Genomic DNA, 72,089 nt, shown 5'->3' on the forward strand with positions numbered 1-72,089 from the left:
AAGGAGGCTCATGTTTGTACCCTTATCCTGATTGGGCGGAAAATGAAATACCTCATCAAAGGAGGCTCAGGTTTGTACCCTTATCTTGATTGGGCGGAAAATGAAATACCTCATCAAAGGAGGCTCAGGTTTGTACCCTTATCCTGATTGGGCGGAAAATGAAATACCTCATCAAAGGAGGCTCAGGTTTGTACCCTTAACCTGATTGGGCGGAAAATGAAATACCTCATCAAAGAAGGCTCAGGTTTGTACCCTTAACCTGATTGGGAAACGAAATACCTCATCAAAATGAGGCTCAGGTTTAACCCTTAACCTGACCGGGAAATGAAAATGGTAAGTTGGATGGTGAATAAGACAATTTTCTTGAAGAGGAATAAGGTGACTCTTTCAACAACACGAAAGATGAATTCTTTCGACAACGCGAAAGATGGGAAAGGCGATCCAAAGGAACAAGGTGATTCTTTCAACAACGCGAAAGATGACAAGGCGATCCAAAGGAGCAAGGCGATTCTTTTGACAACGCGAAAGATGGTAAAGGTTACTCTCTCAAGGAGGTAAAAGGTGATATCAGGATGTGTCAAGATGGACATCGAGCTCTTCACTTCATGTCAAGATAGTAAGAAAATATTGCCAAAATGTTAAAAATTGTTTGTTGATTCAAAATGCTTGAAATTGATGTATATTGGTATGAAAATCTTTCCTCTTTTCTACCTGAAGTATTACCTCCGACTGGGCTTAACTCCGTAGAATCAAGATTTGAATTCAAATTGCTTGCAATTGGCTTTCTTTCAAGGAAGCTATCAATTTCCTTGATATGAGCAGAAAAGAGAGTATTCTTGATACTGTGAGAGCAATTGGTGAAAGAATATTGATAATAGAATTTCACACAATTTAAAGAGGATTCTTTGGCAAATTTGGCGGTCTGATATCTTGAGATTCTTTCCTCATGATGATCTTTCTGCCCACTTTTTCTTTTCTTTTCTTGGCAGAATTGGGGCTCTCTTGGGTTTTTGGGGATTACATCATCCTTCATTTTGGAGATGTTCTGACTTTTCTCTCTCTCTTTTTTTTTTTTTGGAAGGGTACGTCACAAACTCCTTCATCTCAGAGATGCTCCGATCCTTCTTTTCTCTCAGGGATTATATTGACGGTTATTGGCTTTTTGGTTGGAAATCTCTTGATGATAGCAAAAATTAAATATCCTTTAGGGTTTGTCGGGAGGCTCATCGCAGTCGCCTTCATCTTGACGGTGCTCTGAACTTTCCCTGGAAGGATCCGTCACAAACTCCTTCATCTTGGAGATGATCCAAATCTTCTTTGGCCCCGGAGGTCTACTCGCCTAATTCGCCTTCATCTTGACGACAGTTGAGAGATCCCTTTTGCAGATATTTAATTGTAGCTTTAGATGATTGAGGAGATATAGGGATTGGATGGATTTTTTTGTATCACCCAAGATATTTCGACTGCTTTATTTTCCAAGAATGATCTTTAAAAATGTACCATTGACTACGATCAATACCGATCACTTATGGCTTTGCAACAATATTGAGTTTCCTTTGCTGGCCATATCGGGGATTTATTCTTCATCCTTTTGGTTGGCCAATAGAAAGAATTTGAATTTTGAATCCTTCTTCGTGAAAGCTTTGTCCTTTCGGAAGTAATACTGAAGGTATTCTGAAGTAATGTTTTTGTGCAATTAAAATTTTGAAATCAACAAATATTTAGTGACAAATTGGTAAATTTTCTTGAAATCCTTGGTGAGAGCGAGCATCTGAAGCACTACGCAACACATCCATGACTAAACTGAATCCTGAAAATACTTTAGTAAGAGATCAACTGGAAAGTTAGGTTTTGTTTTGATTTACCAGCTCGAAAGTAGGATTTGTTTTGTTTTACCAGCTCGAAAGCAGGATTTCGTTTGACCGACCAGCTCGAAAGCAGGATTTGATGACCGACCAGCTCAAAAGCATGATTTGTTGACCGACCAGCTCGAAAGCATGATTTGTTGACCGACCAGCTCGAAAGCAGGATTTGTTGACCGACCAGCTCGAAAGCAGGATTTGTTGACCGACCAGCTCGAAAGCAGGATTTGTTGACCGACCAGCTAGAAAGCATGATTTGTTGACCGACCAGCTCGAAAGCAGGATTTGTTGACCGACCAGCTAGAAAGCAGGATTTGTTGACCGACCAGCTCGAAAGTAGGATTTGTTGACCGACCAGCTCGAAAGCAGGATTTGTTGACCGACCAGCTCGAAAGCAGGATTTGTTAAACTACCAGCTCGAAAGCAGGATTTTGTTGACCGACCAGCTCGAAAGCAGGATTTGTTGACCGACCAGCTCGAAAGCAGGATTTGTTGACCGACCAGCTCGAAAGCAGGATTTGTTGACCGACCAGCTCAAAAGCAGGATTTTGTTGACCGACCAGCTCGAAAGCAGGATTTGTTGACCGACCAGCTCGAAAGCAGGATTTGTTGACCGACCAGCTAGAAAGCAGGATTTGTTGATCGACCAGCTCGAAAGCAAGATTTGTTGACCGACCAGCTAGAAAGCAGGATTTGTTGACCGACCAGCTAGAAAGCAGGATTTGTTGACCGACCAGCTCGAAAGCAGGATTTGTTGACCGACCAGCTCGAAAGCAGGATTTGTTGAACGACCAGCTCGAAAGCAGGATTTTGTTGACCGACCAGCTCGAAAGCAGGATTTGTTGACCGACCAGCTCGAAAGCAGGATTTGTTGACCGACCAGCTCAAAAGCAGGATTTGTTGACCGACCAGCTCAAAAGCAGGATTTTGTTGACTGACCAGCTCAAAAGCAGGATTTGTTGACCGACCAGCTCAAAAGCAGGATTTTGTTGACTGACCAGCTCGAAAGCAGGATTTGTTGAACTACCAGCTCGAAAGCAGGATTTGTTGACCGACCAGCTCGAAAGCAGGATTTGTTGACCGACCAGCTCAAAAGCAGGATTTTGTTGACCGACCAGCTCGAAAGTAGGATTTGTTGACCGACCAGCTCGAAAGCAGGATTTGTTGACCGACCAACTCAAAAGCAGGATTTTGTTGACCGACCAGCTCGAAAGCAGGATTTGTTGACCGACCAGCTCGAAAGCAGGATTTGTTGACCGACCAGCTCAAAAGCAGGATTTTGTTGACCGACCAGCTCGAAAGCAGGATTTGTTGACCGACCAGCTCGAAAGCAGGATTTGTTGACCGACCAGCTCAAAAGCAGGATTTTGTTGATTTAAAAATGATTGACATTAATGAAATTGTAACCCGAAGGCTTGGAAAGTGATAGATATTGACAAAGTTGTAAACCGAAGGCAGAAGAATGATTGATGTTGGTAAGATCGTAACCCGAAGGCTTGAATTGAGAATCTGATAGAGTGGTCGGCCCAGAGGCCTAATTGATCAAATTGGATGACCCGAAGGTCAAGATTTGAGAATTACATGACCCGAAGGTCGAAATTGGGAGTCGAATGACACAAGGGGTCGAAATGGGAAATCAAAGGTTGAGATTGAAGGATTTAATAACCCGAAGGTCGAAATTGAGGATTTGAATGACCCGAAGGTCAAAATTAGAAATTGAGTGACCCGAAGGTTGAAATAGAGAATTGGGTGACCCGGATGTCAAAATTGGAAATTGGAAATTGGAAACTAGAAATTGGAAATTGGAAATTGGAAATTGGAAATTGGAAATTGGAAATTGGAAATTGGAAATTGGAAATTGGAAATTGGAAATTGGAAATTGGAAATTGGAAATTGGAAATTGGAAATTGGAAATTGGAAATTGGAAATTGGAAATTAGAAATTTAAAATTTGGTATTTGAAATTGGAAATTGGAAATTGGAAATTGGAAATTGGAAATTGGAAATTGGAAATTGGAAATTGGAAATTGGAAATTGGAAATTGGAAATTGGAAATTGGAAATTGGAAATTGGAAATTGGAAATTGGAAATTGGAAATTGGAAATTGGAAATTTGGAAATTGGAAATTTAAAATTTGGTATTTGAAATTGGAAATTGGAAATTGATTTTCCCGAAAGTCGAAATTGAAGTTGATTGACCCGAAGGTCGAAATTGGAAATTTGGAATTTGAAACTTGGAAATTGGAAATTGGGAAAATGATTGACCCGAAGGTCAAAATTAGAAATTTGGAAATTGATTGACCTGAAGGTCAAAATTGGAAATTTGGAAATTGATTGACCCGAAGGTCAAAATTGGAAATTTGGAAATTGGGTGGCCCGAGGGCCGAAATTAGAATTTGGAACTTTGAAATTTGAAATTTGAAATTTGAAATTTGAAATTTGAAATTTGAAATTTGAAATTTGATATTTGAAATTGGATTTGGAAGAAGATTGGAGTCGGAACTCTAATCTTCTAGACCAATTCTAGGACATTTGAATTGGATTTGGAAGAAGATTCGAGTCGGAACTCTAATCTTCTAGACCAATTCTAGGACATTTGAATTGGATTTGGAAGAAGATTAGAGTCAGAACTCTAATCTTCTAGACCAATTCAGAAGGGAAAGAAATTCGAGTTAAAACTCGAATCCCAGAGGAAAGAAAATTCGAGTCGAAACTCGAATCCCGCAAGAAGACTAGATCAGCATGGATTAGGTTTGAAAACATTAACAAGTAAAACCAGATTTAGAAAGTTTGACCAATAAAAATTAGATTTTGAAAGATGTATCAGTGTGACTACCGGATTTTGGAAATGAACCAGTATAAGTACTGGATTTTGAAAATGAATACTGTTTTTGGAAGAATTACCAGCACGAACACTGGATTTTGAAAAATTTACCAGCACGGACACTGGATTTAAAAAAAATTTACCAGCACGAACACTGAATTTTGAAAATTTACCAGCACAAACACTGGATTTAGAAGAATTTACCAGCACGAACCCTGGATTTTGAAAATCTTACCAGCACGAACACTGGATTTTTGAAAATTTACCAGCACGAACACTTGATTTAGAAAAATTTTTACCAGCACGAATACTGTATTTTGAAAATCTTACCAGCACGAACACTGGATTTTTGAGAATTTACTAATTGATTTTGATAGAAGATTTTCAGTCTTCACCCTCACGACGACTTGGACAACTGTCGGGGTCTCAGGATTTATCCCTTAACCTGAAGGGGAAGTTCGATGAAATGCAAATTGATGCAGATGAATGCGAATGTATGCAAATGAATGTGAAATGATGCACATGCATGCAAAATGATGCACATGCATGCAAAATGAGAGATTTGTTTGATCCTGCCTGCATACAAGATGTTTTGAAAACAATTTTCAAAATAATGCCCCAGTGTAACTGGGAAAGAAGAATTTGACCATTCTTGAAGAGAATATATTGAGGAATTACAAAGGATGGAATAGGGAATTTAAGTATAGAAAATTTTCGAATGTTGAGCATTGATGGGGCCTGATAATTCCACTCCGTCGGCATTGATGGGCCAATATGAGTTATGATGTAATGCCTCTTTGACAACATAAGGACCTTCCCAATTCGGCGACCATTTGCCACCCAGGCGGTGCTTGAGATAGGTCGTTGATCTGATCACTAGATCATTGACTCAGAATTTCCTTTTAATAAAAAATTTTGCATATTGCCTGGCTATCCTCTGACGATATGATTGAGCGTGCTCTGCTGCTCGGAGCCTTCTTTCATTGAGCAAATCAAGTTGTACCAGTCGCTGCTGCTAATACTGATCAAGCAGTAACTCCAGCAGTGATGCGAACTTCAAGGCAGGTTTCTGAACATATAGAGGCAACACTATTTCAGTTCCGTAGACAAGTTCTGACGGAGTAGCATTAATTGGAGTTCGAATGGTGGTTCGATACACCCACAATGCATCATGAATCTTCTCATGCCAGTCACGACCTGTTTCCAAAGTTCGCTCCAGGATTCGAATCAAAATCTTATTGGTGGCCTCTGCTTGGCTATTTCCTTGAGGATAATAAGGAGCGGAGAAATGATGATGGATTTTGAACTTCAAACAGAAAGTCCTCATTCTCTCATTCTTGAAATGACTGCCATTATCTGACACAATATCATGTGGTATGCCAAAACGACATAGGATATTCTTATGGATGAATGAGACCACATGTCGACCTTCTACTGTGCGTAGAGTGACTGCTTCTACCCATTTAGTAAAATATTCTGTTGCGGCAAGAAAATATTTGTAGCTGTTTAAAGCAGAAGGAGTGATGGGGCCCACAACATCAAAGATCCACATAGAAAACGACCATGGAAAGATAACAGATTGCAAATATGTTGCTGACGCATGAATGAAAGGTGCATGTATCTGGAATAGAGCACACTTCTTCACAAAATGGTAGCAATCTTGTAGCATAGTCTTCCGATAATATTTTGCTCGGATGATTTGTTTGATAAGAGTTTGGTAGTCGACGTGACCACCGCAAATGCCTTCGTGTACCTCCTGCACGACTTCTTTGGCTTCATCTTCGTCTAGGCATCTGGAATATTCAGAACTGAATCCACGATGATAGAGAACATCGACGAGAATAAAATATCGGTCTGACATGCACTGAATCACTCGTTGCTCTTACCAGTGATATTCTGAGAGAAGGAGACAAATGTCTTCTTCTTGATAGGAGCCTTTATGAAACTGTCCTCAGCTTGCTCAGACATCATCCCAATCATCATTTTCTTGAACATCTGATATGTAGCAGGATCAATGTCATCCCTATCATTCAGACTCTGTCTTCTGGCAGATCTTGGAGAATCCATTTCCTCTTGCCTGCTTCTAAAATCACTGATGCCCTGATACAGTGGTGTCTTCTTGCTTGATCTGATCTGAACCACTTGGGAATACTAATGCTCTCTACAGAATGGATGATTAAATTTCGATGATGAAGATTCAGGATAGAAATGAATATAGAAAAAAAAATATATCTGATGAGAATTTGGTAGATAATTGGAAGAACATCTTATTACTAGGGATTGGGTCATCGTTGGAGTCACGACAATTGTGTTGCCATTCTTTGCGAGGAGAATGAACAATTGTACATATGCCTTGTCACTTAGGTGAGGTCGTCAAACCATGATAGAATGAAAATTGAAGGATTTTTTTCTTTATTGAAGGAAAAATATGATTGCATCAATGGTAGATTTGAGAAAGAGGGGGCATATAGACAGTCTGCCACCACTCTCAATGATCAGCAGAGACACGAGGGCCGGGAAAAAGTGGAAGAGTAACAAAAGAGTCTCAGCCATATCTGGCAGAATGGTATGTTCCGGACCACTGTGCTGATGTAAGGTCGAATTCTGGCGTGACTCCTGATAGCAGCCGCATCTCTATGTGCTTTTGTCTCTGAGAAAACTGTCGAACACACCGCTCTGGATGATAGTAGGCGCTGAAGAATGGACCAAGCAGCTTGAATCTCTTGTCATATGCATAGGTGCATCTGGGAGGCGATAATTCTCGATCAAAATAGTCCCACACCTCTTCTTTTTCCTGCAGATAATCGATCATGAATTGGTACCGCGCGACTGGAAGAAGTTCTTTGCCATTGTATCTGAATGAACTAGCTCTGGTCGGTACATGCTGAAGGAACGAAGACTGAAGAGCATAGATACATCCCTCGACTAAGATGGACTCTCCCATTATGAAGTGGGTCAGTCCTCTGTATAAAAAAAAAGCAAGTGCGACCATGGCTATCGAGAGATGACTGGTCTATCGACTTCCCCATCTCCTCAGAAGCTGAACTATTCTGACATCGACATAGTTCTGTCCGTCTGGAAAGAAAGCAAGTCCCACAGTGCACAAAACCATCGCATGCTGAATTCTCTTTCGAGCTGTTCTGGACAGCGAGCTGGCTTCTGCGAATTCTCCATACTGTCGGTAGATCTCGATCAGGCTCACGTACTCATTCCCGTTTTCTTCAATCAGTGGTCAAGACTTGCACCCTGTCATGCGAGCTACGGCATCTTTGGGGTCCAGACCCTTGACATTGATCAGAAACTGCTGCTCTAACAGATCTCCAGGCTGACCGGCTGGCTCAGGCAGTCCCATAATCTCTGAAAATTCATCCATCAGTAGTGTTATCTCACCCCACGGGAACCAGAATGTGCAAGTGTGCGGATTCCACCGCTCTGCCAGTGCATGAATCAGATTGCCATTAACTGTCAACTTCCCCACTGCAGATGCCAATTCCAACCCGCAATCGCTCAACTGGTCCGAAAACATACGAGAGAAGTTTTTGAACCAGACATAGTACCACCGGGGGAAGAAGGGTTCGGTGCTAAGAGATCGATGCTTAGGAAGACTTTGTCGCACCTCGTAGGAGATGTGACCCTCAGGAAAGACAGAGTCGAACTGACTGAACGCCATTAGACTGAAAGATAGGAAGATTGGAATTAGACTTTGAAAAAAATACAAGAATTTTGAAAATTGCAGGCAGGATAAAAAGCTAGAAATTCGAAGTCCAGAGGAACGAAAGAATGAAAAATCTCCTGGAGTTTTGAAGAAAAGGTGGATAATTTGAAAAAAAAATCATCCAGGGTTTTTGAGAAAAAGGAGATATTTTATAAAAGATGAAAAATGAGGTATTTTGGAAAATTGTTTGGTATTTTGGAAAAATTGGGAAAAATATGAGAAAATAAGGCGAAAATGAATATCATACATTCAATTACAAACAATTATGCACATACAGCAATCCCTAAGATGCCAACTCTAAATGCATCGATTTTGAAAAAGCTTTAGGACCCTAATCCTGACTCTAGGCTCAGATCAACTGTGTCCAATCATGCTATGCCGATATACTCGAGCCGAGGCTCGATGTACGTGGCATAAAACTCATCTCCGGGTCTAGGCTTGTGTTTTCCGAACATCCTTGAGCGCCTGCCGATATACGTTGGACTATGGCCCTTGGTACGTGGCAGGGGGGCGTTAGCCCAAATAAGTGGCCCAGTTGTGAGGCTCTGTCCCGAACTATGGTTCTGGAAGAGAGCCCAGCAACGTGAAGACCGGGTAGACATAGGTGGGGTGGTTTTTGAAATATGATCACATGCAGGCAAATAGAGGACTCTAAGTCCTAAAGAGATAGAATTTTGAAAACTTTTGAAGAAGCAAACATTGTTTTCATACAAGTCCTAGATTGAGGAGTGTTGTATTTCAGACCTAAGTCTAAGTGAGCATGCATAATTCTCCTCAATATGGTCCTACTAAACCATGCCTAGTCTACATGCAATCCATGTCAGCTGGGTTCAAGTCTAGGCTCCTAGGTTCACATGATATCAAGAATTAAAGCTGACATTCCATAGAACATAATTTTGATAAATGAGCTAAGTTAAAGCACATAATTGATCAGGTGAAGACAGGTCCCATCACGGTCGCCAAACCTGTTATCATCGCAAAACTTTTCCCTCCCTTGCGAGAGAAAACGAATTTCGCGAGTCAAACTCGACCAAAGTTTTGAAAATGGTTTTGAAAATTAACTCGCCTCCGTTTTGAAAATTTGCGGGAAAATTCCATGGAATGGGATCCGCCTGTCGGTACGAGGTTCAACCGTTCCTGACGCCTTTACCAAGGGTAATTGAACCAAGGATCAATTACGTGCTTTAACTTGACTCAAATATCTAAATCATGCTCTATTTTTCCTAGAATGCACAAAGAATCAGGCTTGTGCTATGAAATTTTGAAAATGTGCAAGTTTGAGAAAATATGATGTTTGCTTTGGAAAATTGAAATGCATTTAGAAAAGGACTGGAAAATGCTTGAAAATGGAATTCCTGGGAAAATCATTGAATTTTATTGGAAATCAGAATTTCGCATTGGAAAGTGATTTCTCAGGAAAATTTGAACTTTAGAAAATCAATTTTGAAATTTGGAATTACTTTTCTGAGAAAATGGATTTGAGAATTCTGAGAAAATCTAAGAAATTCATTGGAAAATGACTTTTGAAATGGAAAATGAATTCTCAAGAAAACTGGAAAATATGAGAAAATCGATTTCTAAAAACTTGGGATTTTGAAATTTGAGAATTTGAAAACATAGGAAAATCTTGATTTGAACTTGGGAAATGCTTTGAAATGTCATTTGAAAACTTAGGATTTTGAGAAAATCAGATCCTGAGAAAGACTTGGAAATTCTTGAGAAAACTGAATTTTTTTTTTTGAAATTGAAATTGGAAAATGAATTTGAAAACAATGAAATTTGAATAATATGAATGAATGAATATGAATTTGAAAAGGGAATTTTAATTAAAGAATTGAGGAATCCTTTTGAAGTTTTAAAAAAAATGCAGTGCATTTTTGAAGTTAGCCTAAGTGTGTAGGCTGAATGTGGCTAATATGAAGATCATAAATCTTGGTTTTCTTCGTATTCTGACTATGGCCATAAATACGAATCCCACCGAGTTTATAAACTCCATAAGAGCTTGTGCACGTGTCATTCGTGTAATCCATAGTGAATTTGAAATAATGTGCATGAATCATACATCACATATTGAAATTTGCATAAATTAAACTATATGCAATGCAACCCTATTCTAAGCAGAAAAGTAACTCTTATTCCAAATTATTACATTTGAGGTTACATTGAATTGAAATAAAAAAAATAAAAGCTAAGTCTTCTTCTTGAATGTTCCTGCAAAACTAGAAAACAAGGTTAGCACAAAAATGTAGGTTTTTCTGAATGTATCCGAAAATATGGGAAATTATCGGATATTATTCATATATAAACCCAAATTCATACCCCCTTTGATATAAACATGATAAATAATGAATAAATTTCGAAAATAAACTTGAAAATTCGAAGTTGGGGTCAAAATGATCAAAATACCGCTGATGACCTTGAAATCAAGGTTTTTTGAAAGAATTTTTATAAATTTTGGAATTTTGAAAATCAAATGAAATAAATCAAACATAATATGATAAAATATGATGATATGCATGAAATTTTGGAGAATTAGAAATTGGAATTTCGAAATTTAGGTCAAAATGACCAAAATACCCCTGATAACAAGACTATGGCCTTGAAACCAGGGTTTTTTGAAATAAATTTTGCAAAATTGAAAAATATGAAATGCAAAGGAGATTGAAATTAACCCTAATATGATTCTACATGATTATGTACATGATAAAAACCCTAAAATGGCGAAAATATCATAAATATCAAAGTTAACCTGATTTTCGCTTCTAAATTTAAAGATAAACTAACACATGGAGCAAATGAACTTAGAATTAAACCAAATTTGACATGGACACCTAAAATAACCTTAAAAACATAATGGATCTCGAAAATCTATTTTTTTTTTACTTTTAAATATGGAAATTCAAATAAAAACTCTAAATTTTGTGATTTTTGCCTAAAATGTTGATTCTAACGGAGATTTCGGAGATCAAACTTCCATAAAAATTTCCCAAATTTCATGGGGTGACAGAGGACAGTAAGGCAAGGATTTTGTTCTTTAACACTTTCTGGTTTTGACCTACGGTCGGAGCTGCACCACTCCGGCAAGTCGGATCGGAATCCGGCGACTCTAGGATTTTGGGGAAATAGACAGGTTTCGGTAGAAAACATGGACAAAATGGTAGACAGATGGGAAAAAAGCTGAAATTGTGGGAGCATGTCCCTGACAAACATAGTAAGATTTCCTATTTTTACAGAATTGGGATTTGGGTTACGGTTTGGAAAAGGGCATGCTGTTATCAGAGACCTAAATCTCTGGAATTTCTGGATATTGAAATCTGTCAGACAGAAATGAAAAATCCTGAAAAAATAATGAAACAGATCCAAAAATTTCCAAATTTTGGAAAATGACAGAAAATTATGTTAGGAACAACTTTCATGTTGAAAGTTTTTGCAGACGAGCTATGGATTGAACGGATTTGGTGAATTAAGGTCGGTCTATACCCTGACGGAGGAAAATTGAGATTTTCCCAGGGGTCTGAGAAATTTGATTTTTTTCAGAGGTCAAAACTGTTTGGAAAAAACTTAAAAATTTTCAGATCATTAGTAGATTCAATGATGAATCCACTGTGATTTTTGGAGAGCAATCCGGATCTTTCAGAATGGTGGTACCGTAGGTTCTTGTCTGTTAAAGCAGAAATTGAAAATTCAGAGAAGTTCAAAACCCGAATTGGAGTTCGATTTTTGAAATAAAGGTACAGAACCCAAATCAATCTGAGTTTTTTGCAGAGAATCACAAACACACAAATACATCTATCACGAAAAACTCAGAAATTTTAAACAAAAATTTAAGCATAAAATCATAATTGGACTGGACACCCAAATCAACCTTTACGAACTAAAAAAAAACATAGATTAATGAAACTATTGGAATCAATGTCAAACAACTAAATGAATTACGTATGATCCCTAGCACATATTACCTATATGAGAATGTTAAAAAAAAAACAAAAAAAACAAAGATGAATAGGGCATATGAATCATCCTTTTTTTTTTTTGTGGCTATGAGGCGGGAGGATCCGATCCATTGATTGGACGGATCATTTTCTCTTGATAGCCAAAGCATAAAATCTACAAAAGAAAGGAAGACAGACATATAGCATGTAATGAAAAATTCAATACAATGAGGGATCTTACCTTAGGAAAGGGAGGCCTTGTTAGATCTGGTTGAAAGAGGGGTTGTGGGAGCCGTGGAGGCTGCCTTAGTTGTTGGGCGCCGGCTGGAGCTACTTCAAAGTTGGAGGAGGTGGCGCAGGCTGTGCTGGAGGTCTTGAAGTCTGGAGATGCTGCAGTGATGGAAGAGGCTGGAGCAATCGGTTGGGCGTCACCTTGTGTGGTGGCTGAAGATGAAGACTCGATTGCCGGCTGTGGTGGTAGGTAGTGCCAATGGTTGAAGGAGGAGCTGAAGAGGAGGACTTGGCTGCACCGGCTGTGGTGAGAGGAGTGGCTGTCAAAGTGGCTGCAGTTGTGCAAGGGGAAGCTGGAGCAATGGCTGCTGTGATTGGAGTCCCTTCTCTTTGATGTCACAGCCCAAAACTTAGGGAAAAGTTGGAACAAAAGGAGAGAGAGGGAGAGGCCTTGAGTGAGAGAGGCGTGTAGAAGAGATCAGCCGTAGCTTCCTCTTTTTTTTTCTTTTTTTTTGGTTTTCTTAACTTAGGGAAGATCCAATCTTTCCCTAAGTTTTAGTTTTAATTAGGGAAGGAAAGGGAAAGGGCCTCTACGTGAATGACTGGGCAAGAGGGAAAAGAAGGGAGGAAGGAAGGGAAGAAGGAAAGAAGAGGAAGAAGGAAAAGAAAGAAAAGGGAAAAAGAAAGGAAAGAAAGAAAAAGGAGAGAAAAAGGAAAATAAATAAAAAATAAAAAAATGGAAAGTGGGGCTGGAGGCTTGGGTGACCACCTTGTGGGTCCCACCCCTCTAAAATGCAAAAAAAAAAAAAGAACAAATAAAAGAAAATTGAAAGGAATAAAAGAATATATATATATATTTTTTAATAAAACAGAAATGTAAATAAGTGGGCCATCTCAGAGCGGGTCCAAATTCTACTTTTGAAATTTATTTTGACGATTAGACGGGTTAAATAGTCTTTTCAAAAAATTTCCACGCAAAACGAGCTAATTTTGGCAGTTTTTAAAACGAGCTCGGATTTTGAAGTTCAATACCCCGTTGCGAAGCAAATCCAGTGTAGAATTTAAAAATGTAATTTTGAAAGAAATTCAGATTGTTTTTCTCAAGAAAATATTTCCAAACGAAATGAGCTATTTTTGGCAATTTTTGAAACGAGCTCGGATTTTAAAGTTCAATACCCCATCGCGAAGCAAATCTAGTGTAGAATTTAAAATTTTGATTTTGAAAGAAATCCAGATTATTTTTCTTGAGAAAATATTTCCAAATTTAGACTCCCGGGGTAAAAATGTCAATTTTGGAAACCCGAGGTTTTGAAGTTAATTTCTGAAAGCTTTTAAAACTCGATCTGGATTGAAATTTATAAAACTGGAGTTCTGGACTTCGAAAATGAAATGAAATGTGATGAAATGTTATGAAATGCTGAGAAATGATATGAAATGATGAGAAATGACATGAAATGACATGCGAAATGCAGACCCTTAATAAAGAATTTTGGATGTCAGACCCCGATTGACACTTGTATCAATTTAAAAAGCATTAAAATTGATAAAATTTGCAAAATAGCTCAAGAAATGGTTTTCGGGACTCTACTGGGTCAGAGTGACACTGAAAATTGAGGTTCGAGCTGGATTGAACTGAAGTGAGCTGGATTGAGCTGGGTTTTAGAGTTTCAGAACTCAAATGAACTGACCAGGCACTGACTCAACTGACCTTTCCGACTGAATTTTCAAGAAAAGTTGTCATTTTTAGAGAAATGGTACGGAATGGTCACTGAAGTGAAGTGAATTACGAACCTGAGCTGGGTTCGAGCTAGAACAAAGATCAGTTATACTGATATGAACTAAAATCAAAGCTTTAACACTTGCTCAATTGACTAAACTCAGCTCAATTTCAGTTGAAATGGACTAAAATGGGCCCCTAGACACTTGAAAAGGTTTTGAACTGAAACTGGAGCTCTTGAACTTCTGGTGAGCTCAAGTTAGACTCTGGGGAACATGACTGACTAGGAATGACTAACTCGGAGACAATTGGTTTGAATTTGAGTGAGAAATGAGCTCATTTCTAAAGAAATGATCCCATTTTGGCAGGAATGGTCAGAAATGAAAATGGTATGTTCATTGTGAGCTCAGATGAGCTTGAGATGACTGATATTCTAACTGTCTTGAACTGACCAATGAGTTTGGTTGACTCCGGCTGACTGGGGTCTGGGATGACCTAGGGGTAAAATGATAATTTTCCTAATGAAAGTTGGTAAAATGGTGATTTTCTGAAACTGACTCGAGGTTTGACTCCTACACTGACCTAACAGGGTTGGCACTACACGAGGAGGGTTGTTTGAGAATGGATGTGGAAAATTTGGGGTGTTTACAAAAGTCCAATTTGACTTTGAAAATTCGAATTCATCTCTAAAATTCAATCTCCAATTCAAACCAAAGTTCAATTTAACTTTAAAATTTCCAGATTTATCTCCTGATTTTAAAATTCAAAGTTAGAAAATCAAGTTTCATTCTCTATCCTTTTTCTCAAATTTTGAAAATCGATTTCGGATCTCTCAGATCCAATTCCAGGTTTCATCCGGATTTCCAAAATCCAGTTCTATCTTCAAATTCTATTCGGATTTCTCAAATCCAATTCCAAATCTCATCTAGATTTCTTAAATATCATTCACCTTTCGTTTTGATTTCAAATTTTAAATCTAGAATTCCACTCTATTTTCACATTCCATCTTCACTGTCAATTCTAGATCCATTTTTGAAGTCCATAATCAACTTTCAATTCTTATTTTCTAAACTCCCTTCTTCAAAATCAGGTTCATCTCAATCTTTCATTATTTCAAAACTCAATATCTATTCTAAATCTTAAGTTAGAAAATCTAACTTCTCCAAGTCCATCTTCAACTTTCAAAAACCATTTCTTCATCATATTCTTCATAATTTCAAAATCACTTAGATAAAATTTCCAAATTCTTCTCAAAAGAGCATACATCTTTCACATTTACACAAGCATAATTCTTTATGCATTCTAGACTTAGATAATATTTAGGCAAAGCAAAAAGGCATAAATTTGATCCTTGGTTCGATTACCTCTGGTAAAGGTGCCAGGAACGATCGAACCTCGTACCGACGAGCGAATCTCGTCTTCCCTTTTCCCACAATTATTTCAAATCGGAGGCAAGTAAACTTTCAAAATCTCTTTAAAATTAAGGTCAAGTGAGACCTTCACAAAAGAGTTCCTCTCTCTCTTCTTTTCTTTTCTCTTCTTTTCTGTCTTTTATTCTCCCTTCAAAAAGGGAAATAGAGGCTAGAAAGGAAAAGAGAAGGAATACGAGAGGAAAATTTTTGCTATGATCACAGTTTTGGCGACCGTGATGGGACTCGTCTTCGTCCGGTCGAATTTATGTTTTTTTTGCTTTGCTTTGGTATTATCTAAGTCTTTATTCTACAAATGTCAGCTTCATTTTCATGCAAACCTTAGGAGCCTAGATTTTGTTCTAGCTAACATAATGCATATAGGATCTAAGTATGGTTTGGTAGGACCATATTGCGGAGATTATTCCATGCTCACTTAGACTTAGGTCTGAAATACAACTCTCCTCAATTCTAGGGATTGAATGCAAAACAATGTATGCAAGTGTATGCTTCTCTTCATTTAAAATCTATCTCTTTAGGACTTTCATTAGGGTCATCTGATTTGTTGCATGTTGAACATGTTTTTGAAAACGTCCCTACCTATATTGTCTTGGTCTTCATGTTGTTGGGTTGTCTCACTGAACCATAGTTTGGGAGAGAGCCTCACAACTCGACCACTCATTTGGGTTAGTTCCCCCCTACCACATACCTAAGGGTCATAGTCCAAGGTATATCGGTAGGTGCTCAAGGATGTTGGGAAGCCATTACCTTAGAACCAGAGAAATATTTCTATGTCACATACTTCGAGCTTCGACTTGAGTATATCGGCATACCTTGATTGAAATAAGATGATCTGAACTATAGAGTTAGGATTAAGGTCCTACCAGCCTTTTCAAATATTGCATTTAGATTCAGCTTCTAATTTTGTGCATCATTGCTTGTATAATTTGATTCTTTTATGGATATTATCTTGAAAATTCTTATTTTTCAAAACCCTGGATGTTTATTTCACAAAAATTCTTTTATTTTCTCAAAAATGCAGGATTGTATATTTGTCATTTCTTTATTCTTTCATAAATTTCTTAAACCCTGGACATTCTTTTAAGTTTTTCCTCTATCTTTCAAAAAGTCCAGGCGTATTTTTCTTCTTTTCTTCTGATTTATTTAAATCTTTTGATCTTGCCTGCAATTTTTCAAAATATTCAGGTCTTGTCATCCATCGTCAAATATGTCTTCAAAATTTTATTTTCTCATCCAAGATCTCTTTTATCAAGAGATCACTTCTCAAATCTTTTAAAATCTCTTTCAACGTCTCTCTTTTCCCAAAAAAAAATCTCCAAGGTCTGAACCCTTCCTTTATTCTTCAGAAAACATCAGGCTTTCCATCATGGTTCAAACGAGAGCAGGAAGGAGGGCAACTCAGCAGCACAATGACAGTGAAGTGGAGGAAGTGAACTCTCCCAGATTATCCCGGAAACCTGATTCAGAAGAGGATGATGTTGACCCAACAATGTATAAGATATTCCAAAAGATGATGGCAAAAATGATGTCCGAACAAGCTGGGGCAGGTTCAAAGAAAACATCCTCTAAGAACAAGATCAAGAGAAAGCTAGTAAAGAAACATATCAGGATTAGCAAGAAGAAAGTTCAGCAAGACAGCACCTCTGAAGGTACAGAATCAGCAGAGGAGGATTCTGAGGAAGAGCAGTTCGTGTTCGTCCCAAGACATCTGCGACAACCCAAGAAGATGGTAGAAGAACCTGAATCAGTGGACAAGCCTAGAGATGGGGTCCCGGCAGAAGATTCAATTCAAGCACTGACTAAGATGGTCAAGGATCTGCAAATCTAAGATAAGGGAAAGAAGATATATACCAGACAAGACTTCTACCTCGGTTTAGATGGGGATAGCAGCTTGGAAGACCTCACCAGAAAATTCATTAATTTTGATGGATCTTGCAACCCGAAGGACCATCTTGCAATGTTTTTCACAATGTGTGCCAGATTCAGCGAAGACAATTGTGCTCTTTTCTTATGCTTTCCACGCAGTCTCGAAGGCGTAGTAGCAAAGTGGTATGCAGAACACGTCAACCCCGTTGAGCTGCGAGATTTTGACAAGGTTGTTAATCTGTTTGTGGAGCGATTCATGCTCAATACTGAGGCACTGCCCACCCTCAATCATTTGTATAATCTGAAACAAGATGACAAAGAAAAAGTCATAGATTTCATTCGCAGATGGAGAGACACATGCAACAAAATGAGAACCCCCATCTTAGAGGAGCACGCGCTCCAGGTTATCCTGAACAACTTCTCTCAACCTCTCTGAAGCCTTATTTCTACCTACCCATCAAAGTCGTTCATCGAACTTATTGAACGAGCTGAATGGCTCAAGATGGGAATGGATAATGGAGTCTATGACGACATCACCCTGGCAAGGGGCAGTCAAGATGCGAAGAAGAAAACTCATTTCACTCTTTCTGCTAGTTCCTCATCTGACAACAAAGGTAACAAGAATGATCATGGCAACAATTCAGAAGGATCTAGAGGTCAAAAGGGGAAGTTTTTCAACAATAATAAGCCTTCCCAATCCAATCCTCAGCAGCGGGAAAAGGATCAGGAAAAACAAAAACATAAGGATTGGAATCCCGACCGCGAGTTCACCCCTTTGGAACAGACACTCGAGGAGGTTCTAGAATATATGCTCACGAAAAACATGATCCGTCTACCAAAAGTTGTCGATCCTCCAGTAATCTTGGGCAAGTTCAAAGAACAGTTCTGCAAGTTTCGTCGAGCAGTGGGGCATGACACAACACACTCCTTCGTTCTAAAAAATATCATTCAGGACTGCATCGATAAAAACCTTCTGATAGAGAACGAAGACAAAGAGCAGCCCGCTGTCCTGACCAGGCCTTTTCCAGATCACTCGAAGAACTGATGATGCCAGAGTTCTTCTATTTTCCTCCTTTTCTTTTTACCAGTCATCTTGTAGGGGCAAGACAACCCTAATCTTTTGCGTTCTTTTGGTCACATGCTTGTAAATATTCAAGTTTTTGTTTTCAGTTTTACTTATCAATGAAATGTCAATTTCCTTCTCTGGTATTCAATTCTTTTTTCTTTTACTGGGGCATCTTTTCGTTAAAATTATATTTACAGTTCAAAAATCTTCTTTGCCATCAAAATTCCTATTCTTTTTAGGATGAGGGACAATCCCGACATCGTCCACGAGAGAAATGAAATTACCTATGAGGGTTTTTCAAAATTATGAAATCTTTTGCATGATCACCAAAAGTTCAAATTTTTGATCTAATCTTTTTTTAAAAAAAATCAACCAGCGTGTTGATCCTCTTTTTTCAAAATCGGTTTCGAACCATTGTCTTTCAAAAATCAACTCTCATGTTGATCTCTCTTCAAAATCAATCCTCGTGTTGATTCTTCTTCAAAGATCAGCTCTCGTGATTGATCAACCTCGCAGTTGATCCTCTTTCTAAAAATGATTTTCTCATGAACATTCTCATCTCACTTTAAAGATCCCACATGCAGGTAGGATCAAGCAAACTCTTTTCCTCAATTTTTATCAAATTCTTTTCATTTATCAATCTTTATCAGTCTTATCAATTTTTATGAATCTTTATCAATTTTATTTATTTTTTTTCTTGACAATTCTTATGTCAACTACCCTTTCAGGTTAAGGGATAAACCTGATGCCTCTTTCCCATGAGGTATTCTTTTATTCTTATTTTCCCACTCAGATTAAGGGCTAAACCTGAATTTCCCGCTTAGGTTAAGGGATAAACCTGAACCACTTCCCACGAGGTCCTTCTTCCTTCAGGATAAGGGATAATCCTGAAGTCATTCAGCATTTTTCAAGCGTCATCAATTTTTTACCAAATTCTACCAATCCTTACCAAATTTTTTGTCAATCTTTGTCAATTCTTTATCAATTTTTATTCTTTATCAATTTTATCAAATTTTATTGATTCTTTATCATTTTTTTATCAATTCTTTTGATTCTTTATCAACCTTCTATCAATTTTGTCAAATTTGTCAATTTTATTCTTTCCCCATTCAGGATAAAGGATAATCTTGAGACCCCTCATAAGAGCAATAATGCTACCTGTGAGAATTCTTTTACAAGACAATTTTTATCAGTTTCCTGAAATCAATTTTTATTTCCTTGTTTCCTTAATATTATTCTTTCCCCGTTCAGGATAATGGGTTGATCCTGAAAATCAGACTACATACAATTAACTATGATGGTCTTCTTCATTTCAAATTAAATAATTCAGTCCTCGAACCGGTCATTCTTAATCCTAAATCCGGTCCTCGCACTGACAAATATTCAAAATTCAATTTAAAGGTTTTTTTTAAAAACCCGAGTTCCGACTCAGACTCTTTTTCTTTTCAAAAACCCAACTCTCAGCTTGGTCCATTTTTCTTTTCAAATATTCGAGTTTTGACTCAGACTCCTTTTTCAAAAATCCAACTACCAGGTTGGACCTTCTTCCAAAATCCAGCTTTTTCGCTGATCCCCTCCAAATTTCAAGCTTCAGATTTATTCTCTTCAAAACTCCTTCTTTCCCCTTCAGGTTAAGGGATAAACCTGATGCCTCCTTCTAATGAGGTATTCCTTTTCTTCCTTCTTCGTTCAGGATAAGGGGTTAATCCTCAAAATCAGGCCACATACAGCTAAACTATGATGGTCTATTTCCATAAGTTGAACACTTCTTTCTTAAATTTTGATCTTTAGGTTGAACCCCTACTGATCCGCGATCTTTAGGTTGAACTCCTACTGATCTGCAGTGCTTAGGTTGAACCGCTTTAGGATCATCCCTTCTGTGGATCTTTAGGTTGAACCCCTACTGATCCACGATCTTTAGGTTGAACCCCTACTGATCCACGATCTTTAGGTTGAACTCCTACTAATCCGCAGTCCTTAGGTTGAACCCCTTTATGACCATTCATTCAGCTAATCTTTAGGTTGAACCCCTACTGATCTGTGATCTTTAGGTTGAACTCCTACTGATCCGCAATCCTTAGATTGAACCCCTTTAGGACCATTTCTTTAGTGGATCTTTATGTTGAACTCCTACTAATCTCCGATCTTTAGGTTGAACCCCTATTGATCCGCAGTCCTTAGTTTGAACCCCTTTAAGACCATTCCTTTAATCGATCTTTAGGTTAAACCCCTACTGATCCACGATCTTTAGGTTGAACTCCTACTAATCCGTAGTCCTTAGGTTGAACCCCTTTAGGATCATCCCTTTTGTCGATCTTTAGGTTGAACCCCTATTGATTTGCGAACTTTAGGTTGAACTCCTACTGATCCGCAGTCCTTAGGTTGAACCTCTTTAGGACCATCCCTTCTGTCGATCTTTAGGTTGAACCCCTCCTGATCCACAATCTTTAGGTTGAACTCCTACTGATCCGCAATCCTTAGGTTGAACCCCTTTTAGGACCATTCCTTTAGCCGATCTTTAGGTTGAACCCCTACTAATCCACGATCTTTAGGTTGAACTCCTACTGATCCGCAGTCCTTAGGTTGAACCCCTTTAGGACCATTTCTTCAGTTGATCTTTAGGTTGAATCCCTACTGATCCGCGATCTTTAGGTTGAACTCCTACTGATCCGCAGTCCTTAGGTTGAACCCCTTTGGGACCATTCCTTCAATCGATCTTTAGGTTGAACCCCTATTGATTCGCGATCTTTAGGTTGAACTCCTACTGATATGCAGTCCTTAGGTTGAACCCCTTTAGGACCATCCCTTCTGTCGATCTTTAGGTTAAACCCCTAGTGATCCGCGATTTTTAGGTTGAACTCCTACTGATCTGCAGTCCTTAGGTTGAACCCCTTTAGGACAATTCCTTCAGTCAATCTTTAGGTTGAACCCCTATTGATCCGCGATCTTTAGGTTGAACTCCTACTGATCCACAGTCCTTAGGTTGAACCCCTTTGGGACCATTCTTTCAATCGATCTTTAGGTTGAACACCTACTGATCCGCGATCTTTAGGTTGAACTTCTATTGATCCACAGTCCTTAGGTTGAACCCTTTTAGGACCATCCCTTCTGTCGATCTTTAGGTTGAACCCCTACTGATCCGCGATCTTTAGATTCGCAGTCCTCATGTTAAACTCCTTTTGGACCAATTTTCCTTCAAAAAATTAATTTGTAGGTTGAATTCCTACTGATCTATATTCTTTTGCGGTTCTCAGGTTGAATTCATATTGAACCAAATTCATTTTTCAAAAAATCAATCTGTAGGTTGAATTCTTACTGATCCATATTCTTTTGCGGTTCTCAGGTTGAATTCCTATTGAACCAAATTCATTCTTCAAAAAATCAATCTGTAGGTTGAATTCCTACTGATCCATATTCTTTTGCGGTTCTCTGGTTGAATTCCTATTTGAACCAAATTCATTTTTCAAAAAATCAATCTGTAGGTTGAAATCCTACTGATCCATATTTTTTTGTGGTTCTGAAGTTGAATTCCTATTGAACCAAATTCATTTCTCAAAAAGTCAATCTGTAAAGTTGAATTTCTACTGACTTTTACCGTTCTTAGGTTGAATTCCTATCGAACCAACCTCAATTTTTAAAAATTCAGTCTATAGGATGAATCCCTAGGGACCCAAATATTCTTTGTGGTTCTTAGGTTAAGTCTCTATTGAGCCAATGTTATTCTTAATAAACCCAATGTTTTCTTCTAAATTTCAGCTCAAGGTCCTATCAAAATCTATATTGAATGATTATTTTGCAAAGGATTCTCGAAAACTTTGCCAATTTGCTAAAAATATTTGTTGATTCTAATATTTTACTGCACAAAAGAATCACCTCATATTACCTCTAGTATTCCTTTCAAAAGGGTGAAGCTTTTTGCGAAAAAGGATAAAATTCAAATCTTTTCTCTATTGATCAACCAAAAGGATGTAAGAAATATCTTCGGTATGATTAGCGAAAGAAATATTCAATGATGTTGAAAAGCCAGAAGCGAATCAATATTGATCATAGCTATGGTGCGTGTTAAAAGACGATTTTCTGGCAATCAGGCAGTGGAAATATCCTGAGTGATAAAAAGAATCCACTCAATCCATATCTCCTCATTCATTTAAGCTGTAATCAAATATCTGCAAAAGGGATCTCTCAAATGTCATCAAGTTGAAGGCAAATATGCGAGCTAGACCCCTGGGGCAAAGAAGATTTGGATCATCTTCGAGATGAAGGAGTTTGTGACGAATCCTTCCAGGGAACGTTCATATCACCGTCAAGATGAAGGCGACTACGCTGAGCCTCCCGACAAACCTTAAAAGATATTTGATTGTTGCTATCATCAAGAGATTTTGACCAATGAGCCAATATCACCAGTATAATTCCTGAGAAAAAGAAGGATTGGAGCATCTCCAAGATGGAGTTTGTGACGTACCCTTCTCCGAAGAAAAAAAGAAAAGTCAAGACATCTCCAAAGTGAAGGATGATGCAATAAACTTCCCCCGAAACCCAATAAAGCTCAATGTCTCAAAAAGGGTGCCAAAAAGATCATTATGGGAAAAGCTCCAGGATATCAAACTGCCAAAATTGTTAGAAGTCATTTTTTCTTATGCAAAATTCTTTCATCAATGTCTTTTCACTGCTTGCTTTTATGAAATTAAGAGTATCTCTTCTCTAGTCATATCAAGGAGATGGATAACTTCCTTGAAGAAACTCAACAGCATAAAAATTTGAATGACTCTGGGATCTGGAAAGTTAACCTCATTTTGGAGGAAATACTCTAGGTGAAAAGAGGGAATATCTTTCGCACATACGTGCAAACTTTCAAGCATTTGAATTAACTACAATTTCATCTTATTAGCAAAAATTTTTGGTTATCCAAAAATGAAATAAATACTCAATATCCATTTTGATACAACCTAGCGTTGTTTATATTTTTCAAAGAGAGTTGCCTCATTCTGGTGAGGTATTTCTCCCAGTCCCATCATGGTCCCCATCAAGGAATCCATGCTTTGTGTATCCATTTCAAATAAGGATTGTACTTGAACCTCGTCTCACGAGATATTTTTCAAAAATGCCCTATCGTGTTTTTTCAAATATCTTCGTCCCATCCAGGTTAAGGGCTAAACGTGAGTCTTTTCAAAAATTCTTATTGTTGTCTCAGCCATGAGACTTCTTCAAAATCTCTCCTTTCTACCATTTCTAGATATTCATCCCAAAGTCCCATCACGATTTCCTCATTTTTTTCTTCTATCCAATTATTTCATTCTCGAGGATTTCGTTTCTTCCCAAAACCTTTCAGGATAAGGTACCGAAACTTGAGGATAATGTTTTACAAAAACAATTCTTTCACACCCAGTTCAGACCTTCTCACTGGGGCATTTTTAAGAAAATTTGGCGTGTCTTCTTTGCCACTAAGCTCGGCTTACAACCGGCTTAGCAGGAAAGAGGGGCATCTGTGAACACCCCAAATTTTCCAAAAGAAATTCAAAATTTTCCCTTTTGCCCCTGGGCCCATTCTTTGAATAAATTGGGTCAATCTTTAATCAAAATTCCATTTATTTCTCGGATTCGCTGGAATCCAGACTTAACTTTCATTTCTGACCCAATTTCTGATTCAAATTGGATATCTTGATCCAATTCTGATCAGTGGATCTCTTATTCTTCAAAAAAATCAATTCTTTGAATTTTCTCGGATGTTTTATCTGGAGTCAATCTCAAATTGAGATCCAAACCTAATATTTTCTGAAAATCTTAAATCCATATCCATTTTGAGGTTCCTTTTCTGAAACAAATCCTACATTTTTCATAAAAACCTCATTTCAGAAAAATCTTAAAAATCCTAAAACAAAAATTTTGTAAAATTGCTTAAAAAACCTCATTTGGGTCCCGCTTGTTAAAATCCTCACACTTCCCTTATATTTTCGGATCTTCCTTCCAAAAATTTAGAAAAAATAGTTCATCCACCTTATGAAATCCCCTTTTAGCCAAAACCTCTTTTTGAAAAGCCCTTTTTCTGAAAACCTCTTTTTAAAATTTCTGAAAAGAAGGGGAATCCCTCTTGTAAAAATCGTAATGACTCACCGTTATAAGGAGCCAAAGGCTCCTCTCCGGTTCATCCATTCCTCACCCCTTCATCCAATTGCTTTCTCCCGATCATGTCTGCCTCTTTTTTCTGATCCCTCTACCCCTTCCCCTCTTTCATTACTTCCATTTCTTTTTTCTTTTTTTTCCCTTCTAGCCTTCTTCCTCATCGATTGAAGAAAGTCCATCCTGCCATAGGAACTTCAAGCAACCCGTAAGAGCTTTTTCATTTTCCCCTTGTAATTTTGATTCCCTTATTTTCTTTAGTGTTTCTGGTTAATTGCCCCCATTAAAGCATCCACACAGCATTGATCTTGCATATAGCAAGTATCGATCTGTGTAAATATGCAAGATCAAAAGGAACGAATGTGTTCCAACATTTTCTTTTCTTTTCCTGTTTTCGTTTCGATTTTTGTTTGTGTTATGCTCTAGTCTGTTCCTATTTTTGCCTTGATTCCTGTTTTATTTCCAGTTGCTTCGATTCTTGCTTGATTTTTCAATTTTAATTTCGTCTTGATTCCCTATTTTGGTCCCCATTTCCTTCGTCATTATCCGTGCGGGAGTGTTATTATCGGCATTTTGTTTTCTTGGTTTTATATTCCAATTTATATCAGATTTGTTTGAATACCCAAAATCTGCCATCGATGCCAGTAGGTTTGCATTTGTTTGTTTGTTTTTGTTTTCCTTTGTCTGTTTGTTTTTTTTCATTTTCTTTTTTTTTTTCTTTTTTCTTTCATCACATAGATTTGGTTTCCACCACCATGTTCTGATTTAGCATGGCGTCACCGATCTTTGATATGTTATTGGTTTCATAAGGCTCATTTAAATTCAATAGACTGAATCAACATTATCTGTACATTGAGTCTTATTTTCTTCATCTTAATCATACCTTAGTTTTATATACTATGTAATGAACGAATCCCTTAGTTGAACATTGATTCGTTGCTACCTTCTCCAGCTCCTGGTTTATTCTGAGTTATGCTTGTGTTCTGTGTTGTTCATTATTATCTCATATCACCTATGTTCATCAATGTAGTTTCATTGTTGTATTATATCGGTTTCTAATGCTCTCTCCATCGGTGTCATTTCGTCATTGTAGTATATTTGATTTTGATGCTCTCAGATTTATAGTACGTCTTGATCCTCTGCACTTTATTAAGATATTAAGCATTTTGGATATGTTGGTTTCTGCATATTGGTCTGCATCTACACCACGTCTGGGAAATGGTAAGAACCTGAGTCTTTGAGCTCTGATATAAATGGATTGATCCTTATTTGTTCTTCATATGATGATGAAATCAAAGAATCAATTAGCTAAGCACAAATCTGATGTTGTTCCCCAAAGTTACTGGATTAGGTGGGAAATTATCAAGAGAATTTGAATAGTTCCATTGTTTTGCTGTCATCTGCACATCACCATGTATGTGACATTCACCTTCTCATGCTATATGGCATTTGCATATTCACTATAGGTACTCCACGATGATTGAATATAGCACATGTAGCATCACTAGCTGCCGCATCATCATATCCGCCATGCTCATCGTTTTCTTGTTGAAGCCACCATTTACCACCTTTGGCCACCACACTGTGTGTTTGTCATCTCACAACACAATCTTCGTTACCAATGCCCTTGTTTCAATAGATATCATCACATATTTGCTGTATCCAATCTGATTTATCAAGAAATCCCATTGGATTTGCCGTGAGTTCACCAGTAGAGAGGACTTACCCCTATTTTGTTTAATGTATTTCCTACATTTGTTACAAAAAAAGAAAAAGAGAATCGTCATCGCGTGTTTTTCCTGTGTCCATCAACAGACTCATTGTATCTTATCATAAACTACATCACTCAACCTGCATCATCATTTTTCATCAGCACCTCACTTCACGGTGCCCTGCTTTGCAACAGTCCACCGTGTGCATCCTATCACATTGACAATGTGTGTCTCATTGTAGGCATTTTCCCTGAGTTGATACATATATATCAGATCACATGTAGATTATGAATCATATCCAAAGAGGTAAGGGAATTTACACCATTATTCATGGTAAATCATCCTTGATATCTGATCGTAGGTAGGTTAGTATTTTATTATAGGTCATTTACAGATTATATGCAAATAAAGTTGAAAGGGGTGAGTGTAAAGGAAAAAAACGTTGAGCTCTAGAAATATCTTTGATGCAATATTGCTACTAAAGTCCATTTGCTACTATAGCCTCATTTTAGATACATACTTCATTAGCACTTAAGCTTATAACAGGCTGGTCCGATTTCCTCTTTCCTAGCCATTATATATCAACCATAAGCACCTACTTCACCTTCCCGTACATTCTGCACTATGCTTCACTCTGCACTATTGCCACACTTAATTGATTCATTATGTTACATTCATGCTGCAACACATCCAACATATCCCAAATTATGCTCTGAATATCACACTCTACCATCACCATTATTCATTCCATGCTTCGTAACACTTTGTTCTTCTTCTTTCTTTATTCATTATTATTATGTTTTGTTATCATATTTTCTGTTTTACAGCATAACATCTGTATTTGCCTTGTTTAATGCATACCATGTTCATTGCCTTCGCACTCATCATTCTTATGCATATTATTGCCCAGCACTTACTTGTGAACTTTACAGAAGAGAGATTTTGAAATTCTTGAATCTAAAGATTCAGTGGTTTCACTGGGAGTTACAGTATGGAGTAGATTTTTTTTTTTTTAGCCGCTAAATTGGAATATATGGTCAGATGATAATGAAATCATAAGGTTTGCTTTCCCAGTGGCATGGAATTGTTTCATTCAAGTCAATTACATAAGAGTTGTTATTCAAGGCTACAAGAAGTTCGATTGTCATACTCTTGTAACCAGTGATTTGCATCATAATGAGTGAAGTTTGTAGATTTTTTTTTTTTAGAATCTGTAATGGTTATGGCCAAAGTTATGCTTGATGGGTTGAGCTTGCAGACTATGCTTGCTTATTAAACTGGTATAGACATATAGTACAATACTTGAGCTCTTCCATCACATGTTGCTGAACATTCCCATAGATTCAAAACATCACTGTCACCTAAGCATCTTCCTACACCACCTACCCCTCAGCACCATCAGTGCACTACCAGTCCATTGCCATCTTGGCATTAACCTACAGAGCACCTACCCTTTTCTTGTGTTCATTATCTATACATATGTTTTAGTCTAGCCATCTTCATCCATCTCACCAATAACACACAACCCCTGTGCTCCAACACATATACCCACTACACTGTTGCACCTCCAGCCCTCTTGTTTACACAACCTCTCAACTCACCTTCATCACTTCTTACTACACCATCACAACACTTTGACACCTGTCACATCTCCATCTTCAACAACTTGTTGTAGTTTCGTATAATGCAATCTACCATTTACACCTATATGCACACACCACCGTCACCTGTGCTCTGCACCCAAGTACCTCATAGCACATTCCATCTTCAGCCTTTCCCCTTTCCACAGCATTTTCACATGCCCAACAGTAACCTCACCTTGCTGCTACTTCATCCTCATTCACAGCACTCTCAATAGCTCCACAATAACACCTTCAACACCCTTTTCATCACCTGCTGTGACTCACCACAAAGCCCCTTTTCCAACAGTCTCCAACACTCTTCATTGCTATACCCATCACCAGCCATTCCCAACTCCCCTCTATTGTAGCTACTTTCAGCACTCACCTATTACCATTCACATTCATTTTTTTTACGATTCCACTGTCAGCAACTCCCCCCACCTGCTGCTATATCTTCACTTAGCCACTTGCTACCTTCTTCCCTGTCACCCTTCCCTTACACAGCGCCCTGCTGCACTTGTGCTTAGCACTTGCAGCTCACCTAATGCTCACAGTAACACCCTTCACAGCACATGTTGTATGCTCTGCACCCCAGCTGCCTTTGTCAATAGCTTTGAGCTTCCTCACCTGGCTGCATTTCCATATTCCAGCACCACTATCCACACTTCCTGCACTGTCCTACACTGTACCCACTACTTATATCATTCACTTATACCCTTGCACACCAGCATCTAATACCCATCTTTACTAGAGCTCACAACCACCTTCATCACAAGCCATTTCAGCCTTCCAGCTCCAGCCACCTATTATATATCATAATATTTAGTATCATTTCCCACAACCTGCCTTCAACACCTCCATTGTCATCTTCCACTTCATAGCTGCAACTCCATTTTTTTCAGCATGTATCATTTCACTAAATTACCTCCATGTACCTCACACTTATCACATACCCACCACCACTTGCTACAGACCCCTTGCATATATTTTGCACACCCGCAAGAGTCACCTTGCCTATGGGTAATGTCTCATCCCTCATATACCCACAGCTTAGTCAGATGACAACATCTCACTTTACATAAACTTATGTCCCATTAGGTATAGGCAAATCATCTAGCATAGGCAAATCATCTCCAGTTAGGGCCAGCTGTAGGCATGTGCATCCTTCCAAAGTAAGTATAGTCCCATACATCTCCATTGTATTCTCATACCCACTTAGATGAGTATATTCATACAAGCATTTTCTGTTCAATATGAGCATAATGCCTAGATTTCGTCTCATATTTGCTCCCCTGCCTTACTAACTCTGTTTTGCAGGAAAGATGTAATATATCAAGTTTTCTTTCTAGATTAGGACTTTGTCATTTTAAGTTAAAATTTCAATTTTTGTAATAGCTAGATCATAATGAGAATTTTACAATTTCCTGCAATAGATTAGAATGTATGAGCATGTAAATATTATGAATTGCCTATTTCATATCATTTCCCCTTTTATTTCTCAAAATTTCATGAATGGGAACACGAATGGCACGTGCACCATTCTAATGAGAGGTAATTAATCCTAAGCAAATGACTCACATTGATGGCCATAGTCAAAATGTGGGCAATGCTTAGGATTCTTATCTTTTATGGAATAACACTGGATCACTTTTCAAAAATCATCATATTTTTTCTAAGATATTTTCTTCCTTTATCAGAGTTTAACTTAAAAAAGTTAACTCAAAATATATATCAATGGCCATAGTCAGGATATATTGAGAATTAATTTCACTTTAAACTCTATGAAGGCACCATAATGTATTTTATTCTTCATGTGAATTTAAATATAGATTATTATATAATACATTCAATGACCATAGTCAGGAATGTATTATATCCTCAATTTTATTTCAATTCATTTAAAGAATAAAATATGCTTTTTAAAACCAAATTTCAAATTCTTTTAAATTCATTCATCATTTAGCATAGAGTTATATCATTCTTTTTCAAAATCCAAGTGATTTTGAGATAATTCTTCAAACACCTTTATTTCTCAAATCAATTCTTATTTATAAAATCAATTTCATCTTTCTATTCTCAATTTTATCTCATTTTAAAATTCAGACTTCGATTTCAAAGTCCAATTTGACTTTGAAAATTCGAATTCATCTCTAAAATTCAATCTCCAATTCAAACCAAAGTTCAATTTAACTTTAAAATTTCCAGATTTATCTCCTGATTTTAAAATTCAAAGTTAGAAAATCAAGTTTCATTCTCTATCCTTTTTCCCAAATTTTGAAAATTGATTTAGGATCTCTCAGATCCAATTCCAGGTTTCATCCGGAGTTCCAAAATCCAGTTCTATCTTCAAATTTTGTTCAGATTTCTCAAATCCAATTCCAAATCTCATCTAGATTTCTTAAATATCATTCACCTTTCATTTTGATTTCAAATTTTAAATCTAGAATTCCACTCTATTTTCAAATTCCATCTTGACTTTCAATTCTAGATCCATTTTTGAAGTCCATATTCAACTTTCAATTCTTATTTTCTAAACTCCCTTCTTCAAAATCAGGTTCATCTCAATCTTTCATTATTTCAAAACTCAATATCTATTTTAAATCTTAAGTTAGAAAATCTAACTTCTCCAAGTCCCTCTTCAACTTTCAAAAACCATTTTTTCATCATATTCTTCATAATTTCAAAATCACTTAGATAAAATTTCCAAATTCTTCTCAAAAGAGCATACATCTTTCACATTTACACAAGCATGATTCTTTATGCATTCTAGACTTAGATAATATTTAGGCAAAGCAAAAAGGTATAAATTTGATCTTTGGTTCGATTACCCCTGGTAAAGGTGTCAGAAACGGTCGAACCTCGTACCAATGAGCGAATCCCGTCTTCCCTTTTTCCCGCAAATATTTTAAATCAGAGGCAAGTAAATTTTCAAAATCTCTTTAAAATTAAGGTCAAGTGAGACTTTCGCAAAAGAGTTCATCTCTCTCTTCTTTTCATTTCTCTTCTTTTCTGTCTTTTATTCCCCCTTTAAAAAGGGAAATAGAGGCTAGAAAGGAAACGAGAAGGAATACGAGAGGAAAAATTTTGTGATGATCACAGAGTCATCACGGGGATCCAGCCCATGTAAACACATAGAACAGTGCAATACAATGCAATAAAAGTAAATATGATTTTTAAGATGCTTTTAATAGTAAACAAAGAAAGAGCAAACCAATGCTCGAGGCTCTTCAAGCCTGCGATGATTCATTTCTATCATCAATGCATCATATGCAAAAACCATAATAACACGCCAGATATGCAATGATGTCAACATGTTTCTAAATGCACATTCATATATGTCAATCTAACTATGTGCATGAAACAACAACATTCATAAGCATGGTTTCAAAGATTCATGTGTAAGAATTCACATATTCATACCAAAATGTATGTTGTCATTCCTTGATTAATTCTATTATAACACGTGAACACCCATGCATGTAGATTCAAGCAATAAAGCATTAGTTTCAAGATTGCTCATGTCCATGAAAACAACTATGCAACGATATCTAAATCAAGCATAATCATGTTAGCATTTTCATTCACTTGTATGCAAAGAGCCAAGTCTAACACGATTAGCCAGTATTCTGGAAAATTAATATGCTAAGCTAAGCTTCCATATGAGCCATACTATACATGAATAAAGATTCAATCGATCTGTCATTTGTCCACATACCTGGACAGTCAAGGAAATAGCATTCATCATATTTTCCTTTGTAAAATATAGTCCAGCACCAGTCGGTTGGGCTTGGTAGGGTACCACACAACCCATGTTGGGCCTGTGCATCACTGTCAGGGCTTGGCAGTCAGTCGAGTGACCCTCTGCTGGCTGCCAGCCGACCCAAACCACCCAACAACAAAAGGGTTAAAGTTGTTTGTTTGTTTGTTTTTTCTGAGTAATCAGCAAAAGGAGGAAGAAAAACAAAAGAGTATTTTGTCAAGTAACTAAATGTTCAGCCAGGCTACAATAGATAGATGAAACACTTCTCATTATACAGATCTTGCGTGACCTTATGCTCTTCTTCCACTCAATACTTATAACAAAACAAAAAGACTAAAATTGTCAAAAACTACACAATGTTCAGAATAACTGGTTCTAACGCTAGTCAAAAGTAGACATTTCAGCTAGCAATTCCTTTTGCCATTAAAAAGATGAGCAGTTTCGAAAATCAGTATGACCTAGAGAGGGAAATGGGTGATTAGGAGTCAGGCCCAATACATGGATACACATCTGTACATTTGGCTTGTCAACTTGTCAATACAGAAAATATAATAGTATGCAAATTATAGACACTAAATTCCTAAATTCCTAACATAAGTTACCAAGTCAAGACTTCATCGTACTATTAGAACAATGGAATGTCAAATTGTGAAAAAAAAAGAACCCCCCCAAAAAAAAAACAAGGAATCAAGACTTTAGAACATAACACGAATGTGCAAAATCAGGGACATAGCAAGAACCAAGTACAAGATATGAAGATGTGCATACTTTTACATGCTCACTTGTGTCAAATGTTAGCAAAAGGGTCAAGTGATTTGCCAGCATGACATACAATTGTAGCATACACAGAAAAAGATGAAAAATTCTACCAGAGCAAAGAGGAATACAGAATGTCTTGGTGCATTCGCAAAGAGGAGAATAAAGTCACAGGGTATCAATTACTATTAATTTGCTAGGAGCATGGACATGGAATATCCAATGATGTTAGGAAGGAATGCAATTCTCAAGTTTAATACCACAGAAGTTGTTGAAAGTGTTGTGCATCATGGTTAGAAGGATAAACCATGCAGTTTTGTTCGATAACAAGCTTGGGAGAATGGAAAACATCGGATTCACTAAAATATTGCACGAAAAATGAATATGTATCCTTTTTCTCATTTGAAATCATAAAAGGCACCCGTACCTCTCTCCGACGCTAGGTGGCTGCTGCAACCGCAAGAGGTTGATCCCGCCGACCCCGATTGCCCACCGTGAGGGGGATGAGGGCACGATAAGGCCTTCCTTCCTTCCTATTGCAGGAGATGAGATTGGCGGCAATTCCCTGTCGATGAGAGAGAGAGAGAGAGAGAGAGAGAGAGAGAGAGAGGGAAAAGAGGGCGAGGGGAACCAACTCGAGATCTCCCTTTTGAAGGGGAAAGCCCAAAAAGGTAGGAGACAACCTTCCTCCTGGTGGTTGCGCTCCAAGCCCCTCCCCTTTATTCCATCATGTTAGGGTTCCTTCAGAACCCTAACAACAGCCTTCCCTCCCTTTTCCTTTTTATTGAGCAGACCCCTGCACTTTTTATTTAAGTTTTTTTTTTACACAGGACGCGGCCCAGGTCTAGACCCGGGACCCGAAAACCAACTCCGAGTTGGGTCCATGTCTTACCCATTCAATATGGATCTACAAGTTGGATCCAACTGTGGATCCTTGTGTTAAATTTATATTTTTATTTTAAATATTTATTATTAATATTATTATTATTTTTAATACATCTAAACATAGATGATATTAATTATATATAAATGCCCCTTTATGGGTCCTAGATTTGAAATGTTGATCTCAGGCCCAATTTGCATATTTCAAAATATTTTATTTTATAAACAAAAATAATAGCAAAAAATCATGATTTTTTACATCCTTTCCCCCTAGAAAGAATTTCGTCCTCGAAATTAGAATATACCAAATAAGTATAGGTAGTGTTGACGCATATCCGCCTCAGGTTCCCAAGTGCAGTCATCCAACATGTGATGCTGCCAATGCACTTTCACGAACGAAATCATCCTATTTTGAAGTATCTTTTCTTGACGATCTACAATCTCCACTGGCCTTTCCTCCGTAGTCAAGTCAGGTTGTACCTCGATCACCTCATAGTGAATCACATGTAAGGGGTCAGGTTCATACTTTCTCAACATCAATACATAGAACACATCGTGAATCTGCGAAAACTGAGGGAGTGCTACTCGGTAAGCAGTTTCTCCAACACATCCAAGAACCTCGACGGGTCTAACATACTGAGGACTCAGCTTCTCCTTCTTTCCAAACTGGAAGGCACTCTTCGTAGGCGAGATTCAAACAAACACGTGATTGCCTACCTCAAAACTAAGCTCCCTGCGTCACTGATCGGCATAGCTCTTTTGTCTACTCTGCACTGCAATCAATCGCTACCGGATTAAATGCACCTGATCCTTATAATGCTGGATGATCTCTGAAGACTCCACTGCTCTCACTTTAACCTCATCCCAACACACAGGGGATCTACATGGTCGGTCGTATAAAGCTTCATATGGGGTCATGCCAATACTAGCATGAAAACTATTATTGTACGAAAACTCTATAAGCTTCAGATGTTTGTCCCAATCGCCTGCCCAATCTAAAGCACACACTCTCAACATATCCTCGAGCGTCTGGATCGTACGCTCTGATTGCCCATCCGTCTGTGGGTGAAACGCAGTACTAAACTTCAACGTAGTGCCTAAAGCCTTCTGAAGCTGGCGCCAGAATTGAGATGTGAAATGTGGATCTCGATCTGACACTATCGATAGCGGCACCTTGTGAAGTCTAACTATCTTATCCACATAGAGATCGACCAAACTCTTCAAACTCTGACTGATTCTAATCAGGAGAAAATGAGCACTCTTTGTCAAACGATCCACTATTACCCAAATGGCATCTCACTGTCGTCCGGTCTTAGGTAACCCTACTATGAAATCCATCGAGATGTTATCCCACTTCCACTATGGAATCTCGAGTGGCTGCAGAAGTCCACCAGGTCTCTGGTGTTTCATCTTCACCTACTAACAAGTGAGACACTGGGACACGAACTCTGTGATGTCCTGCTTCATCCCATTCCACCAGTAAGTCCTCTGAAGATCTTTAAACATCTTGGTGGAACTAGGGTGAACGAAATATCTAGACCTGTGAGCTTCACTCACCAGTTCCTCCCGCAATGCTTTTAGAACCCACCATCTATCTTTGAACATGATGGTTCCATCCTCCTCTTGGTGAAACTGTGCCTCTGGCTTTTGGGCACTCTCACATAACTTCTCAAAATCTGGATCGGCTGACAAAAGCTCCTTGATCCAATCTATGATCTCTGGTCTTGCATGCATTCCCGCACAAAGGATGCCTCTGAAGTCATCCACAAACGTCTGCCATCTGACAAACTCCTCGACCAGATCCCAATTGTGTCCAATCATGCTAGCTATTATGATTGACGCCTTTCTACTAAGCGCATATGCCACTATATTTACCTTACCAGGATGGTAAGCGATAGAGAAATCGTAGTCCTTCAAGAACTCTAACCACCTATGCTGCCTCAAATTCAAATCCCGCTGAGTAAATATATACTTGAGGCTCTTGTGATCGAAGATAACCTCAAATTGCTCCCCATAAAGGTAGTGGCACCAAATCTTCAATGTGAAGACCATTGCTGCCAATTCCAGATCATGCATGGGATAATTCTTCTCGTGCATCTTTAGCTGTCGAGAAGCATATGCTATGAACTTTTCGTGCTACATAAGGACGCAGCCTAGTTCGGTCCCCGAAGCATCACTGCACATGACGAAACCACCCGTTCTAGAAGGCAATGTCAAGATGGGTGTTGTGGTCAACCTTTTCTTCAGCTCTTGAAAATTGTCCTCACATCAAGGTGACCACTCAAACTTTACTCTTTTGTGCAATAGTCGAGTCATAGGAGCAGCTATACGTGAGAAGTCTTAAATAAATCGACGGTAGTAGCCCACCAATCCCAAGAAACTTCTGATAACAGTCATCGTCTTTGGCTGCTCCCATGATAAAACAACCTCTACCTTGGCTGGATCAACCTCCACACCCCTCTCGGATACCACATGGCCGGGAAACATAACCATATCAATCCAGAACTCGTACTTTGAGAACTTAGCATAGAGTTGATGTTCTCTTAGTGTTTGTAATATGATTCACAGATGCTCTCAGTGTTCTTCCACACTCTCCGAGTAAATGAGAATGTCATCGATGAACACGATGATGAACGAATCCAACCATAAACAAAAAACCCGATTCATCATGTCCATAAATGTTGCAGGGGCATTGGTGAGTCCAAAGGACATCACCAAAAACTCATAATGCCATATCTAGACCTGAACGTTGTCTTCGGAATATCCTCCGTATTGATTCTCAACTGATGGTACCCAAAACGAAGGTTGATCTTCGAGAACACCCTTGCCTTTCTCAACTGATCGAACAAATCATCCATCCTTGGTAATGGGTACTTGTTTTTCACCGTCACTTGGTTAAGCATACGATAGTTGATACAAAATCACATTAAACCATCCTTCTTCTTAACAAAGAGGACCAGTGCACCTCAGGGAGACATGGTTGATATTTTGAAGATGATATTTTTAAAACAAAAATTTTCAATAAAACTTTGGAAAATCGTCAACCAAAAGTATAAAAACTGACTTTCCACAAAGTGGTAAGTACAGGTCGAATCCTCAGGGAACAGGAATTAATCAGAATATTTCTTTAGAATTTAATTTATTAATTACTAATGTCAATCTAAAATTACACAACTAAACAAATTACAATTAAAGAAAAACTTGAAATAGCAATCCAGTCTTCAGTTGCATGTCAGGGGTATTTTGGCCTTTTCACCACTTAGACGATATTTGCACTTGGACAAGGAACCTTGGAAAAATGAAGATGCTTTTCAACCTAAAATGAAGGAAAATGCAAAGTTAGTATTTTATTCTAAGAATGAAAACTATAAATGAAACTAAGTCTAATTTTACGAAATTAATAAAACAAGTTCTAATTATCAGACAATAATTAAATAAAATACTAAACTAATTCTAAAATTAGCTAAACCAATTCTAATAATGCTGTATGATGCTTATGCAGATTCTACAATGCAAAAAATACTGAAAACAGTCCTAAAATGCCGAAACTAAGGAAATTACAAAAATGCCCCTAACTAGTGTAAAATAGATTTCTGACAGGTTATCGAAAAACCACTGTTTGACAAAGCAAACGAGGTCCGATTTTTCCGAAATTTATTCTGTTCTGTAACTAACAGATTAAATAATATGACAGTTTTTACAGAATGGAAAAACGATATCTGGAACTCCAGATATAAGCGTTTCAAAATCGGGAAAAATCAGGATATCGAAAGTCCCGAAATTTAAAAACCAGAAAAAGCGGTTTTCACAAAACGCTTAAAAATTAGACCAAACCAACTTGGATCAAGCTGAAATTTGGTATGCAGTGAGATAACACGCTGATGAAGTGAATACAACAAAAACTTTCTAAAAACTCAGAATTTTTGCACATAAAATGACGACAGTGCGATGGGGCAAAAATCAGGGTTTTCTTTGAGTGCACTATTCACTAAATAGGTCTATTTAGAACACTAAGAATGCAAAATAACCGTAATGCAGTCTAAATGAGAGTACTTGACAGTGTATATGCTGCTATTGAATGCACTATTACTACATGAATTAAAGAATAATCGTAAGTTGCAATTTATGACTAACACTACGCTAAAATAATGATGCAAATGCAACTAAGCTACTCAATGAAATGCAATCCTAATTAAATATGTTAAATACTAACTAACTACGAGTAAAATAATCACAATGCACAACTCACACACATAAAACAAGTACAATTTACGCACACACACTTCTACACTATAACTAAATCAAATAACTAAACTAGTTAGCCTAAAATCAAAATAAATTACACTTAAATGAAATTAATCCACTAAAGAACAAAGGTTGTGGGTTTATGATAGGGTTAGGGTTAGGTTTACTCGGTTGACTCAACTAGGCTCGGTCTTGACTTAACTAGGTTCGGGTTGGCTTAGGTGGGCTCGGTTTGGGTTAGGTACACGACTCCTATGCTTAGTCAAGGGAATTGACTATGTTAGGTTAGGTGAGGTAGACTCGGTTGACCTAAGTTTGGGTTAGGTTTGACTTAGACTAGATTGGACTCGGTCTAGGTTTGACTTATCTAACTAGGTTTGTTTGACTCAACTAGGTTCTGGTTTTGACTAAGTTAGGTTAGGTTAGGTTTGACTCAACTAATTAGATCAACTAAATTAGTAACCTACTAATTAACCTAACATTAATTCAAAACTAAAGGAATTTAATGTAGAAGGTTGGAAAAATAAGGTAATAATTGTCAATGCTCGAATTTTGGAATGATTGGATTATCAAAAATTGCCCCAATTAATTAGGGAGTTACACTCCTTAAATATATTTAAGCTCACTTTGGAAAAACGAAAAGTCCAACCTAGAAAACCCCACGATTGTTGCTTTCCAATATTGAAGTAAATGACATTTATTTCTTTCTAGAAATTGTGGAACCTAAATTGGAAATTTAATTGAATTTCAAAACACTTTCCAAAGCCAAATAGTAACTCCTTTTTTTTTAATGCACATTCAAAATTTAATGCTCCTTTGAATGCTCCACATGATTTTTGAAGAATCTACTATTTCCAAAAACTTTTCAAATCCAATTACCTTAATTGCTTTCCTTCTCAAAAAATCGTCAACCCTAATTGAGCTATTTTCTAGGCTAAGACATTTAAAACTACCTAGGGAATGAAAAGACTCAAATAGAAACACGATTTTCTAGAATTAAATGCTACCCTAATTCCAAAACTTACTTAAAAGACTCCTAAAAAATGGTAAAACCTAATACATTGAACCTAGACACCTTCCTAACCTAACTAATTGCAATTAATACCTTCTGGGAAATCGACCTAGAGTCAATTGGAGCTCTAATGGCTGCCGCCCCTCCTTGGGGAAGAAGAAGAAGAACTAAACTAAAAAAAAATTTATGATTAACCTAAATGACAAGTAATTTGCGAAAACTAAAGCAATACCTAATAAAAAACGCCTAATTACACAAATGAAACATGAACAACACTATGCATCATGAACATATCACTGAAATAAAGATCAAACAATGACCTACGCTAAAAATCATAAGATACCTAACACCACAATTTAGCTAAACGACTATTCTAATGAATAAAACATGAAAAATTACAACTACTAAACCTCTTTCAAAAACAAGATCTAACTAACATCATATGACAAACCAAAATGACATAAAATTATGATATAACAAACTATGTACGACTCTACAGCCGGCTGGACAATTCAATCAAACATGCACAAAGAAGAGAAATTCTACTTCTTCTTTTTTTCTTTTGCAAGGAAACAAACTACCGAAAACAATTAAATATCAAAACTAAATTTGCAAAGACTCACACATGATGAACATGAAGCTCACAACCTTACAAACTGACCAACTACAAAAACGAAAAACAATTTACACGACATTCACAATGGACTCACACACACTTTACTAAATTCCAAATCTCATTCACCGATTTTGGGATAAACTCTCACACACCACCTATGAAATCCAATTTACCTTAAATAAAAAATGAATGGTACTGGAATCAACAAAACAAACACAGAACGAACAGCAACACCATCCAAAAAAATAAAAACAAAACACGCAATTTTGTAAAACACAAGAATCGGCTAGAAATATTCTAGCCGATTTTTTTTCTTTTCAATTGAAACACAAAACCAACAACGAAGGTGAATCAAAATGAACCCTTTTTAGATTGATTTTTCAGTAGAACAGACCCACAAACCCAATGGGCACCCTTGAAGAATCGGCTAGATAAAGATCTAGCCGATTTTCACGAGTTGGGTGAAGAATAAAAAAAAATGAGATGCAAACAAATTAACCAATCAAATAAACCTAATCTAACGTGTTGGTCTATGCACGAGATCTATTCTAAGGTTGAAAACAAAAAGAAAAACAAGAAACACACAGAAAAATAATAAAATAAAATCAACACACAATTCGGTTTTAGCTAGAAAAGAAGGAAGAAGAAGACCTACCTCTCGGGCGATCCGACGATCGTGGGGATGAAGAAGAGCGGACCGTGGCTTGATCTTGACGTCCCAAATGGTTCGAGAATGCGGGAACTTCACCCAAAACAGCACTTTTGCAGCTGCAACACGTTGGAGATCCACCGAAGATGGAATATGCGTCGATTCTCGATCGAAGGGCGTAGAAAATCGGATGGAGGTAAGGCCGGCTCACCTTGATGTGTGTTTCGCACTACGGATCAAGGTTAGTAGTCTCCACCTCTGCTACACCTGCAAAAACACAGAAAAATGGTGAAACAAACAGCAAGGAGAAGGAAGAAACGTAAAGAAATCACAAGGGAGATCGAAAGATGCTTGGAAACCAAGCATAAACCGGTCTTCAATGGCCAAAACGTGGGAGAATGGAGGGGAAGAAGGTGCTGGAGCTAGAGGCACTGCAGGGGGCGTCAAATCCAAGCCAAAGACGCCTAGGGTTCCTCTAAAAAGTCTATTTATACTTTTTTGAAAATTCAGAAACAGGTTTAAAAAAAACTATTTTGCTAGGCGCCACTTTCTGGGGGGTTTCTGCAAAACTTTTTGAAATGGATATGGATATGCGTGTGGGTTGGATTTTAGACTTGCTAAAGGTTGATCTAAGGTCCAAACAGCCTAATTGGATAGGATATGGATTCGATCCACCTCGAAATCTGTGCCCAAACACTGAAATAGCCATAACTCTCTCATTTTAACTCTGATTTTTCTGAAATTCAAACCATAACCCCTTACTATCAAAATACATCTAAACATGGGTTTAAAACCTTAAACTTGTTACAAAATGCATGAAAAACTTGTTAACATGATGTGCATTTCATGCATCATCAAATACCTCCATGCTTGAATGTTTGTTAGTCCCTTAACAAACCCTAATTATGCTGTGCAACAGAGACAGAAATGCTAAATATGAATGCATAAAAACTAGCTCACTTTCGTAGGAATCACGGTTGCATTTAGCGTATGCAACAAGCCGTTTAAACCCTTGTTTTACACCAGTGGACGAGTAAGGTCTCGTGAGGGTTTGCAGAGATGCTACCCACAAACATCAATGAAATGCGAGGATGATTTTTCAAAAATATTAGGCTCTTAAGAATGGAGTTGGAACAAATATTTCATGTAATTGACATTCTCAAAACAAGTTTAAAAATCTCATGCCACCACAATAAAAATTTTTTTTCCTTCACTTTTCTAATATTGTAGCTATTTTATGATTTTTCTCAGAAAGTCAAGTATTCTCATGTTTTACTCATTTATTCTCACTTGTATATTTTCTGCACAGTAATACACATATATGCCTAAGCAATGAAAATTTTCTCATTCAGTACATTCTTTTTCTTTCATTTTCACCCTTTTTTTTTCAACTTTGTTCTCTTGAGCATTCTTCTCACATGAGCACTTTTTCGAATAGTCAGTTTTCGTGACCCGTGTAGCAAGCTTTGGGTCAGTGACTCCCAAGCCGGTCGGCCTTAGGGCACTAGATACAAAGTATCCCTCAGACTTAATTGCTCGAGTCACTAGACCTTCTATTCTAATAGTTTACGTATAGTCTTCCTCTCGTCATGTGCAATGTCTCTATCTCTTAGGCTTTCTATGCAGTCCATGTAACAAGCTTTCGAACCGGTGGCTCCCAAACCAGCTGGCTTTGGGGCACCAGGTGTAAAACACCCTTCAGATTCTACTTACTCGAACTACAAAGGCCACAGATATCAACTAGATAAGAGGATGATTTCCTTTGTTATCCTTTTCGTTAAGAGACTCAAACACTTCATCTCGTGTCTGATTTCCACTACTAGGATTCATGAAGACATCAACAACTAAACGTAGCTCTATTCTTTTAAACTCATTTTTCAAAAACATCTTTCCATTGCTTATTTCTTTCACAAAACATACTGTGCATACTTATACAGAAGTGATTCAAAATTTTCTAACAATCAAATACTATCTTTTCTTTGAATTTTCTCATAACTAACTACTCTATTCGAATTAGTTCAGAGAAAAAAAAAATTATGGGGCTTAAAAAATTTTTAAACTGTTAGATTATGCCAAAAACAATCATATATGCTACAACTTGTTCTCAAATGCCTACTTTAATTACCAGTCATAAAAAAAAAATTGAAATTTTTGTGTGCATCTAAACCCCCCCCCCATGCTTGAATGACACTATCCTTAGTGGCATACAAAATAAGTAAAAATGCAATGCAAATGCACACTAAAATATAATAAAAAGAAAATGGGAGAAAGGATAGATACAACCTGATCTGCTATGAGCTTATGAAGTTGAATTTCATCTGATATTTTACTTCTTTGAAAGCTCTGCTCTGTATCTGGTAACTTGATATACTAAGTGTTAGATTCATCCTGCATATATTAAAACAAATGTTAACACATATGGAATGAAATACTGAATAAAGGAAAATACTGAAATGAAAAATAAATTAGTGTACATATGATACATCCCTCTGGTTGAATCCTCATACCTTCGTGAGATGCACTATCTCACACTCACCATCCTACAAGGAATCTGAAATAAAGGGCTTCAATCTTTGCCCATTCACCTTGAATGTACCTTGGGTCATAGGATCGAATAATGTCACTGCTCCATGGGGAAATACTTCTTTCACAATGTAAGGACATGTCCATCTCGATCTCAACTTCCCTGGGAATAAATGCAAACGAGAATTGTATAACCACACTTTCTGATCTGGTTCAAACACTTTCCTGACAATATGTTTATCATGAAACGCTTGCGTGCGAGCTTTGTATAATTTGGCATTCTCATACGCATCATTCCTGAGTTCCTCTAATTCTGAGAGCTGCAGTGCTCTCTCTTTGCCAGCCTGGGTGAGGTCAAAATTCAATTTCTTGATAGCCCAATACGCTCAATGCTCTAACTCGACAGGAAGATGGCATGCTTTCCCGAATACAAGACGATACGGGGACATGCCAATGGGAGTCTTAAATGCAGTTCTATATGCCCAAAGCGCATCATCTAGGCACTGGGACCAATCCTTGCGGTCTGGGCGAACTGTTTTTTCTAAAATTTGCTTAATCTCCCTATTGGACACTTCAACCTGTCCACTAGTCTGCGGATGATATGGAGTGGTGAATCTATGATTGACAGAATATCTTCTCAGCAGAGAAGCTATCTGTACATTCCTAAAATGCTTGCCACCATCGCTAATCATCGCACGTGGCACACCAAAACGACTGAAAATGTTGTGCTTAATGAACTTAAGCACTACTCTATGATCGTTGGTCTTGGTTGCCACAACCTCCACCCACTTGGACACATAATCAACTGCCACCAGAATATATAAATTTCTTAATGAAGGTGGAAATGGTCCCATGAAATCAATGCCCCAAACATCAAAAATCTCGACTATCAAAATCAGAAGCAAGGGCATCATGTCCCTCTTGGACATGTTCCCAATCTGCTGACATCGAATACAACACCTACAGAACTCATGAGCATCCCTGTGGAGTGTAGGCCAATAAAATCCCGACTGCAAAACCTTTGCAGCCGTCTTCCTACTACTAAAATGCCCTCCACGGGCTAATGTATGGGGAAAATTAAGAATGAACTGGTACTCCTCCTCCGGAACACGTCTCCTAATGATCTGATCTGCACAGTATCCGAACAATTCTGGTTCATCCCAATAATAGTGCCTCACCTGAGATAGGAATCTCTCACGCTCATTCTTGTTCCAATGCTCAGGTATCTGCCTCGAAACTAGATAGTTCACAATATCTGCAAACCAGGGTAACTGCAATGTCCTAACTGTCATGATCTGCCTGTCGGGGAAATAATCACTGATCGGCCTCTGATCCTGCGTGGTCTCTACGATCAGTCTAGAAAGATGGTATGCTACTACATTTTTGCTTCCCTTCTTATCTCGAATCTCGAGATCAAACTCCTGTAATAATAGAACCCAACGAATCAATCTCGGTTTGGTGTCTTTCTTATTCAACAGGTATTTTAATGCAGCATGGTCAGAATAGACAACCACCTTCGAACCAAGTAAATAGGACCTAAACTTGTCCAATGCAAAAACTACCGCAAGTAGCTCCTTCTCTGTCGTAGTATAATTCATCTGAGCATCAGACAAAGTTCTACTTGCATAGTATATCACATAGGGCTTCCTATCAATGCGTTGTCCTAAAATAGCCCCCATAGCATAATCAGATGCATCGTATATAATCTCAAATGGGAGAGTCCAATCCGTAGGTCTCAAAATGGGTGCAGTAATCAAGGCCTCTTTGAGAATCTCAAAGACCTTCATATAATCCTCGCTAAAAACAAAGGGCTGGTCTTTCTCCAATAAAGTACATCGCGGTCGAGAGATTTTACTGAAATCTTTTATGAACCGCCTATAAAATCCCGCATGCCCTAAAAATGACCAAATCTGCCTCACAGAGGTGGGTGGAGTCAAACGGGAAATGGATTCCACCTTCGCTCTGTCAACCTCAATGCCACGCTTGGACACAATGTGTCTCAGCACAATCCCCTCCTGGACCATAAAATGGCTCTTTTCCCAACTCAGGACAAGATTTGTCTCCACACACCTACTCAGTACTCGAGTAAGTTTTTGGAGGCAATCTTCAAAAGAAGAGCCATAAACTGAAAAATCGTCCATAAAAACTTCCATCACATTATCTATCATGTCTGAGAAGATAGCAAGCATAGACCTCTGAAAAGTGGTCGGGGCATTGCAGAGCCCAAACGGCATACGTCTAAACGAGAAGGTACCATAAGGACATGTAAATGTAGTCTTCTCCTGATCGTCAGGATGGACAACTACCTGATTGTATCCTGAATATCCATTTAGAAAACAGTAGTAGCTCTGCCCTGCGAGTCTTTCTAAGATCTGATCAATGAATGACAATGGGAAATGATCTTTCTTAGTTGCCACATTCAACTTCCTATAATCGATACAGACTCGCTATCCTGTGGTGGTTCTCATCGGAATTCTCTCACCCTTCTCGTTCTCGACCACAGTGAGTCCTGACTTTTTCGGCACAACCTGAATCGGACTGACCCACTGGCTATCAGAAATAGGGTAAATGATTCTGGCATCCAACCACTTCACCACCTCGTTCTTCACCACTTCCTTCATGTTGGGATTTAGCCTTCTCTGCATATCCCTAACTGGATTGACTTCCTCATCATAATGGATTCTATGCATACAGAATGAAGGATCAATCCCCTTCAGATCAGCAACTCCCCAACCAATTGTTGCCTTGTGCTCTCGAAGAATAGTCAACAATCGCTGCTCCTGCTCCTCAGTGAGCAGGGATGAGATGATCACAGGCAGAGTCTTATCATCTCCGAGATAAGCATACTTGAGTGAATCCGGTAAGGGTTTCAACTCGCGTTTCGGAGGTGACTAGATCGAGGATTTGGTGGGGGTCTCCGCAAGTGGAGGAAGAGGCTCACTGACAACTCCCCAAGGTGGTCTTTCAGATGCCACTCTAGACACATCTACACTATCTATACAATTATTCTTCTCTACATGGTACAAATCTAAAGAATCCTTAGTAATATACAACTCGGGTTGCTCTTCCACTAGCTCATGTGCAATATCTACATGAAAGCAGTCCACGTCTCCTGCTGGTCCCATCGCGACATTGAAAATATTCAGCTTGACTTTCCTATTGCCAAATGAGAGATCCATGGCTCTAGTCCTACAATTGATGCATGCATTGGCAGTCGCCAAGAATGGTCTGCCTAAAATGATCGGAGTCTGGTGCTGGCTATCCACTCCTTCCATATCCAGAATAATGAAATCGACTGGAAAATAAAAGTCATCCACCTTAACTAGCACGTCCTCCAAGACACCTCTCGGTACCTTGACAGAACGATCTGCCAGCTGAAGTGTAATAGGAGTCGATCTCATCTCTCCTAGCCCGAAAGAATCAAAGAAATACCCGGGCAGAATGTTCACGCTTGCTCCAAGATCGAGCAATGCATGTTCTATCCGGATGTTCCCTATAGTACAGGCAATAATCGGGGCTCCAGGGTCCTTGAGCTTTGGTGGTGTCTGATGCTGAAGTACTGAACTCACCTGCTCAGTAAGATGGACCCTGTTAGAAACTCTCTCTCAAGATTTCCGCTTCTGCGTACATAGCTCCTTCAGGAATTTGGCATATGCTGGCACCTGTTGAATCGCATCAAGCAAAGGTAAGTTGATCTGCACATGCTTGAATATGTCAAGCATGTCCTGGATCTTCGCACCTTGCTTCCCTCTCAATCCGGGAGACTAATGCTTTAGGATAGGGTGGTGGGGGAATATACTCGGGTGGTTCCTTCTCTTTGTGAGAAGGTTCACTCCTATCCTTCTTCTGTACTGAGGTTGATGATGATGATGATGGTACTGAAGATGATGGTGGGGCTGGTGATGATGGCTGAGCTGACGAAGGTGAAACAATGGTCGCTGGCTCCTCTATCTTCTCTCTACTATCTCTCTCTCTGCTCTGGACGTGATACTCACGTCCACTCCTCAGGGCCATAACAGATTTGGCCTGTTGCTGTGACTCAGCATGGAACAGGCCTCCAGTCATCTGGTCCTTGCCCTTCGGGTTCATGACAGCCTGGCTCGGCAATGTACCCTCGGGTCTCCTACTGATAGTCTCTGCTAATTGTCCCATTTGCGACTCTAACTTCGCAATGGACTGCGTATGCGAGCTCAAAATCTGGCTACACTTCTCAAAAGCGTTCTGATTAGAGGTTTTCACCTCTTGGAATGCCTGGAGAAGTCTCTCCTCAAAAGATGTCTGCGGGGCAGACTCCTGCTGAATCAGGGGAGGAAATGAAGTAGAAGACTGAGAATAACTCGGCCGCTGGAATGTCTGAGAAAAAATGGCGGCCGAGCTGGCTGAGAGGAAGTAGGCATCTGCATGGAAGACTGTGGATTCTTCCATGAAAAATTGGGATGGTTACGCCAACCCGGATTATATGTAGATGAGAATGGGTTGTTCGGCGGTCTGACGTAACTCTGAGCTACCTGAACTTGTTCTTGAACAAATTCAGGATACTGAGCTGCCGAAGGGCACTCAGTGATATCGTGTGTTGGACTGGCACAAAGAGTACACACCTGCTGTGTAGTGGATGGTCCTGAGAGAAGCTGGTCCAGCTTTTGATCAATCATGTCTACCTTGCACTGTAGTGCAGTAGATGGACCAATCTCAAGAACACCAGCTTTCTTCTGAATGCTGGGTGTGGCTCTATCTGAATGAGAGCTCGAAGCATGGTGGAGGGAATTCTCAGCCAATGTATCAATTAACCTCCATGCTTCGTCTTCGCTCTTCAGCATAAATGTTCCCCCACATGAAGAGTCGACCATCTGATGAAACCTGTCAGACAATCCATCGTAGAAGCTCTGCACCAGTTGCCATCTCGGCACCTGATGATGGGGACATTTCCTGAGGAGATCCTTCATTCTCTCCCAGATCTCATGGAAGTGCTCACCATCTAGTTCTGCAAAACTAGTGATGGCTCGACGATATTGGTTCGTACGACCAATGGGAAAGTATTTCCGAAGAAACTCCTATTGTAACTGATCCCATGACTCTATTTCTACAGAATCTAAGGACTTTAGCCAATACTTGGCTATGTCCATCAATGAGAAAGGGAATAGAGTCAACCTCAAAGCGTCATCATCGAAATTCTGTATATTTATCGTACAACAGATTTCAAGGAATTCATCTAAATGTCGGTAGGGATCCTCATGACTAAGGCCATAAAAAGATGGGAGCATCTGAATAATGTTGGCCTTAATCTCATAATACGACGCTCCTACATCGGGTCTCCGAATGCAGGATGCCTGAACATAATATGTGGGAATGAAGTATTCCCGCAGAGGACGTGGATGAACTGGGGGTGGAGGTGGAGGATCCATGTCAGCCATTGTTGTCGAACTTCGATGAGAATGTAAAATTCTCTCTGGGTTGTCAACAAATGGATGTAATGGTGTTCCTAGACCTCGTCGACCCTGCATACACTGGTACTAAGACCAGATGTAAGCAAACGATCTAAACTAACACAGGTACTAAAATGTAAATAAAACAAATACAGTAACTAAGAAACAAATATGCTATCTATCTATGTCAGAATTATATAACTAAATAAATAAATAACAAAGTAAACTATTCTAAAATACTGAAAAAAAAATAAATACAGGAAATCACAAACTAAGTTTTTCTAAAACCCACCTGTCTAATCGCTCCTTGCAGAATGAAAAATTAAGTGAATCCTAGAAAGAACAGTACGTGAATCCTATATTTACTAACTATGTTAATCCTATATTCACTTACTAATCCTACTAACTAAAACAAATTAATAAATCAAACTCTAAGAAATAAAGTAATTAATTCGCCGTTCCCCAGAAACGGCACCAAAATTTGGTTGATATTTTGAAGATGATATTTTTAAAACAATAATTTTCAATAAAACTTTGGAAAATCGTCAACCAAAAGTATAAAAACCGACTTTCCACAAAGTGGTAAGTACGGGTCGAATTCTCAGGGAACAGGAATTAATCAGAATATTTCTTTAGAATTTAATTTATTAATTACAAATGTCAATCTAAAATTACACAACTAAACAAATTACAATTAAAGAAAAACTTGAAGTAGCAATCCAGTCTTCAGTTGCACATTAGGGGTATTTTGGTCTTTTCACCACTTAGACGATATTTGCACTTGGACAAGGAACCCTGGAAAAATGAAAATGCTTTTCAACCTAAAATGAAGGAAAATGCAAAGTTAGTATTTTATTCTAAGAATGCAAACTATAAATGAAACTAAGTCTAATTTTACGAACTTAATAAAACAAGTTCTAATTATCAAACAATAATTAAATAAAATACTAAACTAATTCTAAAATTAGCTAAACTAATTCTAATAATGCTTATGCAGATTCTACAATGCAGAAAATACTGAAAACAGTCCTAAAATGCTGAAACTAAGGAAATTACAAAAATGCCCCTAACTAGTGTAAAATAGATTTCTGACAGGTTATCGAAAAACCACTGTTTGACAAAGCAAACGAGGTCCGATTTTTCCGAAATTTATTCTGTTCTGTAACTAACAGATTAAATAATATGACAGTTTTTACAGAATGGAAAAACGATATCTGGAACTCCAGATATAAGCGTTTCAAAACCGGGAAAAATTAGGATATCGAAAGTCCCGAAATTTAAAAACCAGAAAAAGCGGTTTTCACAAAACACTTAAAAATCAGACCAAACCAACTCGGATCGAGATGAAATTTGGTCTGCAGTGAGCTAACACGCTGATAAAGTGAATACAACAAAAACTTTCTAAAAACTCATAATTTTTGCACATAAAATGACGACAGTGCGATGGGGCAAAAATCAGGTTTTTCTTTGAGTGCACTATTCACTAAATAGGTCTATTTAGAACACTAAGAATGCAAAATAACCGTAATGCAATCTAAATGAGAGTACTTGACAGTGTATATGCTGCTATTGAATGCACTTCTACTACATGAATTAAAGAATAATCGTAAGTTGCAATTTATGACTAACACTACGCTAAAATAATGATGCAAATGCAACTAAACTACTCAATGAAATGCAATCCTAATTAACTATGTTAAATACTAACTAACTATGAGTAAAATAATCACAATGCACAACTCACACACATAAAACAAGTACAATTTATGCACACACACTTCTACACTATAACTAAATCAAATAACTAAACTAGTTAGTCTAAAATCAAAATAAATTACACTTAAATGAAATTAATCCACTAAAGAACAAAGGCTGCGGGTTTAGGATAGGGTTAGGGTTAGGTTTACTTGGTTGACTCAACTAGGCTCGGTCTTGACTTAACTAGGTTCGGGTTGGCTTAGGTGGGCTCGGTTTGGGTTAGGTACATGACTCCTATGCTTAGTCATGGGAATTGACTATGTTAGGTTAGGTGAGGTAGACTCGGTTGACCTAAGTTTGGGTTAGGTTTGACTTAGACTAGATTGGACTCGGTCTAGGTTTGACTTATCTAACTGGGTTCGTTTGACTCAACTAGGTTCTGGTTTTGACTAGGTTAGGTTAGGTTAGGTTTGACTCAACTAATTAGGTCAACTAAATTAGTAACCTACTAATTAACCTAACATTAATTCAAAACTAAACGAATTTAATGTAGAAGGTTGGAAAAATAAGGTAATAATTGTCAATGCTCGAATTTTGGAATGATTGGATTATCAAAAATCGCCCCAATTAATTAGAGAGTTACACTCCTTAAATATATTTAAGCTCACTTTGGAAAAACGAAAAGTCCAACCTAGAAAACCCCACGATTGTTGCTTTCCAATATTGAAGTAAATGACATTTATTTCTTTCTAGAAATCGTGGAACCTAAATTGGAAATTTAATTGAATTTCAAAACACTTTCCAAAGCCAAATAGTAACTCCTTTTTTTTTAATGCACATTCAAAATTTAATGCTCCTTTGAATGCTCCACACGATTTTTGAAGAATCTACTATTTCCAAAAACTTTTCAAATCCAATTACCTTAATTGTTTTCCTTCTCAAAAAATCGTCAACCCTAATTGAGCTATTTTCTAGGCTAAGACATTTAAAACTACCTAGGGAATGAAAAGACTCAAATAAAAACACAATTTTCTAGAATTAAATGCTACCCTAATTCCAAAACTTACTTAAATGACTCTTAAAAAATGGCTAAGGCAATAAAACCTAATACATTGAACCTAGACACCTTCCTAACCTACCTAATTGTAATTAATACCTTCTGGGAAATCGACCTAGAGCTCAATTGGAGCTCTAATGGCTGTCGCCCCTCCTTGGGGAAGAAGAAGAAGAACTAAACTAAAAAAAAATTATGATTAACCTAAATGACAAGTAATTTGCAAAAACTAAAGCAATACCTAATCAAAAACGCCTAATTACACAAATGAAACATGAACAACACTATGCATCATGAACATATCACTGAAATAAACATCAAACAATAACCTAAGCTAAAAATCATAAGATACCTAACACCACAATTTAGCTAAACGACTATTCTAATGAATAAAACATGAAAAATTACAACTACTAAACCTCTTTCAAAAACAAGATCTAACTAACATCATATGACAAACCAAAATGACATAAAATTCTGATATAACAAACTATGTACGACTCTACAGCCGGCTGGACAATTCAATCAAACATGCACAAAGAAGAGAAACTCTACTTTTTTTTTTCTTTTGCAAGGAAACAAACTACCGAAAATAATTAAATATCAAAACTAAATTTGCAAAGACTCACACATGATGAACATGAAGCTCACAACCTTACAAACTGACCAACTACAAAAATGAAAAACAATTTACACAACATTCACAATGGACTCACACACACTTTACTAAATTCCAAATCTCATTCACCGATTTTGGGACAAACTCTCACACACCACCTATGAAATCCAATTTACCTTAAATAAAAAATGAATGGTACTGGAATCAACAAAACACACACAGAACGAACAGAAACACCATCCAAAAAAATAAAAACAAAACACACAATTTTGTAAAACACAAGAATCAGCTAGAAATATTCTAGCCGATTTTTTTTCTTTTCAATTGAAACACAAAACCAACAACGAAGGTGAATCAAAATGAACCCTTTTTAGATTGATTTTTCAGTAAAACAGACCCACAAACCCAATGGACACCCTTGAAGAATCGGCTAGATAAAGATCTAGCCGATTTTCACGAGTTGGGTGAAGAATAAAAAAAAAACGAGATGCAAATAAATTAACCAATCAAATAAACCTAATCTAACGTGCTCGTCTATGCACAAGATCTATTCTAAGGTTGAAAACAAAAAGAAAAACAAGAAACACACAGAAAAATAATAAAATAAAATCAACACACAATTCGGTTTTAGCTAGAAGAGAAGGAAGAAGAAGACCTACCTTTCGGGTGATCCGACGATCGTGGGGATGAAGAAGAGCAGACCGTGGCTTGATCTTGACGTCCCAAACGGTTCGAAAATGCTGGAACTTTACCAAAAATAGCACTTTTGCAGCTGCAACACGTTGGAGATCCACCGAAGATGAAATATGCGCCGATTCTCGATCGGAGGGCGTAGAAAATCGGATGGAGGTATGGCCGGCTCACCTTGATGTGTGTTTCGCACTACGGATCAAGGTTAGTAGTCTCCACCTCTGATACACCTGCAAAAACACATAAAAATGGTGAAACAAACAGCAAGGAGAAGGAAGAAACGTAAAGAAATCACAAGGGAGATCGAAAGATGCTTGGAAACCAAGCATAAACCGGTCTTCAATGGCCAAAACGTGGGAGAATGGAGGGGAAGAAGGTGCTGGAGCTAGAGGCACTGCAGGGGGCGCCAAATCCAAGCCAAAGACGCCTAGGGTTCCTCTAAAAAGTCTATTTATACTTTTTTGAAAATTCAGAAACAGGGTTAAAAAAAACTATTTTGCTAGGTGCCACTTTCTGGGGGGTTTTCTGCAAAACTTTTTGAAATGGATATGGATATGCGTGTGGGTTGGATTTTAGACTTCGTAAAGGTTGATCCAAGGTCCAAACAGCCTAATTGGGTCGGATATGGATCCGATCCACCTCGAAATCCGTGCCCAAACATTGAAATAGCCATAACTTTCTGATTTTAACTCCGATTTTTCTGAAATTCAAACCATAACCCCTTACTATCAAAATACATCTAAACATGGGTTTAAAACCTTAAACTTGTTACAAAATGCATGAAAAACTTGTTAACATGATGTGCATTTCATGCATCATCAAGACACACTTGGTCTAATAAAACCTTGTTCAAGAAGCAACTGTAATTGCTTCTTCAATTCTATCAACTTAGCAGGTACCATGCGATACGGAGTTCAAGAAACTAGTACCGTACCAAGCACTAATTCGATCGAGAACTCAATCTGTCGATGCAGTGGCAAACCCAATAAATCCTCAAAAAAGACATCCGAGAACTCACGAACAATGTCTAGCTGCTCCAAGGGTGTCACTTGACTATCCTGGGCGGACACACTGGCCAAGAACACTATACAACCTTGCTTGTGGTACTTGGAGATCTTTAATGCAAAAACAATCTTCACCTCGCTTGTCGTTCTGGTCGAAAGGAAGGACAACACGGACAAATCGGGATGCCCCAAAATAACTTTCTTGCCCTGACACTGGAGGGTAGCATTATGTTTGGACAACCAGTCCATACTCAGAATGACATCATAAAATGTCATATCTAGTATGACCAAGTCGACAGAAAATTCATTCCCCTCAACCATAATGTAAACTGCAGAAAAATACTTCCCGCACGAAGAGGATACACCCATAGGTGACATCACATCAAGAGCTTTTTCAAGGCTAGAAGGAACCAAATCGAGCAATTTTGCAAACAAAGCATAAATAAAACTATGGGTTGGTCCTGAATCAAACATCACACGTGCAAAGTGATCAGCGACTAAGAAGATACCTTCGATGAGGTCAGGTTGATCGCCCTTGGTAGCTGTCGTAGCCACATAGACTCGTCCATTGGTCATGTGCTGACCTTGTTGCTGCTAGGGTCTTTGTTACTGCTGTTGTCCTCCCTGAGCCGCTGGCTTGTTCAGACAGAATGGAGCGATGTGACCAGGTTGTTGGCACTGAAAATAGACCCCCTTGAACATAGGGCAAAATCCCAGTTGATGGCTCTTGCCGCACTTGCGACACACTGGCGGGGCCTTTCCTTGCTACCTCTACTACGAGTGTCGAGCCTGTTGTCGCCCATCATGGGTCCGCTGTTTCTTGCCGCCTTGCACCTTTCCACCCACCGATGGGTTCTTCCTCATTCTGCCCGAAGAACCAGCTCCATTGCCACCTCCCTTCTGAAATCCGCCTCTAGATCTCTCTCAGTCCTCTGTCAGAACTGTAGCTGACTCGATCACATTGGCCAGAGTAGTAGGCCGACTCACCAGCACATGAGTCCACAATCAATCCTTCAGTCCCCGCACAAACTTCATTACCCTTGCCTTCTCATTCTTGAAGAGGTTCAAGCAGTACCTCTCAAGGATTCAGAATCTAGTAGCGTAGTCCACCAAAACTCATGGTTCCCTAAGTCAAATCAAGGAACTTTTGTTGCATCTGTTCCTTCGTGTAAGAAGGAAAGTATGCATCCAGAAACTCTTTTTTTAACATCTCTGAGAGAATCTCATCCCAGTTGACAAACTTCACCCTTCGCAGGGTGTCCCACGGCTTCTTGGCATCACCCTTCAGATGATATGTGTCAAATGGTGTCTTCCTATCCTCGGGGACAGGTAAGACATCAAACGCCTGCTCCATCTCCTCGACCCAGCTCTTTGCTGCCTCTGGATCGGCCTTTCCTAAAAAAGTCGGCAGATTCAACTTCAGGAACCTCTCGAAGGAAACTACATATGCATTTGGAACGACCTCAATAGGAGGATCACGCGTTGCTGCCTGTGCAGCTGCCTACGCAACCTGTGCCGCCTGTATGGCCTAAGCCGTCTGCACTGCCTCTGTTGTCTGTGTTGCCTGAGCCATCATGGTCTCGATCAGGGTGTGAATGGCTTTAATCATAAAGTCCATCTGCTCCTGCCAGTTTGCAGGATCAACAGTGGAGGACGAAGCACTTTTACGTAAATATGACATCTACAACACACATATTTTTTACAAAAGTAGACCCTCACCGATCCTACCCCCTTGGGGTTGATCCCAATCAAAAATCTTTCATACAATTACACCGAAAAATTTTATTGCAAACCATAAGGGAATTACTCATGAATACAATCAAGCATCAAAGATTTAATGCTTAATTAAAAGTATTGAATAACCTTACCAGTGAAAGAGACTGCTCTGGAGTACGAGGCATGACTTGCTGACACTTCAGGATAGGGCTCACTTACAAAAATTTAAAAAAAAAAAAACTTAATGCAAAAAAGATAATAAAAGTGTAAGATATTGTGGTGGCTTTGATACCAAACTTGTAACGACCCCAACTCATACCTCTTGAAAATGCAGATTTTTTTTAACCATTGCAAAAACCTTCTCAGAACCCCGAGGCCTTTACAGTTCTACTCTCAATTGGATAAAACAACCAACCACAATAGAGCTTATAATTATCATTCATACCAAACCAAACCTTTATTGAAATGATGAGTATTAAGTCTAGATACAATTACATAAATGAACTATTTAGAGTGCAATAACAACTAAATGAAATGAAAAGAAAATAAAAGTAGAGTCACGCTATCCATTTATGATCTGTCTAGCAAGAGTATGACACCCGTGACTTTCCCAGATGCTAGTCGCTTTACTGATTTCCTATTTTTGCAAAAAACCATAGAAAGAGGGGGTCAGAAATCTGAAGAATTCTGCGTACAGATCCCTCTAATGAAAATAAGTGAGCATAAAGAACAGAGATATAATTTCATGCAATTTTTCAGAGGAATGCAATTATGACAATTACATAATCCAATTTAAGCATTCATGTAACATTTATTAAGCATACAAGAACCTTAATCAACAACAGGAATTTTAATTTCAGTAAGCAAGGCATTCAACATGCATTAGAAATTAACCATCTGTGAACACCCCAAATTTTCCCAAAAATCTAAAAAATTTCCTTGTTGCCCCTGGGTCCATCTTTTGAATAATCAGGTCAATTTTTTATAAAATTTTCATTCATTTCTCAAATTTGTTAGAAACCAGACCCAATTTTTATTTCTAACCCATTTTCTGAAGGATTTTCCAAAGAACAATGTTAAAACTCTCGAAAAACCCTTCTTTTGTAAATATTTTCAAATTTTACAAAATATTTCGAAAATCCTTCTGTTTTCTCGTAAATTTTAGAGTTTTATCTTAAAAACACCAAAAAATGTAGAAAATGACAAAAGAAAACAAAAAATCCAAAAAAGTCAGAAAATATGCAATTCAAACCATTTTTGAAACTTGTTTTGCTAAAAACCTCATTTGAAAAACCATTTTATGAAAAATCTTTTTTTGAAGGAGCCTCTTTTTGGAAAATCAAAAAATTTGCAAACAAGCTTCGCACGCAAGCTTCCCTTTTTTTTTCAAACCCTCCCTTTCTCTCTTCTCTCTTCTCTCTCTCTCTCTCTTAGAAGCTCTCTCATCTGTCGCTCTCTAACGGTTCCTCCATCGCGCACCCTCTTCCTCCTTCGCCCATCTCCAACAACCTCGATTCTCTAGATCCTTCTTCTCTATCCTTAAAAGGGGCACGCAGGGTGTCTTCTCGACATCCGCTTTCACCCTTCCACAGCTTTCCTGCTCGACCCATTTTTCCCCCCACCATATTCTTTTCCTTCTTCTTGATTTCCCCTCTTCTTCTGTTTTTATCTGGTTCTACCCATTCAACCGAAGGAGGTCGATCAACCCTCTGAAGCAATACACGGAAGAAACATATCCCCCCTCTCGATCGAAGCCGACCACTCCGAAGCATCTGAAGTTACAGTTTCGCGTTGGTATACCCATAGCATACCCTTGTTGGGTGTTAATCCCCCATTCTCTTCCTGCTTCTTCTTCAAGTTTCTCCTATTCGCCGGATTGAAGAAACTTTCATCCCCTCCAGCGAGCAAAACCTAGAGGAAGCACCGTCTGATTGGTCAAACTGTGAGTAAACCTCTTTACTCTTTCCCTTTTCTTTTTCCTATTTTCTCTCTCATTCTCCTCGTTCCTCCTGGTTTTTATCAAGATTTGAAATGTCCTCCATTAGCTAAGCCGCAAGCCTCGTATACAGCACTGGTCTTCATATAGTAGCTTCAGTCTGTGTTTGGCAATAACAACAGAACGCACTGGTTCCGACATTCATTTCTCCTTTTTTTCTTTTCTTTCTCTTGCTATTTACCTCTAAATCTTTCTAATTTTCATAAGTTTTTGAATATCCATTTACATTTAATTTTCAGTTTTTACGATTAATCATCTGATACACATTATTTCTTGTTTGTAGTTTCGGATCCCTCAATGTTTGTTCTGACTCTTACTCTGCACTTTAGTTTTTAGTTTATATTTTCCCTTTTCTTCTTGTTTTATCAGCACCGGATCCCCATTCTGTGTTATATCAAAGCTTCTTTTATCTTCTGATTTATTTTGTTTTCGCTAAATTTCATATGATGCTTTTCTGTTTATATCCATTGGATGCCATCTATTTTCAGTTTGTGAGATAAGGAATCAATTAAAAGTAGAAATCCATCCCAATGTTCAGTCATTTGCCAGGAGCAATGGTGAGATTAGGCATGATGGGTGAGCCTCTCTGCAAGAAATTTTGGTCCAGACATATCTGCATAATCCACGATTGTCTTATTCCTTTTAAAACAAATGAATTCCAACTTATCTATGCCCAGTTATACCAAGGTAGTTTATGGCTTTGATGATCAAAGATTATATGATAATAAAAATATGTGAAATAGAAGCCTAGATATATCGCCATACTCACATCTTCATTGGAATACCAGCTCTGGGTAAGAAGGAAGTTGGTTCTCACCATGGTTTGGTGCCCTTCGTGATTTTACATTGCGAACCTGGTCTCTCATGACAATAGCAATTGAATGTTAATCCAAATTGATAGTTCCTGGAATATTTTGTGTTTTTTAAGTGGTTTGCTCTTGCAGGTATATCTCTTGCCATTTCCACTTATTTGACAGTAAAGGTCAAACCATGCCCTATATTCAGGGGGGATATCAAGGGAAGATGAAATACCCTCTCGTGTCCCTGCAAAAATAATCAATACAGTAGTCAGAACAGACTGCAATAACTCTCTTTTTTGTTATCCTACTATTGATCTGATAAAACCAGAGGTAAAGATTTGTTGTTCGTTTCTAATAAGACAAATCTTTGGTCGATCAAAGAAATGTTGTGGTGTCAAAATATATATCAGAAAAATCCTGCGATCCTACGTGGTTGGAGAGTAAACAGGGTTCAAAGCATTCGCATGTTATTCATGTTGGTAATACGGCTATCATTAGATAGTTTGGTCTGTTAATACTGGGTTAACAGGGCCAAGTTAATGTTTAGGTGTATTGGCTATATGTTACACTCTGCAGGTCTAATTCTTTGTATTTGTCGATTCCTATGCTTCGTAACAATGGGTATATGTCAAAAGTTGATAACAGGTGGTGCACATTACTTGGAATCAATTCATCATAATATGCATTATCAATTTGATTAGCTTTTTTATAAGGGTCAAGTTGTTGCAATCAGGTGAGAGTCACTCATTTACTTTTTTTTTTTAGCTGTAGCTTACTTTTGTTGTATCATACTACCTATATTCTGTTTCAAACCTTCTGATTGATTTTTTTTTTATTCATTACTTGAACGTACTGTAAAACCATCTCTGCATGTTGCATACCCTTTAAGCCTTTATCATATGGATGTTGTATTAGATATTGCATTCCATAAGTCATTTTTACAGATTGACCTTCAATATATGCATATGTACCTATATCGGTTCCCCAACCTTCTCATCCCATTGTAACAAACAAGTTTTCTTTTAGGAAAGGTTCAGGAAATGATCATGTTCTCAAGTTGACTAGTGACGGATCAACATGGTAATCTTCCCTTGGCACCATGTGAACACCCCAAATTTTTCAAAGATTTATAAAAATGACCTTTTTGCCCCTGGTTCCATCTTCTGGGAAAATCAAAGCCAAATTTAAATTATTCTTCAGATTTTCTGGATTAAATTCCATATTGATATATTCAAATTCAATTCTGGATCCGAACCCAGTGTTTTAAACCCAAATCTGAGCCTCGTTGTCCGATTTTCAAAGTAAAATTACGAAAATACCCAAAATGGTTTTTAATGACTCGGGCAGTTCATCCGGCATCCTCTTGGATCCACGCCCCTATATTTCTCAATACGAGGTTGTAAACCTCAAATATTTCCAAAAAAATCTGGATATAAACCCATTTTCTGAAGAAATTTTCTCAAAATAGCTTTTAATTCTCAGAAAAAATCCTTTTTGTAAATATTTTTGCAAAAACACAAAAAAAATTAGTTTTAATCTTTGTCTTTTCATAAAACTTTTAGGACTTTATTCTAAAAAATGCAAAAAATAGAAAATAACACAAAAACACAAAAAAATCAGAAAATGTGGAGCTAAAAAACCTCTTAAAAGTATCCTTTTTCTTTGAAAATCATTTTATATATATAAAAACCACCTTTAGGAAAAACCATTTTAAGAGAGCCCATTTTTTAAAAAAAAAAAAAAACTTGAAAATCAAAGGGACCCCTCCCCTGCAAAATTTCTTTTAGGGTTTTTGAAAAAACCTTCGTAAGGAAGTAAAAGGGAAAGGACCACCCTTCACGAAGCTTCCGGCCTCCCTCCATTCTCTCTTCACTCTCTTTCTCTCCCGATTCTCTCCATCAGAAACCCTCCATTGCACGCCCTCTTCTCCATTAACCACCCATCCTCCGAACTCCTTTCTCCGTCGTCGATGCCCAACTGATCTTCTTCTCAAACCTTCCTCTCCTTCTTTAAAAAGACACTCAAGAAAACCCTAAAGGGACCGCCTCTTCACCCCCGCACCCTTCTCTTCTCCCCTTTCTTTCGGCTCTCTCCTAAGATACGAAAGAAGATTCTCGTCCGCTCCTTCTGGTGCTCTTCAATAGGCAGAAAGCTCCGCCATCCCTGCATCATTTCGGTGAATCCCCTGCCTCTCACATCTTCTTTAACTTGCTAACTGCCTTTTAAATCTTTAATTTCGGCCCCATTAACGCACCATTAAGAGGAGTTGGGTTGTTTATCGCGATACCAGTTCCTCCCTTGTGCAACAGTGAAGGAGCAATCACGCTCCAACACATTCCTTCTTTCCTCTTTCTTTCTTACTTTCTTTCTTTTTTTTATTTATTTTCACTCATGTTGCAAATTTTGGGCTCAGGCTGTCAAGAATCTGACATAGTTCGTCTGAATCCCGGTCCAAGATATCTGTTAAAATTCATTTTCGTTTTGATTTCTCTTCTAAATGCCCAGTTTCCTACATAATCCATGTTTTAATGTATCGATTACATCTTCTTTCAGCATCTTTGTTTGGAATTTTTTTTTCCTTAAAGATCTGATTGTGTTGCTTAATATCCTATATACCTATGTAGTTCATCATGATTGTTAAACATTGGTGTATAAAGGGTTATGCAGTAGGTTCTCCTGCTAGAAATACTCGGAATATTCAGTTTGCCTAAAGGAAAACTATTATTATCACCTGATCGACAAAGACTAACAATTCATGTTAAAGGTAAGCTCCTGTGTATTTGATAGACTGGCTCCGAGAACCTGTCATGGGTAAGGCAGGGAAGAAAAATTAAGGGTTGAGGCTGTCGTGATAATCATCAATTTTCCTAACCAGATGGGAAGATTCCGCGACAGGGTAAATCATCTGTTGTAAGTTCAGCAATGGAATTTGAATATGTGGTATATGGGATCTCCACACATTCGGATGATAGAGACTAACCTATTTAGGAGTATCGACTGATTTCATGATTCATCTATGAAATGCCAAGCTAATGGTTGTAGATTGTCCATCAGTACAGGTGAGTATCTATATACTATATTTGTTTTGGCTCGTTCTCATTAGAACATCATTTCCATTATATGCATTTAGTTCTACAACATCCTTTCCATGAGTTTTTAATAGTGTTGTTATTTTAACACTTACGTTACCTGTAAGTATAATATTCTGTATCTACACTATAGCACTAGATTAGACATGGCTTTGATAGTGCTGTTATTTTAACGTTATTGTATGGTCACATTCTGCATGTATTGGCCCTGTGCTGTTAATATTTGGTTTATTACACCATGATCTGCTATATTCTCCAATTTGCTCATTAGAATCAATCTTTTGCATTGACTAATCTTTAATGAAAAGCCTAGCTGAAACTTCTTTACAAATAATATTTTTGCAAATATATTAGATCTTTTTGGCACATTATCTGATCTCTTACCAGGAATGGACACGAATCTTCGTCCCACCTGTCTCTGTTACTTCCTTGATAAATGTGAAAAATATAACTACACCTACATATATACAAAACATGTTATGGTCCTATTTTGGAGATTGGTTGTACTGTGAATCATCCAGAAGGGCATTAGGCGACAACCCCATACCCATGATATGTATTTAACCAAGCATCATTTACAACTTGATTTGTGTCCATGATTTATTCTGCATCTTGCTGAAAAATTATACACCAAGTGTCGATATTGTACCCGTTTGGGATTGTGAGGAGTGCAGGTATGACTTACCCCGTTAATTTGTTTCTTTCAGTATGTCTTGATGTTAGAGACTGTTTCCTGACTAAATTTTTGATGTGATATGCAGGCTGCGCCGATGTGGTAGTGCAAAAATTAAAATGTTAATGAATGAGGATACCCTGCAGTTCAACCATTCTTCTTTTTACTTGTTTCCTGTTAAAACAAGATTAAAAGTGCCCCTGTTTCAGGCTCAGAATTCAGCTACAGGAAGGGCCAGGGTCTTAAGCAGCATGAGATGAATGATCATGCATATAATTCAGGGTTTTTTAACATTTAAATATGCATGATTTTATGAAATAATGTTTCAAAAACCCAATTTTATGATAGTTTTCGAGTAAATATGCTTAAATGATTTAAAAATAGAAAATGCATGAAAAATAGTTTTATTTTACATTTTTATGCATATTTTAGTTTTTGTTATATTCATAGTAGTTTAGTTTTAGTTTGCAATTAAAAATGAAATAAAAAATAATAATAATATAGAAAAATATTTTTTCATTTTAAATGTGTTTTTTAAAAAAAAGAGAAAAAAAAATTAGAATAGTTTTTTTTAGTTCTTCATAAATAAGTTTTGTTTTTAAATCTTTGAAAATTTTATAATAAACTGGTATTTAGTTTTTGATTTTTGAAAATTGCAAAAAATAAACACAAACCGGTTCACCCGGTTTGCTTTTCAAGAATAAATAAACAAACCGGCTTGAACTGGTTTGCATTTGTTTCAAACCGGTTCCAGCCGGTTTGTTGTTTTTAAAAACCCCAAACACAGGAAAAATCGGGCGCCTCCTCCATTCACGCCCAAACCTTCCCTTCCCCCCTCTGTTTTTTCTCTCTTCCCAATTCTCCATTGCCGGATTCCCCTTTACCCCTTCTTTTTCCTCTATTTCTTCTTCCTCCTTATCTTCTTCTTTAATTCGGCGGTGGAGATATTCAGTCCGGCGACGGCGGCGGTGGTGGAGGTCGCCAGCTTCTTCCCTCAGGTTCACGGTGCGGTGAGTGCTGAGTCTTCCACTTCTTCTTGTTCTTCTTCTTCTTCTTCTTCTTCTTCTTCTTCTTCCAGTAGCCGATCATCATCATCCGGTGGCAAGGAAATTTCCAATCGATGGCGGCGCCTGAAGTGGAAGCCACCTCTTCCTTCCTTTTCCGGTAAGTCGTTCTTCTTCTGCAGGTTCTTGAATGAATTCTGTTTGTAATGCTGTGTAGTAAAAACTGAAAAAAAAAAACAACAAAATAAAACCGAGAAAAAAAATAGATCGAATTAGCTATTAGGCATTTATTTTTCTGTTTCCTGTATTAAGCATCTGCAATTCTGTTCAACCGATTCTATCATTCTGCGTTTGTTTCAGAAAAACAAAAAGAAAAAAAGACTCGATCATTGTTATTTTCCTGTTTTGATTGCTATTTTATGATTTTTCTTTAGTTTTCTGTGTGTCTGATTTCTTGATTCATTAGTTTTCTTTCACTTCGTAATTCTGATTTTCTGTGTGTCATTCATAATTCTTTAGTTTTATGTGTGTAATGTGTAATTCTGAATATTTTGATCTTTGATTTTCTGATTTTTCTGTTTCACTTCGATTCATTTGTTGTTTTGAGTTGAATTTTTGTTTTTTTTTTTTCCTGTTTTCATCTTTAGCATAGATCTGATTTTTGATTTTTAATCTCTTGTTTACTTTTATTTTTTTAGTTTTTGTCTTCTGTTTTCATTTACGAGTTTTACTGTTTTCAGTTCAGTAATGTTTTGTTTGCTTTCATTTCAAGTATGAATTTTGGTTTCGGTTCTATGTCTTTTACTTACCTGTTAATTGCTTTTATGTTTTGCTTAATTCAATCTGATTTTTAGTTACCTGTGTGTTGATCTTAATTTTTTTGTTTTTAACATTCATTTCATGTTTGTCATTTCCTATTTTTAATACATTCATATAGCTTAGTTTTCATATTCAATTTCTTGTTATTTTTACATTCTGATGTTCTGAATTTTTTACATTCTGATGTTCTGAAAGTTACCTAAACTGTAGTTAATTAGTTAGATCTAATTAGAAATCATATTTCGGATCTAGAAGTGTTATCATTTCATATTTTTAGCATCTAGCTAGTTTAGTATAGTCTATTTCTATCTCTGGTACTGCTCGTGTTCATTTTATTTGTGCAGGATCGCACAGGATTGGAGCAGAAGCGATTGCATGACATGGGAAGTGCAAGAATAGAAGATGTTTTTCTCTTATTTTAGAATTTAGGAATTTAATTGGGTTTGAAAATATTGCACTTTACGCCCTCTGCGAAGGGTATTCATTTGTTGTAATAGTTAGTTGTTTTACTCTTCTTGAACATTTTACATTTCAAATAATTCAGCAATAAAGATTAGTTTAGACTTGTGTGTTTGAATACAAAATATTCCCGTTCCCTGAGTTCGACCCGGTCTCATCCACTAGTGAGAACCGGTTTTTATTATTTGATGTCTGGTTTTCACATGTTTTACATTTAAAAATCTTTTCAAAATTACAACGATTGCAAAAAGACATCAAATTTTTTGGCGCCGTTGCCGGGGAACGGCGTAATATTAGTATTCACTTTATTGCCTAGTGTTTGTGTGCATTTAGGTTTAGAACCATGTATGTGCATATCTTAGAGACGAGCTTACTTTTCTGCACAGCCCACCTATTAGGATTCCCTTAGAGGTGACTATGTACGATTGATACCGTACACATAGATTTTATATTTCTATGCATAATCTCTTTTATGTGTAACTGCGTGGTGTTTGTTTAGTTTTTGTTGTTTTTTAGTTAACTCGCTTTGTGGTTTGCGTGGTTTGGCCGCTTAGTGCGTTAGTTAGGTAGAAAACCCAAAGTTAGGACGTGTGCTACACCGGTCTACTATAAGGTGTACGCAATGGCTGACGATCATCATTTGATCCGTCCTTTGAGGGAGTACTTCATGCCAAATACGTATACTCCCACCTCCTGCATCACGAGACCTGATGTAGGAGTGAGCCATTTTGAGATTAAGGCCAGTGTGATTCAAATGTTACCTTCGTTTTATGGCCTTAGCAATGAAGACCCATATCGTCATCTCGATGAATTCCTTGAGATTTGCTCGACTGTGCGAATCAATAACTTTGGAGATGATGCTATGAGGTTAACTTTGTTTTCGTTCTCTCTCAAAGATAAAGCCAAGCACTGGTTAAAATCTCTTGAGACGGTTTGTATTACTACTTGGGAAGGAATGCAAAAAGAATTTTTAAAAAAATATTTCCCAATTAGTAAAACGAATCAGTTTCGTAAAGCTATAACCAGTTTTTCTCAAATTGAAGGAGAACAATTTCACGAGTCTTGGGAGAGATTGAAAGATCTTCTCCGCAAGTGTCCCCATCACCAGGTGCCTCGTTGGCAGTTGGTGCAGTATTTTTATGACGGGCTTACTGAAAAGCATCGTCAAATGGTTGATTCGTCTTGTGGGGGCACTTTTATGCTCAAGAGTGAGGACGAGGCGTGGTCTCTATTCGAGACCTTGAGTGAAAACACGATGCATCATGCTTTGTCTTCACGGCTCGATAGGACTACATCTCTGCCTAGTGGTCCTAGGAAAGTTGGGATTTTCGAAGTAGGGTCCGAATTAGAATTGCGTACCAAGGTTGACCAGTTGACTAGGAAGTTAGATCAATTCCTAGCCAATTCCTCGAGAAATCCAGTAGAAAGAGTGTGCGAGCTATGTGCTAGCCCTGCACACTGTGTTTCAGATTGTCCGACATCACCATTATATCCTGAATTTGTTCAGGAGCAGGTGAATGATGCCCAAGGTTTCGCTAAACCCATGCCCGATTCATTTACATCCTCATATAACCCAGGTTGGCGAAACCAATCCATTCCCCTATCCCATCAGCCCTCCCAGACACAGTATAGACCCAGTAACTCTTCACAAGGTTACTCGCATCCCATTTTTCCACAGGTTCATCCCCCAGCCCAACATGCTTATACTCAACCCCATCCTCATGAGCCTTCATTTAGTCAATCCTTCCAAGATAGGATATTACAAGTTTTGAGCTCCCATACGCAGTCAATAGCAAAGCTAGAGACTCAAATGGGACAATTGGTTGAGACCTTCAGTAGGCAAAGCGAGGGGAACCCATCTAGTCAGTCTGTTGTCACATCCAATGGAGAGGATTCCATGTTATTTGACTTGCAACCTACTTCACATCATGAGCCAGTCAAATCTGTTACATCCCTTCAGTATGGGAAGGCATGTCACTCCACTCAGGAATCGACTCATGAACCTCATATCATTTCTACTGACGAGTCGATCTCTATGATACCTCAACAGAAGGGGCTTTACTCACAGCATACATTTTCATCATATAAAGCCCCATTTTTTCAGCCTTTAGGATCACCAATCATTTTGAGTAAGCAAGAGGTGCAGATGCAGAAGGTGCTTGACCAAGTCAAGCCTGATCATATTCACCACTTGTCTGAAGTAGCATTCATTGATACTCGGTCGGTCCTAGACTCTCATTTCTTGACCAGTCTCTCAGATGAGACTAATCTCCGTTCTTCATATCAAGAGAATCATGATACTACATTTGGAGGTAGAAGGGATGGAAACACAGTGCGTAGTGTCACAGATGACACTCTTTTCTTCATAGAGCTCGGTTGAGTCTGACTTCATGTCCATTGATCTCATGGACGATGAAGGATTTTTCTAGGGATCCGTCTGGCTGGGGACGTGAAACTTAGCGCTTTATGGGAGGCAACCCATATCTTGTATATTATTAGATTTGCTTAGAATTTATAGATTTTATTTTGCTTGTACTTTTTCATGAGTTTTTCAGGTTCTTTTTGTTTCATTCATGAGTTTTGTGTTTTGTCATGTATACATTGCATTTATTACATTCATAGAACATGTATTTTTAATTCATCTCAGGTCATTCTACTCTTTTCCCTCATTTATTTCTCTCATGTGCATTTACTTAGTTTCATATAAGCATGGGGGAGTGCCACTGGGACAGTGTCATTCAAGCATGGGGGAGGGTGTAGAATGCACACCTTGATATTTCTGTTTACGTTCTTGCACATGTTTACACATCTCTCATGAAAAGTAGATTTTTAAAGAAAGAGTTTGAACTTATATGAATGTTATTTCAAATCTGATGTTTTTAGAGGATTTTTAAGCCCCACGAAATTTTTTTTCTGACATAGATCTAAAAATTATGGTTGTTTATGCGGATTTCGAGGAAATGATGATAGATACATGTTAAAGTTTATTTTGAATCATAAATATGAATATGCACAGTTTTATTTTTGAAAAACTAAGCAAATGGACAAAAGCGTAAAAAATGAGCTCAAAAGAAAAAAATATAGCATGTGTTAGGTTGTTTGGATAATTCCACAATCCTGAGTAGATGGAAATTAGATGTAAGTTGAAACTTTTAATTCCATTTTCGAAAAGGAGAGTGGAAAACTTCATGATCCTAAGTAACTGAGAACAGATACAAGTTGAAATATTTGACTCTCATGTTATAAAGGTGAATGAAGGAAGTCACTTTTATGTCTTAGTTGATATCTTTTGGTATGTATTGAAAAAGTATAGAAGATATTGACATTGCACAAGGCATAAAAGCAGACCACACGCAAGCTATATGAGAAAAATAAGTGCGCAAAAAGAAAAAAAAGCGTGAAAAGAAAAAAAAAGAGGAAAGAGCTTAAAAAGAAAGAAGAGTTCAATGCTTAGAAGTATGATTGAGAAAACCTGTGTAGAAAACATATGAGTGAGGATAAGTAAATAATAATATGTTTTTATTGGATTTTCTAAGAATAAAACATAAATAACTGTGATATTTAGAAAAGTGAAAGAAATTCTTTTTCTGTGGTGGTACATAAAAAACTCTAATTATATTTTGATTTTGAAATAACAGAAAATATTTGTGAAAATAAAGTCTTTAATTACCTACTGATTGTGAGGATGTGTAATATTATGCATACATGACAGAGATGTTTGTGGGTAGCATCACTGCAAACCCTCACGAGACCTTACTCGTCCACTAGGGTAACCCAGGGGGTGAAAGGGCTTGTTGCATGAGCTAAATGCAATCGTGATTCCTACGAAAGTGAGTTAGGTGATAGTTTGATTTCTTGCATTTTTCTAGTTTGCTCGAGGACTAGCAAAACATAAGCATGGGGGTATTTGATCATGCATATAATTCAGGTTTTTTTAACATTTAAATATGCATGATTTTATGAAATAATGTTTCAAAAACCCAATTTTATGATAGTTTTCGAGTAAATATGCTTAAATGATTTAAAAATAGAAAATGCATGAAAAATAGTTTTATTTTACATTTTTATGCATATTTTAGTTTTTGTTATATTTATAGTAGTTTAGTTTTAGTTTGCAATTAAAAATGAAATAAAAAATAATAATAATATAGAAAAATATTTTTTCATTTTAAGTGTTTGTTTTTTAAAAAAAAGAGAAAAAAAATTTAGAATAGTTTTTTTTAGTTCTTCATAAATAAGTTTTGTTTTTAAATCTTTGAAAATTTTATAATAAACTGGTATTTAGTTTTTGATTTTTGAAAATTGCAAAAAATAAACACAAACCGGTTCACCCGGTTTGCTTTTCAAGAATAAATAAACAAACCGGCTTGAACCGGTTTGCATTTGTTTCAAACCGGTTCCAGCCGGTTTGTTGTTTTTAAAAACCCCAAACACAGGAAAAATCGGGCGCCTCCTCCATTCACGCCCAAACCTTCCCTTTCCACCTCTGTTTTTTCTCTCTTCCCAATTCTCCATTGCCGGATTCCCCTTTACCCCTTCTTTTTCCTCTATTTCTTCTTCCTCCTTATCTTCTTCTTCAATCCGGCGGTGGAGATATTCAGTCCGGCGACGACGACGGTGGTGGAGGTCGCCAGCTTCTTCCCTCAGGTTCACGGTGCGGTGAGTGCTGAGTCTTCCACTTCTTCTTCTTCTTCTTCTTCTTCTTCTTCCAGCAGCCGATCATCATCATCCGGTGGCAAGGAAATTTCCAATCGATGGCGGCGCCTGAAGTGGAAGCCACCTCTTCCTTCCTTTTCCGGTAAGTCGTTCTTCTTCTTCTTCTGCAGGTTCTTGAATGAATTATGTTTGTAATGCTGTGTAGTAAAAACTGAAAAAAAAAAACAACAAAATAAAACCGAGAAAAAAAATAGATCGAATTAGCTATTAGGCATTTATTTTTCTGTTTCCTGTATTAAGCATCTGCAATTCTGTTCAACCGATTCTATCATTCTGCATTTGTTTCAGAAAAACAAAAAGAAAAAAAAGACTCGATCATTGTTATTTTCCTGTTTTGATTGTTATTTCTTGATTTTTCTTTAGTTTTCTGTGTGTCTGATTTCTTGATTCATTAGTTTTCTTTCACTTCGTAATTCTGATTTTCTGTGTGTCATTCATAATTCTTTAGTTTTATGTGTGTAATGTGTAATTCTGAATATTTTGATCTTTGATTTTCTGATTTTTCTGTTTCACTTCGATTCATTAGTTGTTTTGAGTTGAATTTTTTTTTTTCCTGTTTTCATCTTTAGCATAGATCTGATTTTTGATTTTTAATCTCTTGTTTACTTTTATTTTTTAGTTTTTGTCTTCTGTTTTTATTTACGAGTTTTACTGTTTTCAGTTCAGTAATGTTTTGTTTGCTTTCATTTCAAGTATGAATTTTGGTTTCGGTTCTATGTCTTTTACTTACCTGTTAATTGCTTTTATGTTTTGCTTAATTCAATCTGATTTTTAGTTACCTGTGTGTTGATCTTAATTTTCTTGTTTTTAACATTCATTTCATGTTTGTCATTTCCTATTTTTAATACATTCATATAGCTTAGTTTTCATATTCAATTTCTTGTTATTTTTACATTCTGATGTTCTGAATTTTTTACATTCTGATGTTCTGAAAGTTACCTAAACTGTAGTTAATTAGTTAGATCTAATTAGAAATCATATTTCGGATCTAGAAGTGTTATCATTTCATATTTTTAGCATCTAGCTAGTTTAGTATAGTCTATTTCTATCTCTGGTACTGCTCGTGTTCATTTTATTTGTGCAGGATCGCACAGGATTAGAGCAGAAGCGATTGCATGACATGGGAAGTGCAAGAATAGAAGATGTTTTTCTCTTATTTTAGAATTTAGGAATTTAATTGGGTTTGTAAATATTGCACTTTACGCCCTCTGCGAAGGGTATTCATTTGTTGTAATAGTTAGTTGTTTTACTCTTCTTGAACATTTTACATTTCAAATAATTCAGCAATAAAGATTAGTTTAGACTTGTGTGTTTGAATACAAAATATTCCCGTTCCCAGAGTTCGACCCGGTCTCATCCACTAGTGAGAACCGGTTTTTATTATTTGATGTCTGGTTTTCACATGCTTTACATTTAAAAATCTTTTCAAAATTACAACGATTGCAAAAAGACATCAATGAACTTGCGATCGCGTTTTAGATGTTCTGCATACTAACCCAAGGATCAAAGGAGTCTAACTCCAGTTAAAGGATTATCCATTACAAGGCCAGCATGAAAGGGGAGGTCCAAAGTGTCACTGCAATAAGGAAATTTGTTTATATTCTCTGCATATACCCTTAGCATGTTCACAGGTAATATTATTTCTATCATTGGTATCTAGTTCCCATACTATCATTGTTGTACATACCACCTTAGCATCCACAGCACTCCACCATCATACACCTCTACTGAAAACTTTTACATGTTTTAACTGCTATGAAATTCCCTGTGCATATTGTCCCCTGTACTATTCATTACCCCTACACCTTACGTTGCCTATCATTTGCATATCCCTGGCACTTAGCATTGGCACATCTGAGACACTTACATTGGGTGCACCTTCACGTTTATATCATCGCATCACATTCATCCTCATTCACACTGGGTACATTTACCTGCAATTTAACATGCTAAAAAGAGAATCTGAGTCGTGACTTACTGTAAATGCACCATTTGAATTGATGTGATGCCTCTCTCATTTGTTGAAGACCCTGGACAAATCGCCAGATTGGTGTATTAACATTTGGTTTTGTCGTGAAGAGTCAGAAAAACTCACTTTACTGTTGAAGAGGTCTCAGTGATCCCTCGATCAGTGCTTTCCCTTCTTGATTTGCTGAAACTCTGTTGGAATAACGAAAGGAACCAGTGATTTTTGTAGCTCCATTTCCTACAGCCAATGAAAACATTGTTACAATTGGTGTTTTTTCACCAGAAGTTCCTTGGTTGATCAATTCAAAATTTTTAGGCTAGGTTAATACTGTGAACCTGTGGAAAATGCCTTAAGAGAATAAGAGAATAATCTTGGGGTCTAGCAAATCATCTTAGAGGTAAAATTGCATATTAGACAACAGAAACCATGCTCCAAAAGGCAGCCACGTGAGCTGGGAGAAGGGAAATGTTATAACTGAAGCCCTTGAAGCTACTTGCATCACCTGCAATAATGGTCACCAATATCTTCCTGACAAACGATGTTGCTGCTGCTACCTCTGCAAAATGCACTGTTACACACCTTCCAAGCCACGCCACTTGAGGTAACATGAAGGGAATCTTAATGTCTGTTATAGGTTTGCAGCCAAGATATCAGGTATGTGACAATCAAACCGTGAATGGATATTGTGCAAACCTCTTGCTTTGATGAATTCATGGTTTGTTTGGGACCCACTATGTTAATAGTTTGTCATTTGTCTATATTTCAAGCTAGATGCTATTCATGAAACCACAATGATATTATTCATAATATGTGTTAGTAGCCCCAATGCTCATAAGCATCATCAGCATATCACATTCAGCTGTCACTATAATCTCACTACACTCACCTGTAGGCCTACTGGCTGAAGCATATTGCTTCTACTTCCAGTACCTTGTATTCAGTAATGTCTTCACAACACCCTGTTGTCACCACATTGCAGCAATAACCCCAGTTCCTTCAATTGACCTACCTATGCTTGTAGCATTGTTACCTATCACTTCCACACATTTTGCTACAGCCTCTTCTTTACCCCTCTGCTTCTTAGGCCTACAGCCTCTTCTTTACCCCTCTGCTTCTTAGGCCACCGTATCTTTTTCACTTGGCATGAGCAACATAGGTAGAAATAATACACATTTCATCATCAATGTGAGTATGATGTTTAAGTAATACATGGATAATCTTGTACCAACCATATACATGTGCTTAGACAAACATCTCTATATTTTCATTGTAGACTAAGGCACTATGCATATCTCCTCACATATAGATTATCATTAGTTTAAAGATGTCATGGGTATATTCGTGTATCTAAATTGCCTCATTAGCACATACATGTACAAGCATAACAAGTCGCACAGATATTCCTCACTAGAATAGGCATGATCTTGTCCATCTCACTCTTTAAGATAGCATTTTTCTTTTGTACATTGTACTTTGCTAATTCTGTCTTGCAGGAAATGGAGAATGTTATTTATTTATTTTTTTCTTCCTTTCTTCTTTTCTTTCTTCTTAAAATCCAATGATATCAATGAAAATTCTCCTTTTCTAGTCTTAGACTAGAATGAGCATTGTAAATATCATAAATTACTTATTTTCATGATTTTGCCTTTATTTCTCAAATTCTCACAAGGGTAAAACACGAATGGTACGTGCACCATTTCGTAAGAGGTAATTAATCCTAAGTTGATGATTTACATCAATGGCCATAGTCAGGATGTAGACAAAACTTAGGATTCTTATCTTTTATGAAATAACACTGGATCCACATTGGATCCTTTTCAAAAAT

General features: G+C 37.6%; 2 protein-coding genes across 2 annotated transcripts; both read right to left on the bottom strand.

Moving 5' to 3' along the window:
* Nucleotides 1-17,717: 17,717 nt before the first annotated feature.
* On the bottom strand, nt 17,718-35,587 carry LOC149845447 (uncharacterized). The gene is made up of 5 exons (XM_089987976.1): nt 35,048-35,587; nt 34,295-34,549; nt 28,645-28,770; nt 28,364-28,477; nt 17,718-17,876 (listed from the first exon to the last, which is right to left on the bottom strand). The coding sequence occupies exons 1-5, from the start codon at nt 35,585-35,587 to the stop codon at nt 17,718-17,720; spliced, it is 1,194 nt and encodes a 397-aa protein (XP_089844102.1).
* A 17,346-nt stretch (nt 35,588-52,933) lies between these two features.
* LOC149845448 (uncharacterized) lies at nt 52,934-53,599 on the bottom strand. The gene has a single exon (XM_089987987.1). It carries the CDS (start codon nt 53,597-53,599, stop codon nt 52,934-52,936), a length of 666 nt encoding a protein of 221 aa, XP_089844113.1.
* Nucleotides 53,600-72,089: the final 18,490 nt, after the last annotated feature.

Source organism: Nuphar pumila, chromosome 2 (assembly GCF_984573655.1).
Source record: "Nuphar pumila chromosome 2, dmNupPumi1.hap1.1, whole genome shotgun sequence".
In the NCBI taxonomy this organism is placed as follows: Eukaryota; Viridiplantae; Streptophyta; class Magnoliopsida; order Nymphaeales; family Nymphaeaceae; genus Nuphar; species Nuphar pumila.

Coding starts and splice junctions, on each gene's coding strand:
- LOC149845447 (XM_089987976.1), bottom strand. CDS start 35,587: ATGCACGAGAAGAATTATCCCATGCATGATCTGGAATTGGCAGCAATG. Junction 34,550..35,047: donor AAGCATTGCGGGAGGAACTG/GTGAGTGAAGCT, acceptor TTTCACCCACAG/ACGGATGGGCAATCAGAGCG. Junction 28,771..34,294: donor TCCAGCATTATAAGGATCAG/GTGCATTTAATC, acceptor GGTACAGTGTAG/GACAGTGCAGGAAGTGTGGA.
- LOC149845448 (XM_089987987.1), bottom strand. CDS start 53,599: ATGACCAATGGACGAGTCTATGTGGCTACGACAGCTACCAAGGGCGAT.